This window comes from Tuber melanosporum, assembly GCF_000151645.1.
Source record: "Tuber melanosporum whole genome shotgun sequence assembly, scaffold_30, strain Mel28".
NCBI classification, from domain to species: domain Eukaryota; kingdom Fungi; phylum Ascomycota; class Pezizomycetes; order Pezizales; family Tuberaceae; genus Tuber; species Tuber melanosporum.
This window is the reverse complement of record NW_003298975.1, coordinates 469,894-532,015: the sequence shown is the minus strand read 5'-3', so window position 1 is coordinate 532,015 and position 62,122 is coordinate 469,894. Positions and strand designations below refer to the sequence as shown.

The 62,122-nt window shown below is 43.7% G+C and overlaps 5 protein-coding genes; 3 read left to right on the top strand and 2 right to left on the bottom strand.

The window, feature by feature from the left end:
- Positions 1–1,581: 1,581 nt before the first annotated feature.
- GSTUM_00006959001 (uncharacterized protein) lies at positions 1,582–4,411 on the bottom strand (the record flags this gene model as incomplete). XM_002839062.2 has 3 exons in its annotated part: positions 1,582–3,909; positions 3,979–4,209; positions 4,357–4,411. 3 exons carry the CDS (start codon positions 4,409–4,411, stop codon positions 2,615–2,617), a joined length of 1,581 nt encoding a protein of 526 aa, XP_002839108.1. The 3' UTR covers positions 1,582–2,614.
- Positions 4,412–11,325: 6,914 nt separating this feature from the next.
- Positions 11,326–12,541, bottom strand: GSTUM_00006958001 (uncharacterized protein; the record flags this gene model as incomplete). XM_002839061.2 has 2 exons in its annotated part: positions 11,326–12,311; positions 12,366–12,541. The coding sequence occupies 2 exons, from the start codon at positions 12,539–12,541 to the stop codon at positions 12,284–12,286; spliced, it is 204 nt and encodes a 67-aa protein (XP_002839107.1). The 3' UTR covers positions 11,326–12,283.
- Positions 12,542–13,987: 1,446 nt separating this feature from the next.
- Positions 13,988–15,712, top strand: GSTUM_00006957001 (uncharacterized protein; the record flags this gene model as incomplete). XM_002839060.2 has 3 exons in its annotated part: positions 13,988–14,509; positions 14,565–14,677; positions 14,736–15,712. 3 exons carry the CDS (start codon positions 13,988–13,990, stop codon positions 15,394–15,396), a joined length of 1,296 nt encoding a protein of 431 aa, XP_002839106.1. The 3' UTR covers positions 15,397–15,712.
- Positions 15,713–15,768: 56 nt separating this feature from the next.
- GSTUM_00006956001 (uncharacterized protein) lies at positions 15,769–17,439 on the top strand (the record flags this gene model as incomplete). XM_002839059.2 has 2 exons in its annotated part: positions 15,769–16,090; positions 16,148–17,439. 2 exons carry the CDS (start codon positions 15,769–15,771, stop codon positions 16,816–16,818), a joined length of 993 nt encoding a protein of 330 aa, XP_002839105.1. The 3' UTR covers positions 16,819–17,439.
- Positions 17,440–22,180: 4,741 nt separating this feature from the next.
- GSTUM_00006955001 (uncharacterized protein) lies at positions 22,181–24,288 on the top strand (the record flags this gene model as incomplete). XM_002839058.2 has 2 exons in its annotated part: positions 22,181–23,590; positions 23,672–24,288. The coding sequence occupies 2 exons, from the start codon at positions 22,181–22,183 to the stop codon at positions 23,942–23,944; spliced, it is 1,683 nt and encodes a 560-aa protein (XP_002839104.1). The 3' UTR covers positions 23,945–24,288.
- Between the last annotated feature and the right edge of the window lie 37,834 nt (positions 24,289–62,122).

Here is a 62,122-nt window from a genome sequence, read left to right as displayed (position 1 = left end):
AGTGGAGGCGAACAACGCCATACCCCTTGACTGCACCTGTATCATGACAAACCTAAGCAACTCACTCACTCTTTTTCAGACTAACTATCATACCATACTAAACTTACCCGCGGTACTGAGTACTTGTACAGTACTCTGTCATGCTGCAGCCATGAATAACAACCCGGATACCCCGAAAGAAAAAAGAAAAAAAGAAAAAAAACGCCGGGAAGCCCGATACCAAGAGGGAAAAAAAAGGAAATTTCATCAAAAGGATCCGAAGGCGACACAACATCGGCTTTGCGGATCCTAATTGCTCAGGAACCTGTCTCTCTCCCAAATTTCCAAGGCGTTTCGAGTTAGCGATGGATCTTCCCCCCCGGTCCATGGTCGCTCTTCTGGTCGCGCTCGTCCGGAGTGTCAGGAATTCGGAAGGATATTGGGTATGACATTATTATCCCCAATCCTGACAACCCCCCCCCCCTTCCCTCTTTTCTTTCCTCCTCCGATAGCCAACCGTCCTGCCCGCCTGCCTGCGGATGGTGCCGCACTTGCGCGGTGCGGTACTGTAACAGTACGAGTACTCGAGCACACAGTACCACGCCATAGCGCCGGTCAATCAAAAATCATATATACAATACAGAACGGTAACTGTGCCTAACATGCAATACCGCACCACAACGCACCCGGTCTCGGCCCCGGCCCGTCCGTACCCTACCCCCCATCGATCCATCCACCCAGCCACCCATCCAAGAGGAAAGGAGGGAGGAAGGAAAAATAAAATAAAAGAAAGAAAGAAAGAAAGGCAGCAATCGATAAGTTTAAAATTAATGAAATTTTTTTTTTTGGGAGGGGGGTGAGAAAAGTACCGTCCTGTAAAACAACAATATTGATTGATTGATTGATTGATGATACCGATAAGGGTAGCTTAACTACCAGTCGCTCCGGTCTGTGTGAGTTAGACAGCAAGCAAGAGCGAAGCGCAGATGTGCGGCTAGCAGTATGATGATGATGAGTGAGGAAGAGGAGGAGGAGGAGGAAGGGAGTGAGGGTCGGTATGGTTTCCTGCCGGTGTAATTGCCGTGCGGGGAAAGCTATAATAATGTGGGGTCTTCTCCCCCTTTCTAAAGTCTAAACTTGCTTTATCTATGTACTGTACGGTACTCGTACAGTATCCACCTACCTATCCATCATGGCCCAGCCCAGTACTGTACGGGCGGGCAACGCTCTCCGTCCGTCCGCCTGCCTGCCTGTATGGCTCGCAGTGAACACCGAAGAGGAAGGGGAGAGGGAGAGAGGGGGAGAGGGAGAGGGAGAGGGAGAGGGAGAGGGAGAGGACTTCGATACCGGTAGTGATTGTGATACCGTAGGTGGTATGGTGAAATGGACTAAACTAAACTAAACAAATCTATCACGGTACTCGTACTTGTAGACTATACACTCGAGCATGATACTTTTCGAAAATTGTCTACTAGGTAGGGTACAGCACAGTACCAGGTTTGAACTGACTCAGCCTGACTTAACTCAACTTGACTTATTCTACATGTAATTTCTTCCTGCTGCGTACACTCCCCTGCACCAGCAGCTAAAGGAAGAAAGATAGATAGAAAGAAAGAGCCGAAAGAGATATAATGGTAAAAGTACTAAGAAACATAACATCAACAGCATAACATCGTAACCATAATCCATCATCCCAACAACGCGCAACTCGGCAAACCGAACCAACAATCTAACTCAGCTAAACTAACTACCGTCGTTGCATGGCATAGCATGGCATGAGTGGATGCAGGCGAACGAGCGAACGAACGTACACCACACAATCCCACGTGCAACAGATACAATAGATTGATAGCAGCCATTCAGCCAAATTCAACCCCCCCCCCCCAAAAAAAAAAAAAAAAGATAAATCAAATGAAAAACCCCCAGTAAACATTTCAATGAAACAAACATAAACGTTGAGAAGAAAAGAAAAAAAAAAATACACCCTCTATATATAGTCTTGCATAAATGGGAGAAAACCAAGAAAAAAAGAATAAGAGACCCAACTACAGAGCTAATCTGGCAAACGGGAATGGGAAACAGAATGGAGGAGGAGATAAAAAAATCAAGATAAAACCCAGGAATAAATTGTCCGAAGGACCGGGGATGATGATGCTGATGGCGACCCCTGTACTGCGCCGCGCATTATTCAATCGATCAATCAACCAGTGACCTTGAACATGATTTAGGCTCCTTTTTTTGTTCATTTTTTTTCTTTCCCCCTTGGGCATCGGAAGGCTTGTCTGTCGGGGAAGGCGAGAGAAATGAAGCAAACTTGAACAAAAAAACGAACATGTCCCATCGCCTTGTACTGTATCTGTGTGCGCGAGAGTAAGAGAGGGAGAAAGAGTGAAAAAAATGAAAAGAGTTGAAAAAGAAAAAAGATGAATTTCCTTTTACAACGCTTGACACCAGAAGAAAACGAATATTTCACCTCCAGCATCAAGTTTTTCCAACATCTTTTCCTCCCTACCCCCCCCCCAAAAAAAACTTCCGCTTCCATTTCACTCTCCATTTCCCTTAAATCCTCCTCCCTTCAGCCCCTTCTATATTCCTTCACTTCTGACATCTCACAAACCCCTCAGCCCTCCAAATGCTAGCTGATCCAGGGCTCAGGTGGGGGAGCTCCATCCTGAACAGAGTTTAGAGTTATCGGTCGTGCCATCCACAGGTAGTCTCCATCATCAGCCGGTGGTAGCGAAGAAGACACTCCACCGAGTTCCGCCGCCTTTGTAGTAGCCATATTCTTTAGACTCAAAAACCCATCTGAATACCCCCCGTACAAACTCAAGCCCCTAGTCTCATTATCAAGAGCCCTGTCGACAGTGCCAATGATCAACCCATATGAGGGATCTGTAGGTTGCATAGGTCCCATAGCTGTGTTCAGATTTTCTAAATCCTCGTAGCTGTTTTCTGGAAGTAGCGCGGATGAAGCCTGCTGCAAAGCCACAAATGATGACGCGGCACTAACACGGAAGTCTGATTCGGCCTGGTCCGAAGTGTCCGACGAGGAAGACCTTGTAACCGTCCTGGCTCCGCCGGGACCGCCAGGCCCGTTCACTGGACCAATAAAGTCATCAATCTCGTCTCCAGACACAGATCCATTCAGTCCGGCAGATGGCTGGAAGCGGAGGTAGTTCCCAATGTCCAGCTGCGATACCGAGTAATCAACTCCCGTATCCAGGGGCTGTTCGTCAAACGTGGCATTATCAAATGCATTATAGGAGGGAGGCCACCCCGCAGATTGAGGCGGATACAATCCAGCCGAGAATTGGAAGCTGCATTCTGAATCTGCTGATGGCAACAACTCCTGGCTACGGAATTCATGCATGGTGTAAGGAGCGTTGGTGTTGACACTGAGTCCAGGTGCGACACGGCTCGATACCGATTTGATGGGCTGCGGAAGCTGGGGGGTCAACTCCAGAGGGGTAATGCCTGTATTGGCCATCTTTAGGGCAGGATAACTCCTTAGGTCTGGAGAAGAGTGCTCGGACTTGATACGGCGAGGCTTCTGGGACGCAGCACTTGGAGGTGCAGACACAGTAGCAGGAGGCGCTTTTGTGCAGCCGCCAATGTGCTCGCCAAATGTATGGCCTGTGTGACCGACATGTGGGATTGTGTAAGGAGATGATCCATGGATACTTCCATGATGCTTGTGGGTCGGTCGGTGATGCCCGTTGGCGAAAGTGTGAAGGGTGGTAAGGGAGCCCTCAGAGTGCGTCGCTTGGAGACGAGGTTTTCGGGTTTCCACCGTGGCTGTGGCAGTTGTGGTAGGGGCTATTGAAGCGCAGGTGGCAGGTGTAGCTAACTCAGGAACAGAATCCAAATGTTCTTTCTTCAGTGCGCATGTGCAACGTCCTCCGTGACAACATAGGCAAGCCGATGAAGGGTCTATTTTTTTCTCCCCGGCAAATATTAGCCCTAATCCTAGTGATGATGATCGAGAAAATTATCCTTTACCTTTAGTATCGCCTTCCTCTGACGGTGCAGCCGTAGCAGGAGTAGTCGAGGAGTGGCATGCAGAGGCAGTAGCCGGGACGGGCTTTCCAGCTGCCTTTGACTCCTTCAACAAAGCAAGTCTCTCGCCGCAATCACATTTAACATGGGCAGAACGAGCCTTCCGCATCTGACGGCAGTGATTACACTGAGACACTGGACGGCCCTTTTTCGCGATCGGCAAGAGCTTACGATCTGTATCTCCCCGTTAGTGCCTGTGAAGCAAGGAGGAGAGATGACAAAAGGTATCAAGCTCGAAGTATCAAAAGATGGAGAGAATGTTTAAAGGGCACAGAGGAACAGAGGAAGAATGATTTTGATTGAGATGATAATGTAACTGACCCGAATGATTGCACCCGCTCACCCTGTGACCCCGGATGCAGGCCTCGCAAGCCATTTTAACACCATCTATCATCATGGTGAAAAGCAAATGAAACGCCGTTCGATGTAAGTCGAATGGTAAACGAGCTAATTGCTAGTATGTGACGAAGAAAGAAAAAATTGGGGCGACTTCTTTCTTATCTGCTTCCTTTCCTTTCCCTTTTCCTCTCAGTAGGACCAGACCTCTTCTATGAAGGTTGAAGTATAAGGTAGGAGCTCGTCAAGTCCAGTTCAGGTCGAGCAGATATGGAACAGGATCAAGGAAAATATGTAGATTTAAAGAATAAGAGAAAACTCTTTGATAGTGTTCCTTTTTTTTTTTTTTTTTTAGGAAAATGGAAAGAAAAAAAGTATCAAAATTGCTTTCAAGGGTATATCTCGTCGCTGATTGACTGGCTTTTGATGCCTCGCCGAAGAGCAGTAAAGCAAAACACACCCAAAACGCCGCCACGCAAAAGAAACACTTTCAGTTCAGGAAACGGAGGACCCCTCGCCTTGCACGGGCCGTGTTGGCGCCGGCTTTGAAAGCGTTCACGCGGAAGACCGAGTGGGACACCAAAATCAGCTGAATTTTTCCTGACCGTTCCAAGGTGCGGAGGTGGTGAAGGGATGAGAGAAAGGAAAGAAGAGGGAAAAAAGAAGAGGAAAGAAAAGGGAGAGGAAGAGAGAGAAAAGAGAGGAAGAGAGAGAGGAGGAGGAGGAGGTAGAAGATAAGGCCGGGATGTGGGTGGGAGGAGAGAGGGGGTGGGTTGTGGGAGCAGGCGAGAAACGGAAGCTTTCACGGGGAATCACAAAAAGCGAAAGAAGGGTACGAGCAAGGATCGGTGAGAGTCTGTGGAGGATTGGATGGCCCTGGCGTGGCCGCGGATTGGCGGAGCGGCTGTCTTTCCACCCCTGCCAGGCGTTGCTGACTGGTGGTTAATCCGGCGGTGAGGTGAGAAAGAGAAGTGCGGTATGGTAGATCTAAGCAAGCAAAAGATGGAAAAAATAGTAGTAAAATAAATGATGATAATAAGTTTCCTTCTTGTTGAAGCTTGTGGAAAAGAACAAGAAGGAATGACTGATGGAGAGAAATGGAAGGAGCAATTAGTTCCTCAAGAATTCAAGGTCCACACAGAGAGATCTTTGATTCTCTTGTCTTTCTCTCTCGGTGTCTCTCTCTGCACATTTAAGGCAGGCAGGAATGAGCAGATGAAGTGGGAAATATGTATGGATATGTATCGGTATTTATGTACGTATTGAATTCATGTATTGTATATATGTACCATGAAAAATCTGCGAGTGAGAGCGAGAGCGAGAGCGAGAGAGATGGCCTTGGTAATAGAGGTGGAAAGGGTGGAGGCGAAAGTGTGAGAAGCGAAGAGTGTGATAGTAAGGATAACGAATCTGGTTGGAGAAAAGGAGACAGACAGAAGACAGAGGTTGATGGATGAAGATGTTAGATAAAGCTAGATGACACAAGAGAGAGCCACGCAAATCCCACACATGCACCGCCGCTGTAGACTATTGAACCTCTATCGTTCGCTATTCTCTCCAGTGTGCGTAGCAAGGTAAGGCATGTAGGGCATGTAGGGCGCGCGTGTGTAAGTTCAAGGTGAAGAAAGCCAAAGCGAAGATGTGGGTGTGGGTGTGGTGTGTATGGTAATGGGAGTAGTAAGGTAATGGAATGGGTATTCCCTCCTCTTTGCTGTCTGACTGGCAGTATGGTACCCGTACTAATTATTTGCACACACACTCTACGCGAAAAGAAAAAAAGGGCCCCAAGATAGGCGAATGGATGGACAAGCAGCCACAGAAAAAGGCAGACTTGGAAGTCTGAAAGGTGGATGGACGGTCCGGGTGATGTGCGGTAGTGAGTGAAGGGCGAGCAAAGCAACAACGACGTACGAGCAAAGCAAAAGAGAACAAGCAGGCAAGCAGCGGCACGGCTCCAGTAAATCTGCAACTCTAACAGGAGCAGCAAGGAAAGCAGAGCAAAGCAGAGGGAGCAAAGCAGCAGGAAAGCAGGAGCGCCCCGGGAAAGCGGGCAGCTCTTTTCTGAGTGAGGCAAGCAAGCAGAGCAAGGCTGGCTGGCTGGTCGGGCTCAACCAAAACGTACAGTGCAAGAAGGAGACCATATGAAGAAAAAAAAAAAAACATAGAGAGAGGAGAAAGGTGCAATACGGAGAAACGGTAATGCTAGCTGCGTCTTTACACCCAAACAGCACACACTCCGAAAGACAGACAAGAATGGCAGACATGCGTGGGATGGGTGCTCTTCTTGTCTGCCCACTAGTCTACATAACTGAGCCAGCACTGCGGCGTGGGGGAACGGAGGAAAGAACCACCACCACAAAAGAAAAGAGGAGAAAAGGCTCTTCACTCGAACTCTTTCTCCAAAGGAAAAACACGAAAGGACAGGCTATTACAGGACAACTCAGTTTTCCCTCCACTCCATCATCATTCCCCTGCTCCTTTCCTCCCTCCCATTCCCACTCTCCCCTCCGCTTTAGCCAATCACAGCAGGGCAACCGCTCCCTGCTCTGTGGCTCAGTGAAGCGACCTCACACACGCCAATCTTTAAGCGGGGCGGCCTGTCGTCTTCATGAACCTCTTTTCCTTTCCTTTCTTTTCTTTTACTTAGAAAATCTTTCCCACGCCCGCCGCAAGATATCCGCAGTTGCCCTGGTACCGATAACAGTTGGAGTGGGAGCTCCCCACCCGGCCGGCCTGCTATTGATGGATTACTGGGTATGTATATCAGTAGGTTAACAATAATAAAAATTTGTCAAAGTCCCAGAGCATTATCAAATCATCTTCATCAAACTTCAAAAATAAAATAACTTGCCCCCCCCCCCAGATACCGGCCTCACCTCAACCAAACCGTACTTGCCTCAGAGGACCCGACCTCATGACCTGCTAGTCGCGAATAAGATGCAAAGTTGTGGAAGCACAATACGGTAGGCACGTCCTGACTCCATACTGACAATCACCTTACCTACTCTGGTGTAGGTGCTCGGAGTGGAATGCTGTAAACTGTGCAGTGCTCGTATGGGATCTAATTAATATCGTCCTGGGAAGAACTCGTTCACACATACCGGCATGGTATGTGGGCAGAGAGAGGGAGGGGTGAGGAGGGAAGGAGGAGGAGAGGGAGCCGTTGGCATTCTGTGCATCCAAGTGCGAGGCTGTCGTTCTTGCGTAAGCACTGGGAAGTGGCACCCCAATTGACGTGATCCAACGGTTGCTTGGCCCTCTGATCATGATCTTCTTGCACGCAGATGAGAGCGAGCTTAAATGAGTTACCAGCCGGACATAAATTTACTGCCAGGCCCTCAAAGATGATAGACCTTACCTATCCACCACATAAGAAAGCACAGTATGGTACCGTATCCTAGGGGGTTATCTTGTGCCTGTGAAATAAGAGAGGAGAAAATAAATAAAAAAATAACTGCACTCAATGTACTCGACAAGTACGGTGCCGTTAGTGGTCCGTACCGCCGAATAGACCTCACCCCAGCATTCCAATTGATGCCGCGCAGAAATGTACCGCTCGGATTATTCTATTTATACGGGCCATTGACGAGTGCTGCCCTTAAAGCATGCTATCGGGTGGGGTGGAGGGCACTTGAGGAAGTGACAAGAAGGCATTGAGGCACTGAGGGACGAAGGGTAGATGCGATATTGAGCGACTGGCAGTCGGTATCGCAAATTACCGTACCGAGAAACTCTCTTGGACTCCAACGCGGGAGACGGGAAAAACAACGGTATCATAATTATAATAATTATGTAGCAATATTTCGCCGAAATTAATCCGAGGGAAAGGAATGAATCTGACACTTGATTTTCCCCATTTTACCCTCTCACAGATCGCAGATTCTACTCCATGGAACCTCCTTCTCCCTTCCATCCTCTCTCCCGCTCTTCGATCACAATCAATCACAATCAATCAATCAATTGTTCATGCCCTCGTCCTTGTCCTCAACGTTTACTCGTACAGACCTCACCTTTCATATCGGTAATCTGATCGAGTGAAAAAACACTTGAGTTTTCCCTTTGGCTTTCCAAATTCAGCAGCCGGAAATTATTACCCCGAGTTTGTCTGGAATCTTAATTTTTTCCATGATGATTGGGGATTAGTTCCCTGTTTGAACCCAATCTACGAGTACAAGTAATGATGATGAGGACTTCGCTAGTGACGAACTTTGGCTCTGCAGTATCCTACCGGCAATCCCCCCAATCCTAGCCCTGCTCCACTGGCATACTTTCCCCTCCTTCACTCCCTGTAGACTATGTGTCTTCTCCCGCGGCCTCGGATAGGTTTACACCAAGCATGCGGTTTATCCTTCTCCCCCCCAATTCCCACTCGAGCAATCTGATTGATGATAGGAAAATCCAGGATGGCCAAATCAAGCTTCCTCTCAATTCTTCCTTTTAGTCCAGGCTAAAATCTAGATAAATTTGCACAGTATGAGTACTAGTACTTGTATGGTGGTCCCTTTCTAGCACCGGTGTCCAAGACGATCCATTACCCTTTCGGAAATTGGGTCAACCCGGACTTGCCCCCATCAATCGGAGCCGGGTCGTCGACGGGGAAACGGGCTGCCTTTTTTTTTTTTTTTTTTTTGCTAACTGGACCCCACTTTTCTTTGGGCGAAGCGGAAAATTGTTCTGCTGGGCGGTCATGAGGATGGAATTTCATTGCTTGGGTACGCAGGTAGGGTAAGCGAAGCGAGAAAGGCTTAGTGGAGGGTGGGAACAGGAGCTGACCTGTCAGATGCCCCCTCCTCCGCCCCCGGGTATGATTTCTTATGGGGCGAGGGATCACGACTCCATGGATTCCCTTTCAGGATAACGATTATATAATAGCGTTTGCTATGTGGAAACCGCCGGTTTTCGCCTTTTTGCACAATGGAAAAGCAAAGGAGCAAGAGAAAACCGAAACAAAAAAAATACCCTCTAATGATCGCCGCTTCCGTCGGAGGAAGTTTGTGGGTTCTATGGCGCCATAGATAACAGAAACGATTTGTTCACTTTTTCGTTTATCTTCCCTATTCGGCCAGTGATTGGGAAAAGGGCGGCGAACAGGAACTTTTGAATTGAATTTCCATGGCTCCGGAAATCGGCAGGGAAATCAAGCGACAGCTTGTTCCTATCGTGTCTAACGATTTCCAACATCCGCGCCCCGTCTTGGCGATTCGGTCCCAGCCGACAGGAATATCCAAAACACTGCTAAATTACCCTTAACCAGTACCTTCTCGCATGGTGCTTAGATCAGGTGGTTACTCCTGGCCAATTCAGCAAGTGTGGATTGTCCCTAAACCCAGGCGAACTCTCAATTACCACCAAAGGCCAGAGTCTGTACTTCGTTATTTTTTCTATTGAGTCGAGTACCGCTGCTGCAAAACAAGCCCACAAGAGACCCTAGGACCACCGTCGTTGTGTTCCTTGTAGTTGGCGCTTTTTAGCTCCGAGTGGGGTTGTAGTTGGGCTTCTTGTTTGCCTCCACTTTCATCGCTCCAAGAAGGTCCTCTAGATTAAGAGACTCCTTTGGATAGAGCAGAGCTTGAGAGAAAGGTGAGATTAGGGAAAGGGTGTCTTTTGGGTTCATTCCTCACGCTGCGTGTGCCAATTGAATGTCGATATCGAGGACAGGTTTTTTTGTCTAACCTAGGCACAATACATGGTATGAATGAATTTTACTAGAGTGGCACCGGTTGCATGCGCTTCGATAAATCCCCGAAATTTCAACGAAAACTTCAGATTGCACAATAACGGCAACGCTCAATAGTTTGTCGCTCAGTGTCCGACCGGAGGTGATCATGAAGAGGGGTTAACCGTGGTCACCGAAAGAAGGTGGATCGTCGACCGGGGCTAAGAGGAGCTGTATCTCGTTCTCTCACCCTCTCCTTGGGATCGATCCCATTCGGATTTTTTTACTACCGGTACTGCCTCTGAAGGATTATTGTTCGGTCTTTTGTACTACCCAAATAATAGGGAGTGCATATAGAAACTGCAGTTCATTTCCCCTGTGCGGTCTTCACGACGGGAGCCCAGCCATGCTTGAGAGTTACGGTACCCCGGACTCCCTTTATGGATAGTACTCGTAACCGAGTGTTGCATGCTTTTTCTCTCTCCCCCTATTCTTGCATTCCTTTACTCGTGATAGGAAAGACGGGGCTCTTGATACTGTACTGGTGACACCATTATTTTAGGGTTTTCGTTTAATTCCTTTTTTGTTTTTGCTTTTCTATTCCTTTCTGACACGGGCTGTCCTTCGTGCTTTGTGAAACCAATGTTTATTTAACGAGTTGCGCACAGAACTTTTGGGATCCGGGAAGAATTGTTGGAATATCGGTACAGTACAGTACGAGTAAGTTACTAGTACTCGTACAGTATCATGCAGTGCAGTGCAGTGCAGTGGGCCTTTAAACCACACCGATTCAGGGTATTCTAATACCGTAGTCGATTCTCGAGCGTAAAATTCGAAGGCCGGGGCTATCATCGGGGTTGGAGCTTGTTTCCTAGAGGCTAATTCCAACGACACCAGCCTTTTTCTCCGCAATCCGTGGTTCCAACCCCCGGATCCATAAGAAAGAAGGAGAAGCAACCCTGCTCTAACCCTGCTCTAACCCCACCTTTCCTTAAACGCCAACAACGGGCAGTCCCAGTTGAAAGAGGTAGACTGGATGCGGCACTCGGCTTTTCCCTGTTTTGCCCAGAAACAAACCGGCTAGCTCCTTCCCTCCCCTTGGCTGCTCACGCTCCTACCGTATCGTATCTGATTTCCGGAGAAACTCTTTCTGCTCGGTTTGAGACAATATTCCCGGGGTGTGGGAGGGTGGGGCGAATTGAGGCGCTGCATTTCTTACCCATGGGGGGTTCAGGACAAGTGAGGAAGGACAAGACCTCTCTTAACTTGAGCGTGAGCGACGATGGAACAATTACAGTGGTCACAAAACTTAAACCCGGTAATTATTTTAGGATAGACTATCTCAACGATAAGTTAACTTGATGGGATAGGGTAAGAACTGTTGATAAAATGGTTTTTTTTTGTTCTCTGTTATCCTTTTTTTTCCTTCTTCATTTCACAAAGATGGTTTTCTTCGTTTATCGTTCTTGGACGAAAATATGCATATCCATCGGGGTAAGAGATTATTTTCTCCGCTGTCAATTGGAAGTGTCTGTGCGCCCTTCTTCACAGTCTCTTTTTCCCCTCCAATTCTGGGAACAGGGTGTAGTGCACCGGTATGGTTGCCACTCGTTTGGATATCTGATTCTGCCTCTTTTCTCGCCCGCTCGCTTGCTTGCTGCACTTGCCTCGCGAGCGTTTATCATGTTTATTTACAGCAATCTTCATTGCCGTAATATATCGTACCGTACCGACCGACATGTGGAGTGCTTGCAATATATACCGGTATATCATCACGAGTTCCACAAATGCTGTTCTCTTAGTGGCGCCCATACCCCCGGTCTCCCACTGCCCCAGAATTTGCCGTCCCCAGTTCCCACACCAAAGTTCACTTCAGCGGCAACGACAAGCCCCCCTTCTGCTTTCCCTTTTCCCTCTTCCCTCCCCATTCATTCCCTCTTGTTTTATTTTTCCTTTTTCCCCCCTTCCCAGCGTTCGGTCATCAATTCGATTTGGTACTGACGGCCCTCGGTCTTCCCGGCTCACGGGGCCAAGTGGAGCCTGCTATTCCCGCTTCTGCGGCGCATGGGGAGGAAAGCTCAGTCAGTGCTTGACTCTGAAACGACGGGGCTTTGGGGCACCGGATCGTGCTCTGAGGTACGGCACCGGTACTCGAGCAGCATTTTGGGCTATCGTACTCTACGAGCGGTGATAGCCGTTTACGAGTGAGAAGAGTGGATTGCACGCAACTGAATGCTGCAGTTCCGTACCAGCGATTCAACACATAACGGTGCCGGTATTCCTCCTACACAGTCCAGTCAGCAGAAGTTTTAACTAGTAAAAATGTACGAAATGATACCGGTTCATAATAAACATAATCAGAAAAAGGGAGAGCTCCGATATGGTGAGCACAGGTGGCACGCCCTGTCCGGCCCGTGGGAGTGGGACTAAGGGGGGGGGTTTACTAGAGACTAGGAACTGGGTCCCTTGTGGAAAGTTTTTTTTTTCTCTCTCCCTTTTTCTCACTTCTTTCATTTTCTGTCACCCTTCCTAATCTCCCGTCCTCCAAAGCACGATACTGGTGCCCATATTTCGATTTTCAACAACCCGAGGGTTACCCCCCCGTACAGTACTTGTACAAGTACTTGTACTGTACGGTAACCCTAGCAGGATTAAAGATGTTGCGTGCCAAACAAACCTGGGCAACCTTGGTCCTCGGTCAGTGCAACAGTGAAAACTATACTTACTTACTTCGAGGTTGATATATATATATATATAATGAAGGGTATACAGGTTATTCCACAGTACTTGTAGGGATCAATGACAGCAGCGCCCAAGTGAAATATAAATCTACATTTTGGCAAACCACAAACCCACAGCCGGCGTCCGGGGTACAGTTAGAGACCTAGCACACTTGATTGAGAGAGCAATCTGGGGTCTCTCCCTCGCCCCGACTTTTTTCCCCTCTTCCGGTCTCCCCATATCTTTCCCACGTTTTTCCTTCTCCCGAAACCCAAAAAAGCCCCCGCACCTTTCTCTCATTTTGGGTTGCAAGGTCGCTCCCTCCTCTCCCTTCCCTCCTTGCCCTTTGCTCGAGACTTTCGGAGGACCCGACTGTTTGCCCACTTGGTGCTGGCGGTGGCTCGTCTCGTCTCTCACTTGCTCACTCACTCATCATCATCACCTCTTTGTCTGGCCATTCATTACATTAACACCATCATTATCATCGCCTTCCCGTAACCAGCACCCACTTAAACTCTAGATCCCTTTACGGTACCCCATACTATTCATACCCATCTTTTCTTCTGTCATTTTTCCTCCATCCATCTTATCCTCTCTTCCCCCCTTCTCTTCATCTTCCCCTTTCATTCTCTTCCCACACCCCCCCTCCCTTCAAACCCCTTCCAATCATTCATACTGCTTTCCTCCTTTCACCGTCTCCAGTTGACCCTTCCTTCACTACTCCCGGTACTATTGCTCCTGCGCTACCACTACTACTCTACTCACTTCCCCGCTCCCCCACACACACCCCAGCAGCACATTTCTCATCCTCCAAGCCCTCTTTCCTGTTGCTCCTGCTCGTCCTGCTTTCTCCTGCTGCTCATTTCCCAATCCGCCCCCTCGTCCACCCACCCAGCCATTCAAACCTAACCAACCGTTCCTCCATCTTCATCTGTTCATCCGTCCACACTTCCATCCTTTCTTTCCCGAGCATTATATCTTGCTGCCCTCCACAAATAGCGTATATACACTCGATAAATAAGGTACTCCGCTCATCGTACATACATACACATTCGTACATACCAAGTCACCCCCCCAAAAAAGAAAGCCAACCCACCACTCATATCACGCCCCCAAATGCGAATATTTTTTGCCTAGCAGAAGAGAGATTCTCCCCAAAAGAAAAGAAAGAAAGTTAGTGGACGAATTATGTTATTACTCTGATCGCGGTTTTTCTCACTCCTTCTTTAACGTTCTGCCATGGCAATGGCCGAAGTTGCAGCCACTCCATCGCAAACCTCGGCTGCCGGGGCAGCGGTTCCTGCAGTTGCAGGTAGCTCTTCTCGGTCAAAAAGTCCGCTTTTGTTCGCCTCTTCGCCGCCCTCTACCACTCCACGTGCAATCACGCAGCATCACCAACACCAAATCCGAACTGACCAGGCGCAGCCTGTGCAGCCTCAATACAACCCAACGAACTCTCCGGGAGATGGTAGTTCGACTAATTTTTTCTCGCACCACCAGCGACTCTCTCCACAGGACTCCATGCACTTATCCTCCGCAGAAAGAAATATACCGCGCGGTTTACCTCCAATAGTCTCTTCAATGCCGGGCGCCTCACCCCCAGGACCTTCACAAAATGACCCGCGACAACCAGTATCGCCCAGGACTGTATCTCTGGGTTTAAGTGACTCTTCGCAGGGCCTCGAGGGAGTTACGGGCGATACGGCGCCGCGAAAAAGGTCTAAAGTTTCGCGCGCCTGCGACGAGTGCCGACGAAAAAAAGTAGCAATTCTATCCTCCATGTGCACAATTTATTACTAAATTTCCTTCCCTATAGATACGATGTGACGCGACTTCAGAATCTGGTGTTGAGCAATGCTCAAGCTGCAAGCGAGTCGGCTCCAAGTGTTCTTTCAGCAGGGTTCCCATGAAACGCGGGCCAAGCAAAGGGTAAGAGGAAATGATTTTCATAGTTTTTACCAGTTCCGCTCTAATTTCCACGTCCCAGCTACATCAAAGAGCTGGCCGACAGATTAAATACTCTTGAAAATTCCATGTCTACGGGTGACATGCATTCATCTTACGGTTCGGGTATGGCCGGCGAAGGAGATCAGTCACCCGGTCCTTCGGATTCGACGTCGCCTCCACCAGCTGGGCCACCCAGCTCACAGGGGCGGTCTAGGAAGAGAGCTTTGTCGACATCTAGCGATTTTCAATCTTCGGTACACCTTCAGCCGTTGTCTCAATCTAATCCAACGGCCAGGTCGAATGAACGACTACCTTCTATTGATTCGTTTCATCCCACGACACAACATCAGCATCAACAGAGAGCACAGCTTCTGCATGAATCGCAACCACAGCGGCAGCTGCCACACCCCCAGCAAGCCCCGTCTACCCATGCACATCAACCTCCACCACCCCCGCCTCCGCCTCATCAGGCGTCACGCCAACACCCTCCTTCAACTGCTGAGCCCTCTGCGCCTGGCTATAGAGCTACTTTATCGCCAAATGGTATGGGTCAGTATTGGAAATCAGTTCCTGATGTCGGCGGCCGGCGTGCAAGTGTAAGTTTTCCGTTTGAATCGCCAGATCTTGGGCGCTCTGCTGCTGGCTCAACGCCTGGGGATATAAGTGGATTTGAATGGGATGATGAAATAATTGATCAGTGAGTGATCCTAAGAATCCCAACAGCCTCTTATATATATCTTCATACATTTTGATACATTTTCAAAATATTTTATGAAGCTCACTCGACGATCGTTTAACCTCGTGACAGATACTATGAGTTGATACATCCGACATTTCCCCTTCTTCCACACTCAAAGGACCGTCTTCACCAACGGTTAGCGAACACTTCTATTACAGTTAGGGAGGCTTTCTTAGAGGCTCTGCATGCTACCATACGATCGAACCCATCATCACATCTTCGACCTAATTCACCGCCAACAGATACAAAGAAAGCATGTGAATTGACGTTGGCCTCTCAATTCGATAACCCTGTCGTTAGATCGATGCCTACAAATATCTTGTATCTTCAAACTATGATTTTGTTGGGCCTGGAATCTGATAATCGTGCCCCGGCTACGATGCGCGGACTCGGGCCGCCGAGAGCGGTTTGGCTTGGCGCGGCCGTTGGTCTGGCCTACAATCTGAAGCTGCATCAGAACCGGAGTCGGGGAAAGTATGCCAATGGAGATTCGGATTCCGATGAGAGGCTGGGCCGACGGGCATGGTGGGTCCTGGTGATCTTGGATCGCTGGCATGCGATAAGCACATCCACTCCGTTATTTATCCCAGATTCCAGTGTTGTTTTAGTACCAGAGGACAATCCATTGCTTGGATCAGTCCCATTTCATGTTGCACGTAAGTCTGAATATCGAACCAACATTCCGCAGCAACGAGGTTGACTGAGCCCAACAGGCCTATCTTGCATTTTGGGACATCTGGCAGAGGCGTTTACCACCTCCGATGAAGCTGTTTCGGCAGCTTTGCATAACCCCTTTATTTCTAAGCTACTACGTGGCGAGCTTGAGCGGTTCCGTGAAAGCGTTGATGGGATATGGGGTTCGCCGAACCTCCTCCACGTGGCATATTACCATGTTAAGCTACTCGTACTGAGGCACAATCCCACCTCCGAACCACACCAGCTTCTAGGGCCGGCCTCCAGGGTTGTCACGATGCTTGCGAGCCCTAATACACCAATAACTCCACTCAACCATCACTTTGCAGCTCTTGCACTGGTGACTCTCGTGGACCTTGCTGAGGTTCAGGAGACAAGAGAGGATGCTTTGAAAGGTATTCAACAGTTGGCCGATGCCTTGGAGCAACGAAGGGGCATTGCCACTGCCGAAGATAGTTTCGGATGGGATAGGGCAATCAAAGACCTGGTTATACGTAGGAAGATGGACAAAACTGGTGGGTCCGGCGGTGGACCCCCTGAAATTCCACCTGGCCATGGCAGTCTCCAGCATTTGGCCGAGCTAGCTGTCGGAGAGCGAAGTCCCAGGGACACCACAGACCTTGTGAGAATTAAGCAACTCGATACCGAAACGCTCCAACGGCACGGGTATCTCGGATCAATACTGCTGTAAGGGGAAATACGTTAACGGTGCATTCCTCCAATCGAAAAAAGCATGGAAAAATGGAAACAATACCACGGCGGCGGAGAAAAAAAACGAAAGCAAGAAATCTCTGGATATGGGCGTTTAAACCTTCTGATTTTTGATTTTTGCGGGAGCAGCAAAGGGGAAGGGGGGCTAAGGTTATTTGATTTCACCCTGGGTTTTGCGGAAACAAAATTCTTTATTTTTCTTTTCTGGTACTCTTTCCTCTTAGCTTGATTTGGGCTTCAATTTTCAATTTTTTCCCTCAAATTCACGGATCCGTTATTCACTTCTTTCACCCGGTGCGATGTTTATTCCATATTCCTCCGTTTGGTCACGACATTCTAATTCTACCCTGGCCTTTTCATCTTCATCTTTTACTCACCTTCAACTTCAATTTCGCTGGGAGGCCTGTATTTTTTTTTTTTTTTTTACTCTATTTTTTCTTCATTTTCACCGCTGTATCTTTTACCATTTATTAACATTTCTTTTAATCCCCTTCACCCCCGAATCGGTCATCATATCTCATTCTATCACAGCAGCGAGGTAGATAGATAGGTAATGAATGTCTACGGTATTAGGCGGTGTCTGAAATGATACATCTTTCTTCATTATTCAACCGGCGCTGCAGCGTAGCATATGTCCGTAAATTCTTCCCTTCCTTCAGCACACATCAATTTTTCCCCTTAACTCGATAAATTTACAAAGACATTGCCTGCTTTTATTTTTCCTTTTCCCTTCTCTTCCCTCCTGGATATTGTTTCCAGAGAGAAAGAAAGAAAAGTGGAGGAAGGAAGGTGAAAAAATGCGTAATTGCACTGGCATTAATTTTTTATCATTATAATGGGGAATTTATACGTAAAAAAGCTGTGGCGTGTCTTGTTTTTGTATACCCTACTACTGTATGATACAGTACTGTACACTAACTTCCTTCCCTTTCCCTCTTGCTAAGGTTAACGGTTAATCACGGAAGCGGGCACGAATGAGTTTGTCTTTTATTAAATTTTTATAAGATATTATTTTTATCTTATTTTTGGCGCGAAATAATTGCTTGCTTGTGTGTGCTTTGTGCGTTCCGCATATAATTTAATTTAGTTCATGGTTCACTGGTCATCGTCGGGCCATAAATGTACTGTACTGTACACTATGATACTACCATCTCCTGGCAACACGGCAAAACCACACCCAAACGTCAAATAAAATTACCATTCTAATCTTAGACGTTCCATGCCTCCCCCCTCATGAACCACCATAATATTATAGATATATGAACAAGTATCCCTGGGTCTAAGGATTTTGGGTGTGTGCGTTATTCCAGCAAAGTCGGGGTTTGTCCGGCGCGGATGGTTCGGTGGAGAGAGGGCGTAAATCTTGGTATGAGTGCCAAATATCCGCAGGGGTCCGTCCACAACGGAAAAAATGTACTGTATGATACAGTTACTGTACTCGAGTACCGTATGTATGATACTGTACTGTACCTGATCTGAAAACTGCTGATCCCAAATGTTCACACGCTGCCAAGGTCTACAGGAGAACGCCCAGGATTTTAGTAACTATATTATTATGCTGCTGCTGCGCGCGCGACGAAAGAGTTTTCTTGGCCGCGCGCTCTTTTGCAATGATCGAATATCAGGCTGTTGCGTTGCGAAGTGAGGAAAAAGAGATGTAAATTTTGGTATATAATTGTCAGCGTGCTGTATGTATTATATATTCGATTTTTTTTCCCTTTGTATGTATGCATACGTAGGGTATTGTGTAACATGCGGCAGATGGGTGCGAATCTGAAGGCAGTTAAGTTAGCTGGCAAGCCGGATGGGATGGGATGGGATGAATGAAAGATGAGGATGGGAATACAATATCATGTTTTCACTCTTTGGGTCGATGGGTCTGGTGATGTGCGGTGGGATGCGGTAGATGTGGACCATCTACGACTTGCCTGGTGACACGGTGGCAACTTCTTCCGATTTTCTCTGGCATGTGGTATTTGGAGTGTTGACCCACTCATTCGTGGTGATTTGGGCGGCGGTGGCGGAGAGAGAGAGTGTGTGTGTGTGACCCACTGGTATGATACTACTATACTCGTCTTGTGCCTGTCCTGTCCTGCGGGCCTTTTCATAATATTTTTATGGTTGTGAATCACTCGATTACCATCTCTGTGGAGAGTGTTTGGATGGGATTGAGTCGTGTAGATCGTAGTATCATATCTCAGGTAAGAGGGCTGCAGGAGTGACAAGGCAACGTAATGATATATCATAGAAGATCTAATCAGATGTGCTGCATTCCTTTCTTCCATAGTACGGTACTTAACTTACCCCCCCCCCTCCCGCCCGTTTAATAGTGCGAGGCATACCCGGAAGGCGGGGAGGGATGGGTGGAAGAGGTGGGGAGAGATATAAAGTGAGCGAAAACAAGGCTTACTTGTACCTCTTGCTCGGTAGAAAATGCGAGAGAGAGAGCTTCCCACAAGATCTCCCCGCATTACCCGGAGATGGGTGTTGCTGGCCTGCGGATGAGAGCAAATTATTTCCAAACCCCCTTGAGATCTCGAGTGGCCGGCCATCACTACACCGGTCCTGCTGTGATTTATGATAACTTGGGAAAATTCCTAAGCTGTGTGCATTATTATCACACCCATAATTCCCCTCCTCCAACTTCGCTTATACTGTGCTGGTATAATAACGGCATGGTATGATATGACATGTTATCCCACTCGAGTGATATCCCATGCACTGGTCATGTGCACCCGGGGAATAGGGTAGCTGCATAATACCCGTGATTAGTTTTTGTTTATAATTGGGGCTATTAGGCTACGGTATCATACCTCGTACCATGCTATGGTGTTTTGTTCTGCACAAGTAGAAAGCAGAAGCTGGTATGGTATCATAGAGTTAACTTGACGTCTTATCGTGATTAAAGGGCGATAAGGTTGGACTGGGGCGAAGGGTTTATGGTCTTTATTGCCATTCTTCGCGCGCGCGCACGTCAAATTAAAGGGGATCAGGGGTGAGGATGCTGGTGGTGCGCGAGGAGCGCTTAATAACACGTTTGTGTCTGTTGTTGGCTGGTTGGCTGGGGCCGTGAGAAATTGATGGGTGGTATCATATCAGGACTCAATCTTGCCATGCGAGATGATTGAGGCGAACAATGGCGGTTGATTCCCTGTTTTTTTTTTGAATGGGGATGAAATGAGGTACGAGTACAGTAACTTTTGCTGTTCGAGACGTTTCTTCATGATGCAATAACTGTACGAGTACGACCCGCTACTCTTTAGCGATGTTACTATATTTTTGGCGTAAGGGGAGAGAGGAGAAAATTTATTCCTATCTTATTCTCATTATTTTTTTATTTTACTCGGAGAAGGTGTTTGGTTATTCCTTGAATTAACCTTATTATCATAATCACCTTCCATGAGAGTTTATTTTGTAGAGGCGAGATTCTTGCACTTGCCCCTTGAGCTTTGAACACGAGCAGAAGCAGACAGACAGCAAGCAGGCTTTATCCTTTCTCCCCCTTTCCCCCCTCTCCGCTTGTGGAACGCTGGAAGCCGGCCGAACTCCCTTGCGGACGCATCTGCCAGCTAGCCGTTCACTGCTAGATCTCTGGTTGGGGAGCATCGGCGACCATTTTTTATTTATTTCCTCCGAAGGAGTGTAAGGGTACGGTGCGATCCTTTCTTCCCTTCTATTTTTGCTGTACCTTTCCCGCATATCTTTTCATTCAACGGGCTGTTGATATTAGGGGAAAGTGCTGTAGGTTATATGATAGAAGGAATCGGTGGGGAAGAAGAGAATAAAAGAAGAAGACTGGAAAAGGAGAAACAAGGGAGGCGTTGCATGAGCCTCCGCTAAAATAACATTTCATCCGTCCGTCTTGTCTCTCTCTTCCACCCTCAACCCGCACTCCAACAATCCGCCCCCCCCTCCCCCCACACCTACACCCGCTCTCCCTCCTTTCTAACGGATCAGACCGTTTCAACGATCAATACTACTACTTACCTATCCATCCACCCTAATCCTCTTCCCCCCCACCTCACTCGATTTGGAAAGGTTCACGCTTTTGCAACCTACCATTTCAGAGGCAGCAGCAGCAGATGACCACAGCTTGTTAGCTCGAGAACTGTCACTCCGGAGGCCCGTGGTCAGGCTCTCGATATCCTTCACCTTCATCTCAAACAGTCCCATAGCTCGTCCATGAAGGTGTGTCTCCAAAATCCCTTTGTTCCTCGCTCACCTCCCCTCCCTGCTGCTGTTGTATCCCTCACCCGCTGGGAAAATTAAAGGAGAGATCCTTGCTTCATCTTGCTTCTGCCGTCATAATTGGTTTATGGGGACATGTCAACGTGACGAGAAGCTCACCGGTCCTGCAATTTATAGGCTACTTCACGAGCACGCGATTCTAGAGGCATCCCCTCTAGCCACGACTCCCGGTTATCCATTGACCCTGATCATCATGTTACAGAAGCTATAGGTGATATGTATGGTGAGTACATAGACGAAGATGGCCGACGACAAAGTTATGTTCTCCCACCGGACTCCTACTCCAACACCGGAGCCTTACGAAATAGACATAGTTCTGTGTTTTCGTCATCGGTCGCCTCTTCCACCGCCTCGTCGTCTAGGGACTGGGGCAATGGTAGGCCCAGAGGCAATGAACGTGCTTCCCCCAGCTCGCCAACCTTATCCATCCGATCATCATCATCATCATCATCACCCTCAATCGGTGACACCGCTAACAAACCCTTCCCGCTGAACGACATTGACTACGAATCTGATCCTATTGCTGTGGCCCAGGAGATAAGTAACCTGCAGGCTCTCCGACGGATGTCTATGGATGTTACTTCGTCGGCAGATCCCGATTTGCCGTCGTTCAATACTTTTGTTCCCTCGACACCCCCTGATGATGGTGGCGATCCCGGGAGCGTGTTTTGGGTGCCGGCGAGATTGCACCCGGAGTTGGCCCCTAAGGAGTTTAGTGCCTATCTAGAGGCTAAGAAGAGTGAAATCCGGAGGCCGCAGAGGGATGGGTCTTTATCGCCAGATGGACCGGGTTCTGGTAGTCCCTCGCTGCGGAGGAAGAAGTCCATGTTATCGAGGCAGATTGACCGCTCGGAGGGTGTCAAGGGATACCGGGATGGCGCTGAGAGGTTGGGAAGACGAGAGTCGGGAAGGGAAGGGCCGAGTGTACAGCTGGAGGACTTGATGAATGATCCCAACAGCCTTATGCGAAAACTTAGTGTGGAAAGGAGGAATGAAGAAGGTAAGGAAACCAGAGGAGCAGGCGGGCTGTCTTCCCATCAAATACTCGTTGTGGGGGGTGGAGCAATTTCTAATTGTTGGTTGTAGGGGGGGATATGCCAATTCTGAATGCAGCGCCTGGTGGGGCGGCTCTTAGAAGATCGACTCGGACGACTTACAGGAGAGGGAGTTTGCGGAAGGGGGAAAGAGTTCCTCTTCCGAAGAGGGTTGTTAAATCGTCGGAGACCGATGCGGAGGATAGCTCTCCAGCATCTTCACCAATTGTTTCCAAGGGCGGATTTCGATTAGAGCGCGTATCAACTGAGCCGATGCCCTTGTCAACTGCCCGTAGGGATGAACCAGATGACTACCCAAGACGATCCTCTCAGAGGGGATCCGCTGTAAAGGCAAGTAGTTCGTCTGTTTCTATCGATGTCATTGGTAAGTCGTCGGAAAAACATAAATCTGCACCTACCAAACAGAGGAGAGCTTCATCTCCTAAGGGGTCATCAAGGTCTCGGCAGAGTGAGCCTATACCTCCAGTCCCCTTGATTGTTGAAACACCGCCACCAGAACAACCTCAGGAATTAATCATTCCTGAACGGCATTCATCATTTGACCCTCCACCCCAACCGCAAGCGCCACAGTTACCAAGGCAGGCGAAACCGCAACGACCTGCACTACAGAGGACCCAAGCCTCTGAAGTTGTCACAGAGGTGGTATCGTCGCCTACGGCACTAGCTAGTAGAGGCCCTGAACCAGTACCACTCTTGGACCCCGGGAAGGCTGATGGGAAGGAGAGAAAGAGGCCTGATTCAGCGGGCAGTAATGATGGGGGCACGGGGCGCAAATCAAGCTGGGGATGGTTGCTCGGGGATTCAGCGGACAAAACAAGAGAGAGGGAAAAGGACCACCACCACCACCACCACCACGAAAAGAAGGATAAGGAAGAGAAGACTAAAGTGAAGAAGGAGAAGCGCCCGAAATCGGCTGATAAGCATGATAATACTCGATTGGATCTTTTGCAGAAGTCTATCGATCTGGGCAATACCGGGAAAGTCATTACCAGCGATACCAACGGGTCCAAGACGGATGAGAAGGAAGCTAGGAAGCCCCGGGGTGAGGATAAGAAAGAGAAGGAGGGGTTGTTCTCCTTCTTTGGGAGTTCGAGGAAGAAGCCTGGCGGTGATGGTGCTCAGAAGGCCAAGGGTAGCAGCTCTAGGGGGGTCTCTCCGGATCCGGCGCATCACCAACCTCAACAGACATATTACTATACTCGTTTCCCAATCCACATTGAGCGCGCCATCTATCGCCTCTCGCATTTAAAACTCGCAAATCCAAGGAGACCTTTACAACAGCAGGTGTTGCTTAGCAACTTTATGTATTCCTACCTCGCAAAGGTGCAGCAAACACAACCGCATCTGGTCCAGCAGGCAACCGTCAGCCAGCCATCAAGGGAACAGCAGAAGCAGCAGCAGCACCAACAGTCAGAGCAGCAGAGCAGCCAGTATTACCAATACGATAATGTACGTTCTAGGAACTAAAGGAAAGCTTCGTACTTTAGAAACTTGTGACTAACATCCTTTGCTTTTGTGAAAAAAATGTAGGGCTCTAACGAATCTGACTACGTCGATGATTCCCAAATGTACGACGACGAGGCCAACGACACGGATAGACCACAATCCCGCGCAGCACAATACACCTCCAAGCACGCCCCGGAGAATGGAAACGGTTACTACGACCAGCCACTTGAACCCCGACGCGAGCGGGAGCGCGATAGAGACAGAGACCGCGATTATAGTGGGAGTAGGTCATCGAAATCACGAAGCACAAAGTCAGCACCGCACGAACCAAAATCTGCAAGCGACGATATGTGGTGACCTTTCTTCCTTTCATGTCTCTTGTGGTTTTTCTACTTTGTACAGTCTCTTTACGCTCTTCTGCAAATAACCGTCAATCGCATCGTTGGGGAAATCTGAGCTTCTTTTCTTTCTTTTCTTTCTTCTCTTTACATTTCAATTACCTGTCGTTTACTGCAGTCTCTTTTCTTGCCGTGCCCTTTGAATGTGTTCTAGCGAGTGATAATTGGTGCATCGAGAGGGGAATGGATTGGAACTGGTGACATGGGCTGGTTGGCTGGTGGGGGGTAGGAGTGGGTGTTGTAGGACAATAGGGCGGTGCGGCCTGGCTTAGCTGAATATATTAATTCGATTCGTGAGAATGGCTTTTTATTTTTATTCCATTGAGGGATTTTTCTTTATACTTTTCTCTATTTTATCCTTTTATGTGCAGGAGTTTGGCTTGTTCTATAATGTAGATTCCCCATAATTATGTGATGCTGGGTTTTGTTTGTTGGTTCGGAGGAAATGTATTGCTGGATGTGAATTTCGTCGTTTTTGGATGCTTTGGTCAATGTTAGAGGCTCATGCTGTTGAAACAGACTATGGCTGGGCCTAGTGTTTCGACGGGTTCACCAGAAAGCATCGGTGTTTGGAAAATCTTTTCACTCGCTAGTGTTGGAAACGAGGGCTAGTGGTGATAAAACATGTGGCGTTGGAACTGGAACAGTCCAGTGTTTAGATACTAGTTGTGATACAAGTTGTGATACTTGTTTTGTTTCCGTCTTGTTTGAACAGTGAGGATCGTGGTGATTTTCATATTTTTCATTATGTTGTCATCTTCTTTCCGTTCCTATTGTTTCCTTTCCAGCTCTCTGTAAAAGACTCTGTACGTTGCTATTCTTTTCCTAAGTGCTCTCTATCAGATCAATTCGTTCTCGTCGTCGTTAAGCAATATCTCTCTCTCCTCATTCTTTTGTCACTCTCTTTGTTGCTTCTGAATAGAAGTGAATATACTGGCATTGACCTGCTTGCCCTATATACTTTATACATGCTATTAAATATTATATCGCCTGGTATCCTTGTAAGTCGCCCAACGAATATTTCCCGAAAGACCCAAGGGGTCGAGAGTTCCCGGCGATTGTTCTGTAGAGACCAGGCTAGTGTACCACTTCTCCAGTAGGTAGTACTCGATGCCTTTTTTTCTACAATTTTCATCCAGTTATGGGATTGATGCTAGGGTTGATGTACCAAACAATGCTTTATCCGTATCTCCAATTCTAATTATTTTTCACTTCATATTATTTTAAACATTCTCTCAATTCATATCTTTCTTTCTATAATTCTTCTCTAAGAATAAAGTCTGGTTTGAGTTCCAATTAGATAAAGAGATTACTTATGTCACAGTTGTAGCTGACTGCCACAACTGTTAGGCAGAAGCCAACTCTATTGTACATTGAAAAAAATTAGGCTTGAATCTTTAATGTAGACGGAGATATCTTTAGGAAGTATTAGTAAAAGATTATCCCATATCTGACACAGGGGCACTGTGTTTTAATATACCCTACATGTCTGTTACTTCTCATGTATCCTGTATGTCTGGAGTAGCCTTCCTATTACACTGATGTCCCATACATTTTGAATTTCTTCATGTATCTTCTTTGTCTAGAGTATTTCTGTGCCCCAATCAGTCTGTTCAGATTTGATCCTAAGTGAGAATATATCATATTATTTTCATCTTCCAATTGGTATAGTATAATCCTGATTAATTATAATTATCAGATCCTAGATTCACAGCCTCTGGATTTGAGTATTAGAGCTAGCCTAATTCTTGTCATTCCAGGTCTAAGGCATGCCAGATCTAAGATACTTTAATATTCCTGGTATGTAGAATAAGAAATAAAGAGTAAGAAATTCTATTTTAGTCTTTAAATAAGCACAGGAGGTAAATTGAAAAGAAGTTCAGAATGTAAAAGTTATTGAATATGTGAATAGTATGATCTTAGTAGTAATGTAGACTACGCAGACATAATATTAAGAGTATATTACAGGCACGTTTCTAGCTAGGAGGTAAGAGGTATGAAGGTAGATTAATGGAGTTTCTTGTCTTTAATTCTTTGTAAATAAAGTAGGTGGTAATGCCTATATATATTATACAGGTTTGTATCCTCTACATAAACTTCGTATAATAGAGAAACATAGTAAGAAGAAATAGAAGTATGACCATGTAAAACTATAATATGAGTTGGAAAAATATAAGAGTAAGTGTGTTTAACCTAGAGAATCTGCTAAGATATTCTCATAAGCATGCATGAATCAGAGAGGGTGTGAGGGAAATTTCAGTAAATCTGAAATAATTAGGAATATAAAGTCTAAGCAAATATGTAATGATAATGAAATATTCCATAAATCAAAGAAAGTAGTATATACATAATTCCTAATAGTTATCATGAAATATTAATAAAATATGATAAAACATGTCCAAGCTGCAGTTATATATAAGACATGGTTAGGCAGAAGCCAACTGTAGTACGTATTGAGAGGACTTAGGCTGGAATCTTTGGTATAGATGGAGATTGTCTAGGAAGGCTCAGTAATACTCTTTTCATTAATAACTACTAAGAACTCACTGTTAGGTGGAGATGATCTGTATAGACTCAGAATTGTCTAGGCCAATTGAGATTTGTTTGTAGATGGAGATTTGTTTAGGAAGGTTTGAAGGATTACTCGTTTAATTTATGACTACTAAGAGTAAGGTAAAGTAAAGTGGAATCATAAAAACAACATTATATTGTTAAGGTCTCTTCTCCATTGCTTGATTATGTCTAAAATCTTGGAAAGTACTTTGATATTTATATTGCATGTTTGAGTGTTTGCGGACAATATGACTTCTTATACAAATTATGTACATTAGCAAAAAATACTCCTTACATCTGGTATGTTTAGTGTGTCCTGTAATCCCTGTTTGCATCCTGATATGGCTTAAAAAACCTTCTGGGAATATTATCAAAAAGCGTTATTTCATCAGATTTATATTAAGCAAATACTTGTTCTTGCAAAATATAAGCTTATAGGAACATATACCCATTATGTAATCAGTATTTCAAGTCCATTTCATTAAAAATACTTTGTTTACTTTGAATCCCCGTATGTACCCAAAATAATTATCTGTTTGTACTGGCATTAAATTTAAAAAATGTAGAATCAGCAGCTTATTAGATTTTCAAAAATTGTAATCAGGATGTAAATTGAAAATCAGGATACAAAAGAGAAGTCAGGACATACAGGACATGTAGGACTCAAGTGTATTTCTTTTCACTGATGTACCTCTCTAACTATATCTCGCAATGTCAGGATTTCTCCAAAAGTGCGAATACAGAGAGATCCTGAAAATTATTATACCTTTTTCAGCAATTTACTATTTCACCAGTTGGAGAACTGTGCTGTTTCCAATAGTAATTATCTGATCTTTGGAGTTCTTAGACTTATGACCTAGTTTTCAGGTTTAACTGCGTTGGCTCCAACTGTCTTCCTTATTAATGAAATGATGAGTTTTATAAATGGGTTGTGTTTGCAGGAGTAGTTGTAGATGTAACCTTCTTAGGTTATTAACTTCAAACCTCCATAACTCCTTATTCAACTAACAGATATATTCCAGATAACTTCCTACTAATTTGCGGGAAGCTCTTCTACTGGGTTCGTAGATGATACCTCAGTTGGAAACTTCTGGTTGTCATAGATGATGGGGCTTTGATTATTGTTTGGCATTGGTAAGAATTCCTGCAACTATAATATATTCCTTAGTCTAGTTGTAACAGTCTACAAAGTCTATTGGCTTCTTTGGTAGTGTTTTCTGAGAGTTCTAAATACTTTTAATTATTGTAGGGTGGATGGGTATGTGTTAGTTCTTTGTAAAGATCCACTAACTTTTGATACATTATCTTTGTGTGAAAAGGTCCTATTACTTATGGCTTATATAAAAGATGTCCCATCTTTGAAGCCTAGTGACTCTCTGTAACATGTTCGCAAGGTGCTAATCACATTATTGGTAAATGGTATGATAGTTGGCAAGTGGCGTGCTCTAGCAGAGAGGAGGTGAGAGCTGAGAACTAAAGAAGGCTTCGAGGGTGTACTGAGAACAAAAGAGGTTACCGTTCAACCAAGTATATTGAAATACTGTTTGTCGAAGTCTGCCTTTTCCATTATGGAAACAGGCGGTCTTTAAATATACAAATCTTGTTCATGTTTAGCATGAACGAAATTAATCAAAAGGTATCAAGCGATACCCTTTAGTAAAAACAAAACCAAGTATCAAACGATACTTAAAACAAACCAAGTATTAAAGCGATACTTAAAATGAAATATAAAACAAAACCAAGTATCAAACGATACTTAAAACAAACCAAATATCAAAGTGATACTTAAAACAAAATGTAAAACAAAACCAATAACTGAGTACCCATACCAGTTACATTCTTTAAAACAAAACAACTGTTTAAACAAAACCTAATAATCATCAAAAGTGGAGTCTGAGAAACTAAAAGCTTCGGTTTCCACAATAAGTTCTTTCTCATAAGTGTCATACCAGAGACCAGAAGAAATCCTATGTAACGATCCCCTTTTAGATAGTTAGTTCTTGGCGACGGGGAACGATACTTATCTCTTCTGTCTGCTTCTTTGTTTGTCTTATGATAGCTCTAGGCCTCTGCCTACATTACCGATAGTACAAGACCTTTGTCTTCTATCGGAAACGCCTATTGTAAGCTTTCTTTAACTCCTCTTCGTGACGAGCACTTCTCGGCGTAATGATAACGTTGCAATAAAGATAAAGATCGTAAAGGTATTTTATATTCGTTAAAGTAATAAGTAGGAAAAGTACTTAGAACAAAGCGTGAAGAACCTATCTTCCTCAGCCGCATCGGCCTCCTTATATAGTATTCTTCCCGCCTGTAGTCATGTGACCTAAAGTGGTCTCATGCGCGAAACCAAATCATAACAAACTAATTATGTGACCAAAGTGATCACATGCTCAAAACCCATGACCTTACAGCGAGGTCATATACAAAACTCATAAACCAATCATAACGCAATAAACAAGTCATATGACTCAACTGAGTCATATGCTCGAAACCCATGACCTTATAATGAGGTCATGTGTAAAACATAAATCATATGCGCAAGGCTTACCTGCAAGGCATACTTGTAAGGCATACTTGTCAGGCGTACGTCCCATGACTCATACTTGAGCCATGTGTGAAAGCATCACAAATTCCACACATAACAAATTATCTGACCCTAATGAGTCATATGTGTGAAACAATAACGTACCTGTGACTCATAACTATGCGTCACGTGAAAACCCTTTCCTCGCTAAGCCACATTTGTGACATTAGCTTCCCTCCTCCTAAGCTTGAGTCCCATCAGGCCTTTTCTTCCAGTTTCAATAGTTCCCGTCCTGCCGAGCGCATGGTCCTTCTCAGCTTGTGGAAATTTTCGTTAGCCGCCCTCCATCTGACCCTCACCGATTCCAGAGTTAGGTTCGCCCTTTCGATTGTGTGCCGCTAATTATCGTTCAGCTGTCTTAGCTCCGCGATCGTTTTGTCGTTTGCCTAAATTGTGGCCTCGGCTTGGCCCAGTTGTTCTCGGAGTCCCCGGATCTGCCTGTGTAGGCTCCTGACATCCAGTTCCGTGTCTGCGGAGCAGTTTTGGGCCCCTCCTTCCCTGGACCGCGTCCTCACGGCCCATGCCTTTCTGGCATCTTCTCCTTCCAACTCTTTTCTGCTTCCATCCTTCTGCGGGTAGAATCCCGCAGATATTTTCTGTGCCCTGTGCATCCTGCACCCATTTCTGAAGCATTGTTGCCAATGCTTCAGAACGTGGTCTGGGCGTGGGCCACGCTTTCGACATTCTCTCGGGAACCATCCTGAGACTTCTTTGTCACCAAAGTGTGTTTGGCAACCGTCATCGTAGCATACCGTCCATGACATGGCGTTATGCTGTGCTAGTCTTTCCCTTTCCTTGAGTTCTTTGTTGGTTGGACCCATGAATGAGTATTCGGGGCTGGTGGGTGTAGTTTGGCGGGGGCTATCGCCCCAGCCCTCATGTTGCTGCAATAGTGTGGGAGCCTTTCCCTCGCCTTTGCCTTGATTGAACGTGATCGTCACCTAGGCCGGGCTTGCCTGGGTATCGCTGGTGGAAGGTTGAGATGGCATTTTGTGCGTTTTCGAAGTTGTGTGCGAAGTACCAAGTTTTATCATGTTCAGGAGAATATCCTGTCCACTTGGCTCGGTATTGGAGGTGACCGTGGAAGAAGCGGGAATCGACTATTTTGTCGAGCTCGTATTCTGGTTCTCCGTCGAGTTCGATCGGAGGGGGAGGAATAAGTGTTTGGGAAGGAAACTTATTGTTGTTCTATAATTCGAGGAGTGAGATGTGGAATGTATTGTGTATTTGCATTGAGGGGGGAAGGTCGAGTTTATAAGCTCGGCTGCCCACTTTTTCCGATATCCTGAAGGGTCCGATTTTCTTGTAGTCCAGTTTCTTTCATAGTCGTGTCGTATGAATATTGCGTGGTATTAGCCATACCATATCTCCTGGGTGTATGTTCGGATCCGGTCTTCGGTGCTTATCGTATTGTTCTTTTTGCCATTGTTGTGCTTGACTCATCTTGTATTGTAAGGTTTCGTGTAGTTTTCCCATATCCGCTTTCTCCGGTATCATATCATTAATCGTATGATATGTGGTCTGACTTTGTTGATGTTGTCCGTAATTCGCGAAGAATGGTGTTGTGCTGATCGTTTCTTGCTTTCTATTGTTGTATGCGAATTCAGCCATTGATAACAGCTTGTACTAATCATCTTGTTGATAGTTGACGTAAGCCCTTAAATATTGTTCGAGTATTGCATTTACTCGTTCCGTTTGTCCATCCGTTTGTGGGTGGAACGCTGTGCTCATTCTGTTTTGTATTCCCATTTCTCCGGTTACTTTTTTCCATAGTCCTGAGGTGAATAGTGTTCCTCGATCGGTGATGATATTCTTGGGTAGGCCATGAAGTTGAAAAACCTCTCTGAAAAAGGTTTGTATAAAATCTCTCGTATTGATATCTTTTCTAACTGGAATGAAATGGCTTATTTTGGTCAGACGATCCACCACGACCAGGATGCTATTGCAATTTTCCGATGTTGGTAAGTCCGTGGTGAAATCCATAGTAATTGTTTCCCATGGTTGTTCGGGAACTTTGTTTGATTTTAGTAATCCATATGGTACATGTTTAGCTGTTTTCGTTCTTTGGCATATGTCGCAATTTTTGACATATTGTTTGACGTCTTCGCACAGTCCTGGCCAATAGAATGACCTCGTAATAAATTCTATGGTTTTAGCCGTTCCTCCGTGTCCTGCCGTTCGGATATCGTGGTGTTGTCGTATAATGTTTGTCCTTATCTCCTCTTCTTCGGGGATCCATTGTTTTCTATCGTACTACGTATTTCCATCCTTCCATTGGCATAAACCCAGAGCAATTCCTTTCATCTCTTTTTTTCCTTCCTTCAAAGCTTCTCTTATTGTCTGAATTGTTTTGTCTTTCTCGTTTGCGTTCTCTATCTCCTCTCTTCCTCCGTTGATGTGAATTGGATAACCTCCCTTGCCTCAAAGTAGGTTTTTGGTAATAGTGTTCGTGTTTTTTGTTTGATTCTTTCGTCTTCTTTTGTTTGTGGTTTGTCGCTTGCAATCCTTGTGAGAGCGTCTGGCTTTCCACTTTCTTTGCCTGGTCAGTATTCGATTTTGAAGTTGTATTTGCTGAGGTGTTCCATCCATCTTATCTGGTCGTGGTTCAGTTCTTTCGTAGTCATGAACGTTACCAGGTTCTTGTGGTCGGTTAGAACTCGGACTGGATGGTCGCTGTTCGAAATGTATCTTCTCCATTCTTTTAATGCTTGAACTATTGCTAATAGTTCTTTGTTTGCAACATCGTAGTTGCACTCTGCGGGGGTCATTGTCTTGGATTGATAGGACACTGGCCTCCATTTTCCATCGTCGCATTATTGTGATAGTATGCCTGAGCATACATATTTTGAAGCATCTGTTTCGATCATCGTCCTTCTGTCTGGGTTGAAGTGAACCAGTATGGGTGCCGATGTTAGATGCGTTCGTATTGCATCATATGCTTTTTGTTCGGTTTCTCCCCATTCCCACTTTTTGTCTTTCTTGGTTAGGTTATAGAGTGGTTTTGCAAGCCTGCTAAATCCCTCTATGAACCTTCGATAAAAGTTGCAGAATCCCATAAAGCATTGAACATCTGTCTTGTTGTTTGGTTTGGCCCAATCCCATATGGCTGCTGTTTTAACAGGGTCAACCTTGACCCCATTTCGATTGATGATAAATCCAAGGTATTCTGTTTCTTCCTTATGGAATTCGCATTTTGTTGGTTTGATCTTCATTCCTGATCCTTGTATTGCGGCCATGATATTGCTGATATCTTTTTGGTGTTGCGATATGTTTTCCGAGTATATGAGTACATCGTCCAAATATACGATGCAACATATGTCGAGGTACTTATTAAGTACTTTGTTGATCCATCTCTGGAATGAAGCCGGTGCGTTGGTTAGCCCGAAGGGCATAACTAAGTATTCGAATATTCCATATCTTGAGGCGAATGTAGTCTTCCATTCGTCTCCTGCCTTGATGCGTATATTATGGTATGCATCTTTGATGTTGAGTTTGGTGAAGTATTTTGCCGACCATAGTCTGTCCAGTGCTTCTCCAATCAAGGGTAGCGGATATCGGTCTTTCTTGGTAACCGAATTGAGGGCTCTGTAGTCCACGCAAAGTCTCATTTTTCCGTCTTTCTTTTTGACGAATAGTATCGGGGATCCTCCTGACGCGAAAGAGTCTCTGATCCATCCTCGCTTTAGGTTTTGCTCGATGTACTTCCTTAGTTCTTCAAGCTCTGCTTCTCCTAGGGGGTATAGCCTTTTGTAGGGAATTTCTTTTGTCTTTCCCGTTTTTTCATCTTTGTCCAGCTGAATTTCGTGATCAATTCCTGGTCTTTGAGGTGGTAGCTCTGTAGCTTCCTCTTCTTGGAATAGATTTGTGAATTGGTGATATTCTTTTGGAACCAATTCTTTCCACCGTTTTTGCTTTGGTATTTCTTGTCCTGGATTGCTAGCTCTGTGCTGATGTTGATTTTTGCTAGAACTGCTTTCTCGTCTTCATATATCCATTTGAGAATTCCTGTGGTATCTCCCCTTCGATAGTGCCGTCCAAAGGCTTGTGCTGTGATCTCTTTGATCTCAATTCTTTTTGTTGTATTGAGCTGGTTTTGGTCTGTGCTTCTAAATCCCTTCTTTCCTCTTATGGTTTCTTCCAGTTGATCTACTTCATGCAGATCCTTTTGGTTGATTTTTTCGATTATCAACTGTGCGATTCGATCGCCTTTCTGGACTTGTACTCCTCTTGGGATAGGTTGGCCAGGACCACTTTGATTTCACCTGTATAGTCGACGTCGATCACCCCTGCCATGGTCATGAGCCGATATTTGACTGCTAGACCAATGCGGGGTGCTATCCATCCGTAGGTGCCTTCTGGGAGTCCAATGGCTATTCCTGTTGCTATTGTTGCCTGCCCGTTGGCCGGTATCTTGATTCCTTTGTTGGCGTATAGGTCGTGTCCTGCTGCTCCTTTGGAACCCTTGGTAGGCACTTTTGCCTCTTGGTCTAGTCTTTGTATCTGGACTCTCTTATTTTGCCGTATCTCGGCGAACTTTGCATGCAAAGTTTCTTCTTCCGCTTCCCATATCGGTGTTGATTAGGCCACAGGTGAACTGTTGAGACATCGTGTTGTACATGTTTTGCTTGTAAAGGTCAACTTGTTCTCGTTCTAATTGAGCATCGGATTATGCTTTCGTAACCATGGCATCCCTAGGACTATCTCATAGTTTTTTGGATCTGCTACTTGGAAGGTTGCCGTTTCCCTATAGCTGTTAATGTCCATAGGTACAGTCGCCGTATGGGTTATAGGACCCATAGCGCTGGGTTTTCCATCCGCTACGTAGACCTGTCTTGCTTTCTTCGCTTGTTTGGTGTGGAGGCCGTATTTGTCGCATATTTCTTTGTCGATGAAGTGTTCAGTGGCCCCAGAGTCGAGCATTGTATATATTGTTGTTCCTTTGTTTTCTTCGTTGGCTATCTTCGTTTTGATCATCACGTGATCTCTATCTTCTTCCCCTCTTTGTGTGTGCAGTGCCGTGTAGTAGTTTGCTAATTTGATGGGTTTTCCAAGTCCACATCTTGGGTCTCCCAGACCACCGTTTACTGGGGACCCTCGTCATTTTCCGCCGGTGAATCTTCTGCTATCATTTCGCGGATGTTGCTTCTTTTTTGATTTTGGAAACGATTATTTCTAGCAGCTCTGTTTCCTTGGTATCCGTTGTCCGGTCGGCTTCTGCATTCTTGTATCCGATGTTCTGCTTTTCCGCACCTTAGGCAGAGTTTCCCATTCATCCTTCTGGCGTACTCTTCCTCAGACAGGTTTAGAGCTGGTCCTGCTCTTGATTTATCTAATTCCATTGGGTCGCCTGGTGGTAATGCTCGGCTTTCTCCTCGAGGTGCTTGTGGTTTGAAGGTCCCATCCACATTCCTGGATGATTGGACCACTCTGTACGGTACAGTGCTTTCTGGGTTGCTTCGAACCATGTTCAATTTGCTTTCCTTGTCTATTGCCCATCTTGCAAATTGTTCGGCTGTCGTATAGCGCAGGTCAGAGATTCCCCATGCATCTCGGAGTCTCTCACTGCAGTTTCTCTGGAGGATGATGTAGAGAGTAGCATCATCAAATTCGGCCTCGTATTCCAATAGTCGGCATTTGTTCCAGTATGCTGAAAATGTTTGTTTTCCTTGCTAGAGTTTTTCTAGCTTTCGTCTTGCTGTTTCTTTGGCGTTGGGATCTCCAAATTGTTCGAAGAGTGTCGCCTTGAACTCTTCGTATGTGACCCATTCCCTCTGCTTCCTTCCATCTTAGACAGGCATGATCCATTGCCCCGCGAGTCCTCTAAGCAGAGATTCCGCATATGGAATCTTGATCTCATCATGTTGATCTCCATATCCTTTAACAGCAAAATATCCTTCGCATTGTGCTAAGAATATTCGTAGCTTGTCTTCAGCTCCTTCGTATGTGTCGGGCTCCTTTGCTTTTAGTCGCTGTACATTTCCTTACCCGGTATTTCGCGTAGCTGCGAGAAATGCCTGAAACTGATTTTCAGTCATTCCAAGCATGCTGGTTCCTGGTGCCGGAGCGGCGGGGGCCGGTGGCCCAGGTACTGCGGATCCCGACATTCTCTAAGGTCGTGGAGTTCCAGCGGGAGAGCTATCGACTGGTGATTCTTTCTCTAGGGTTACTGGGCTTGCTGCTCTCGAGGGTTCTGCTGAGATGTGATCTAAGGCATCGCTGAATCCTCCTAGATTAAGATTTTGATCGTCGATGTCAATATCCCCTTCCCTGTCTGGGTTGAAGGATGCTGTCTTGTATCGCTTGGTGTCGCACTAGGTGACGCTTTGTAATGTAATGATCCCCTTTTAGATAGTTAGTTCTTGGCGATGGGGAACGATACTTATCTCTTCTGTCTCCTTCTTTGTTTGTCTTATGATAGCTCTAGGCCTCTGCCTACGTTACCGATAGTACAAGATCTTTGTCTTCTATCGGAAACGCCTATTGTAAGCTTTCTTTAACTCCTCTTCGTGATGAGCACTTCTTGGCGTAATGATAACGTTGCAATAAAGATAAAGATCGTAAAGGTATTTTATATTCGTTAAAGTAATAAGTAGGAAAAGTACTTAGAACAAAGCGTGAAGAACCTATCTTCCTCAGCTGCATCGGCCTCCTTATATAGTATTCTTCCCGCCTGTAGTCATGTGACCTAAAGTGGTCTCATGCGCGAAACCAAATCATAACAAACTAATCATGTGACCAAAGTGATCACATGCTCAAAACCCATGACCTTACAGCGAGGTCATATACCTAACTCATAAACCAATCATAACGCAATAAACAAGTCATATGACTCAACTGAGTCATATGCTCGAAACCCATGACCTCATAATGAGGTCATGTGTAAAACATAAATCATATGCGCAAGGCTTACCTGCAAGGCATACTCGTAAGGCATACTTGTCAGGCGCACGTCCCATGACTCATACTTGAGCCATGTGCGAAAGCATCACAGATCCCACACATAACAAATCATATGACCCTAATGAGTCATATGGATGAAACAATAACGTACTTGTGACTCATAACTATACGTCATGTGAAAACCCTTTCCTCACTAAGCCACATTCGTGACATCCTAAGACAACATCGAGACTTAAAGAAATATAGGTCACAGTAGTCATGAATACCAGATTCATGCTGTATTTTTATTGAAGCCTTATTGTAATTAGGGCAGTAATCTACCCAGAGGATAGCGAAGTAGTTTTCAGGTCGGACAGCATTGCGGTTCAACAACAGTCCAACAAGCTGTTGTCGCAGCCTCATATTGAGTTCTACATAGTTTGACATCGTTATAGTATTTGGATAGTAAACGGTAGCTAGATGAGATTATCGAAGACTTGTTCCATAGCCTGGTTTTCCTCATCACTGCTCTCAAATTCCGACTCAAAGTTTGGTCCCCAAAACCCATTCCTAGCCTCAAACTTAACTTGCTAACGCTTGGTTTCTGGCATAATTGGTATCCAGTATATCGTAATGTAATTGATTGTTAGTGAGAGGAATTCATTTAGTATGTTATCTTTCCACCAATCATTTACCATATCCATAGCGTGCTCTAGTTTCTCTAGTAGTTCCCAGGTATTTTTGCTCATTAGGTATTCTTTTTATTTGACCAGGAACTGATTGTTCCCATTCTAGTGGTGGTAGTCTCAGATTTCTTCAACTTCCCATTCATCCTTCTTGTTGATGATGATAAGTGCAGGTCAGTAGTGGATTCTTTCAGGGAACTTAGTGTCATCATTTGGGTGGAAAAGCTTAATAGGAGAGGCATAGAAAATGGCAGTATTGCGGCAGTACATGCATCCATTCATCTAGACAGTGTAGTCTTTCGTATACTCATCAAAGAACATGACCTTGAAAGGTCCTCGCCATCGAGGTTGTAGTTTCTTGCTGCGTCTAACATTGGTAATAAACATATTTCCATGTACTATAAGCATACCACCTAATGGGATAGGAATATACTTGCGTTATCACTTCTGGGTGGTAGTTGTACTCCAGAATTGGGCAGCTTTAACAGCTTGGAAGACATCATTTCGGATAGCTTGATGGTAGTTTAAGTGGTCATCTGAGGTGGGGATTGAGGAGTTCTTGAATAGGATTGCAGGTAGGAGAGGGTATTGGTGGCCAAAGATTGCCATGTATGGAGACATTCCCAAGGTGTTTGAATATCTGGTATTGATGTATGTAGCGAGCTCAGTAAGGGCTGGTTCCCAGTTGGTCTGGCGTTAATTTATTATATTCCTAATTCCGGTCTTGACTTCACGGATCTTTCATTCTGCTTGGCCATTTGTTTCATGATGCCCAGGAGCGGTCATAATGTGATTGATTCCAAGGGAGGTCAAGGTTTGTTTCCAGAATCTAGCCGTGAAGCGGGGATCAGTATCACTGATAATGGATAATGGGTATCCATGGGGAGTAAATAGGTATCGCTGGAGGTTATTCCAGGTATTCTTGGAGGAGTCGGTAACCTTCATTGGTATGAGCCATGTGTATCCAGAAAATTGATCCACAGCTACTAAGATAGAGTCATACCTGGAGGACTTGTTGAATAGTCCTGGGAAATTGATGGCAAAGGATTTGAATATTTCGCAAGGTAACTGAAGAGTCTGAGCTTTCCCCTTAGATAGTTGTGTTCGTTCCTTACTTGCCTGGCAGAGTTCACATTGTTTGATGAAATCTCAGAAGTCCTTTCACATTTCAGGCCAGTAAACATAGTCGGAGATATATTGGAGATTGCGGTCGGCATTAAGGTGTTCTTTGTTGTGGATTTTGGTAATAGCATATTTCCTAATGGTCATACCATTGAACATATGGCCTTTCGGGATCTATAAGCAATGTTCGCCATAACAGGTGCTGGTATAGACCATTCTATTGGAGATGTTGTAGGGGGTGAGATCTCCATGTTGGGAGCTGTTCATAGCTCTGAAATAGGTCAGATCATAGTGGTCTCCTACTATTATTTAGCTTCGGAAGGAGGAGGTCAATTCCTCAGTAGTTGATCTGACATCTCTTTCATCTTCAATGAGTAATTCTCTTGTCATCTTGATAGGATCTTCTTCTTCTTCAAAAGTTTCATAGAGTGTCAGCAATGTTTAGAGATTGTGAGTGGCCTGACAGAAACAATAGTTTCAATGTTGGATACTCGCAAAGGTCTACCATATAATAGTTGTGAATTGATTATGGGAGGAGAGGCTGGCTGTATTGACTGCAGAAGGTGTAGGAAGAAATTGGATTCGTGATAGGTTGCTGCATTTTTGAGTTGTTCAAGACCTAGGTGTTATTTTGAAGTGGGGTCAAGCGTAAGAAGAGGTCGGTCTGAGCCGTCATCAGCATTGTCCATTATTTGCTGTTCTTCTTCCTCTCTCTCAGTGTCGAGGCTGGTGTCTTTGGAATCTTCAACAGAGGTATAGTATAGTCGGTAGTATTTGTTATGGAATTTAATTTCAGTCTCGTGAAAGAAACAGCTATCGAGGTAACAGTGGGACCAGTGGACTCTACTTTGTTCAAGCTCATGAGGAGGTGTGCTACGGAGGGTGCAATCCTCTTTCTATTCATTATCGATATCTTTTTCTCATTCTGTCCTAGCAGCTCGATACATGGTATAAGAGAAAAGAGTGGAGGGAGGGGGAATACTGGCTGTAGCCACTGAGAGGTCTTGTTCATAGGAGGTGTCGTCAGGGTTATTCTTGCTTTGTCTTGTATGGTTATAAACAAGTAAAGGGTATGTGAGTGCTTGGTTCTCATAAAGGTGGGAGAGAGCATCAGCTAAATAGTTGGTTCTTCCAAGGGTATAGATGATTTTTGCATCATATTTGCTGATTTCTCCTATCCATCGCGTTCTTCTCCTTCTAAGGATCTTTTCTGTCTTAAGGTTAGTAAGAGGTTGGTGGTCTGTGACAATTGTGAAGATGTTACCTATCAGGATGTGGTTGAAAGTGGCAAGAGTATCGATCACTGCGAGGGCTTCCTTGTCTGTTGTCCTATAGTTCATCTGTAAGTTAGTAAACTTTCTGCTGTGCCCTGCCGCCGATCTTGCCTTTTATACGAAGGTCCTTGTCCAACCTATGCTACAACTCCAACATCTGATGTGTCAGTAATCTGTCATATCGGGTCTGGTTTACTGTAGTTGATAGGTCTTATAATATTGGTATTTTTAATCAATTCTTTAATGTTGGTAAAGGCTTAATCATGAGTGTAGGTCTAAATAAATTCCGCATTGCCAGTAAGGTCAGTGAGTAGTGTAGTTACAGTAGTGTAGTGTAGTAGAAACTAGGAGATGTAGTTGACTAGTCCTAAGAACTGCATTAGTTCCTTTTGATTTTGGGGGGTTGTCCATTCTGTTAAACAGGTAATCTTTCCAGGGGTAGCATGTATTCCTTCATTGTCTATTACATGTCCCAGTATCTCCAGCTTATCAGCAAACAGAATCAATTTGTTTCAGCTAGCGTAGAATTTAGCTTCCCTTAGCTTGGTACACACTAATCCTATGTCGTATGTATATTCTTCCTTAGAGTTTGACAAAATGAGGATATCGTCAATGTAAACCTAAACAAAATGGTGGAGGTATTCGCTTAACAGGTTTTCCATAATACCTATGAAGGTGGCGGGAGTGTTCATGTCTCCTTGTACCATGACCCAGCTAATGAAACTTCCAAAGAATGTCTTGAAACTGTTATAGCGTTCACTTTCTAGGTCTAACCTTGTCTGGAAATAAGCATCGCTTAGGTCAATCTTGCTTTGAAATCTTGTCCATCATACTGCATTCAGGATCTAAGTCTGGTTTGAAATAGCGGAACTGTCCATAATTGTATTTTCATTTCTTAGTTTCAGGTCTGGCAGATTCTTTTAGCGTCTGCTTTGAGTTGAAGAAATATTAGTGTGGCACCTGGTACTTCTGCTCGATACAGGATTCCTCTTATTTGATTTTGGTTTATCCAAGCGCATAATAGATCTTTATATACATCAGGAATAGAGTAGATTGGTTGGTTTTTGAGATTAGAGGAGTCCTGTAAGCAGATATAGTTTTTTATTTCCCTCATAGATGGTAGTTCTTCTGAGATCTGATCAGGGAAAACATTACAGGATTTGTCCAATAGGCATTAGGCAGTAGCTTCACAGACTGCAGCTCTGTATTCTCCGCTTGTTGGCTTGCATGAAACTCTGACTTTCTGGTCTGGAAAATCAATGATAGATTTTCCATATTTGATTATAGCCTTGTGGCGGTTTAAGAATGGTATCCCAATCAGGTTGTTGCATTTGGCTAGGTTTCCTACCAGCATCTCTTGAGGGGGAAGGGTAGCAAAAGCAAGTTGGATAATAGTGCTACAGGTTTTATGGCTTGTAGATTGTGACCATTTTACTGCCATATTGACTGGTCTGGGCTGGTTAAAGTCTTGATTTGGGAGACCATGGACAGAGACAAAGGCATTGCTGATCATGTCTCTTTCAATTGTACCAGTGTCGAATAAGACTTGAGCTCTTTTGATGTTGATCAAGATAGTACCTTCTAGGGCAGTATGTGTCTTGACGGTAGTAGGAGGTCAGACACTGTTGCATTCCACATTGATATATCTGACATAGATTTCCTCATATTTGCTGGATTGGGTATCATCACTATCGCTCTCAATGTTATGGGCCGATGCTTCTAGTTAATTGCCTTTCTTTTTTCCTTCTTTGTGGAACAGTTCTTTGCCATGTGTCCTGTTTCTCCGCATTCAAAACATTCTCCCGTTTGTCGTCTTTATTCTTTGGAGGATTTTGTTTTCTTCTTGAAAACTTGTGGGGTATCTTCTTCAGAGGTGTTGGAGAGTTGGTGCCATGATTGCCTATTACTGCTGGAGGATGTGTTCGCCTTATATGCCTTAGTTTCATGGAGGATAGCATTCTTTCATTCTGCCTTTGTAATTATTACTGAAATATCATCGTCATCTTCCTCGAGTGGCTCTACCTCTCGCTGGAGGTTAGGATGCATGGAATCATAGAATTGTCACTTAAGGATATAGTTGGAGTTGCTTCCTTTCTTCATTCAGTCCTTATCCATCAAGAGATCTGTAGTTACGTCTGTAATTCTTTTGACCTGTATCCCATTGACTTGGGGGAGCTGGTTGAATTTATTGTATAGGAGGCCATTTGTAATAGAGGATGGGAAACGATTCCTGAGGTAGTCCAGTACAGTGGATTCTCTCAATCTTATATTTCTGCCATATTGCTTATAGCATTGGTGGTATGTATTGGTTGCCTTTTCTTTGCAGAATAATCTAATGTATAGTCCGGATGTAGGGTTTTCCAAATCTTTCCCTTGTAAGAGAAGGTAGTGTGTGAGTTCAGTTGCCTATCGATCAAAAGCTTCAGGTTTAAGGTCTTTTCCCTCTCCGGTAAACTTTGCCAGGAGGTAGAGCTTGAACTTAGAGGGTTCAAATGCTTCAGGTACTTCTTCTTCTTCAGGCCGAGCTCGAGACTTTCTTCCTCCCGAAGGCCCTCCTCCTGTACTAGCCATATCTGAATCGCTACTGGTTTTGGGGTCGTTTAGAGGTTCAAAGCAAGGCCTTTGTGCTGGGGTGGGTGGAAATTCTCCTGGAGGGTGTGGAGCTTCTATGTTTGCAGGTTCTCCTAGCTCCTTAGCAGAGTGTTGGAGTTGTTTCTTTTTAGTATGGTGTTGCTTTGGGATTTGCTTCCCACTCCTGATCCTCAATGGCTCTATGTTAGTTTTGAGATGAAACCAAATATGCTGTGATTATGCTGCTTCTCTCCGCTAGCGCTCTGAGGTAGATATTGATAGATTGATTAGGCCTAAATCCGGAGACAGGTTCTTAACCACTTGCTGAGGTTAAAAAAACGTAATATGTTCGCAAGGTGCTAATTATGTTATTGGTAAATGGTATGATAGTTGGCAGGTGGCCTGCTCTACCAAAGAGGAGGCGAGAGCTGAGAACTAAAGAAGGCTTCGAGGGTGTACTGAGAAACAAAGAAGTAACCGTTTAACCAAGTATATTCAAATACTATTCATCCAAGTTTGCCTTTTCCATTGTGGAAACAGGCTGTCTTTAAATACATAAATCTTGTTGATGTCTAGCATGAATTAAACTAATCAAAAGGTATCAAGCGATACTCTTTGGTAAAAACAAAATCAAGTATTAAATGATACCTAAAATAAACCAAGTATCACAACGATATTTAAAACAAAATATAAAACAAAACTAAGTATCAAACGATACTGAAAACAAACTAAGTATCAAAGCGATAATTAAAACAAAGCGTAAAACAAAACCAATAACTGAGTACTTGTACCGGTTATACTCTCTGAAGAGCTGATAGATTTACTCTATTTTGCTACTCAGGTCTAGCATAAGGTTCTCTCCTATATATCCTGAGAACAGATTCTAGTTGGACAGACTATAGTGAAGTATATTGTAACAATCCCTTCTCGGATAGGTAGTTCTTGATGATGGAGAATGATACTTCTCTTCTTCTGTTTCTTTCCTTAGTCTTACGATAGCACTAGGCCTCTGCCTACTTTACCGATAGTACAAGACCTTTGTCTTCTACCAGGAACGCCTATCGTAAGCTTTTTCTAACTCTTCTTTGTGAAGAGCTTTGCTTGGCGTAACGATAATGTTGCAATAAAGATAAAAATTGTAAAGGAGCTTTATATTCGTTAAAGTAATACGTAGGAAAAGTACTTAGAATTCAATCTAATTTTATTTAAACTCGTACCACCAAAACTGGCATACAAGGAGCCCCCACCGGCACAGGGATACCGCTAACTGGTATACCACTAATCCTAAGCTAACTAAGTCTATGGTCCCGCACCTACCATTCCTGAGTCATGCCCGCATAGAAACTAATTACAAGACCATCAAACAACCCAGAGCCCGTCCTGGTCCAAGTCCATATCCCCCCTAGTATGAAGTCAACCAGCATTAAGTGTAGCCTAAGCCGAGCAAAAGACCGACCCGACCAGGTTCCTCATCCAACAAACATAAAACACTACTACCTTGTCTAAATACCGTCCAGTAAAAACCTTCACTACAGTAGAAAACCAACATACAAACAAATTAAACCTACAGGTGGTACAATGGCAGGGAGGAGGTGACCCACATGTCCACTTCTCACACCTGCATGCCAGGCTGTTGACCCTATAAATCCACTTTGCTAGTTGCCTCCAAAGAGCGTACTGGTGAGGAGAACCTGTACCCGCTGCCTGTTTCCTAAACAATACACCATAAACATAGAAAATACATAGAGGTAGTAACAGACCGAAAAGGTCAATGGGACCTATCTCCTATCTGTGGTACCATGCCTCCTCCTACCCATTCTGTAGCCCAACCAAAGAAACCAAACAAACCCCACAAAACTCAGCGCGCAAGACACAAACAAGTCCAACCAGGTGGTCGCAATCTACTATCCACACAGGTGGCCATCAGCCAGCGATGCCACTAGGGAGCTTTGCAGCACTCAGCAGCTTCACACAACAGCTCCAGCTGGACTGGAAACACTTAATTAGACCTCACCCAACCTGACGCAGGCCCGACCGGTACCTGCAGGTACCTCTCCCCCCCAATCAGCCCCCCCCAAGCCCTACACACCAGACACCGCGGAGTCCATCCAGCCTCCCCAGCCACTCAGATAGATCAACCATCCGACAGCTACAGGACAGCCTATACCCAGCCCCATCAGGCAGCCACTGGTCTTGGCCACACTAATAGAGCCCCAACCTTCAATATCACATAGTCGAGGGGGGCCCACCAGCCACAACTGGGAGCCACAAAGGAGGCAGCACCAACACCCAAAGGTACTGGTACTAGCTACACTGTCCAGCCCAGCCGAACCAAAGTCCAACTGAGGCGGGAAAGAGTAAGCAGAGCTAGCCAAAGCCAGCCCCACAGGTCCAGCAACAGGGATGGACCAAACAACGGGCAAGAGGCATCCCCAACTGACGCGACAAGAAGTTGGAGGGCAAATGAACAGAAGCAGACAAACAGATGATAGGCTCCACTTGCAATATGTGAAGCCACCAACCACAATCCCCAACTGAACCACCCAAACGAACAGACAATGCGAGTGTTTGGTAGCCAATCGTCCCATACCACTCCAGGTAGCAACAGAGGACCACACCAGGGGGCAAGGTTTCTCAGGGTTAAAGCCATCCCCACCGAGGCGAGGAGGAGACACCTGACTGAATCACCGTAAATGCTACAAGAACTAAAACTCCAAGTGAACGGTGATAAACAACATTGTAGGATTCTGACCGTAGAAACGTAGTGTAATGAGGCGGGGCTGGGCAGGTACTGCCTTGCCACCAGAGGAATGATGCGGCCAGTACAACAAGTTGAACTTGGGAAGGTCATCAGTCTAACACAAGGACGTTTTGTATTGTGAGAACTAAGGACTCCATTAAAACCTAACAAGAAACATGAGCTGGCCCATAGAATGACACGCGTGATCTCCCCAAACACAATATTCAATCCCCTCCAATCGAAGGCGAAACCTATGAGTAGACGATAGACAGGAAGCTGAAGACATTTTACCGAAAAGGGCTCGTAAGCGACCATGATGAGTAGCTCGAAGTGCCAGTATTATGAGATATCCAGCAGGCAACAAAACAAGAAGCAAACAAGTAATCTGTCACACAACGCCAACAGACCTCAACAACAAAGACCCCAGGAACTACTGAGTGAACTCAGATATCTCCCCCAGAATCTAAGACATCAGGGCCCATTGTGGGTGCAAAAGAAATGCTCGAGGTGAAGCGATAGCAAGGACGAGGAAAAGTACTTAGAACAAAGCGTGAAGAACTGATCCTCCTAGGTCGCATTTGCCTCCTAATATAGTGTTCTTCCCGCCCGTAGTCATGTGACCAAAAGTGGTCACATGTGCAAAACCAAATCATAACAAACTAGTCATGTGACCAAAGTGGTCACATGCTCAAAACCCATGACCTCATAGCAAGGGTCATGTGCAAAAACTCATAAACCAATCATAATGCAATAAACAAATCATATCACTCGACTGAGTTATATGCATGAAACCCATGACCTCCCAATGAGGTCATGTGCAAAACATAAATCATATACGCAAGGCATACCCATAAGGCATACTCACAAGGCATACTCACCAGGTACACGTCTCATGACTCATAATTGAATCATATGCAAAACATAACAAATTATAACATAATAAGTCATATGACCCAAATGAGTCATATGCGTGAAACAATAACATACCTATGACTCATAATCATGAGTCATGTGAAAACCTTTTCTGTGCCAAGCCACATTCGTGACATATATGGTGTTATTCTGATACTTTCAATTTTGTGGTATTATAGTCACAGGCGGTAACTGAAATAGATATGTATGATGATGTGCGGGCCCGTAAGTGGGTCAGAGGGAGGCATTGGTAACCAGTGATTCTGATTTCAAGTGAGGTTACCCTACTTAGGATGATTCTTAGATATCAGATGCTAGTACTCCTAACCCTAAATGTGAAAGGTATTAGGCAGAGACAACCTGTATAGACTCAGAATTGTCTAAGCCAATCAAGATTCATTTCTGTAAACGGAGATGGCCTAGGAAGGCTTGAACTACACTCGTTTGGTTTATAACGACTAAGAGTTAGGTAAAACAGGTAAAGTAGAAAAGAATCATGAAAATAATATCATATTCTTCATCTCTTTTCTCCGTTGCTTGATGATGTCAAAAAGGTTGGGAGGCACTTTGATATCTATATTCCGCGTTTGAGTGTTTGTGGATTATATCTATCTATTATACAACTATGTACCTCTCCGAATGTAACTCATGAAGTCTGGTATTTTCCTAAGGTGCGAATACCTGGAGATTCCGAAAATCACCATACTTACTTTGGTAATTATGATATTGCCAACTAGGAACTATACTGTTTCCAATAGTAATTATCCCATTATCTGAGTCTTTAGACTTAGGGCCCAGTTTTCAAGTTGAATAGTGTTGGCCCCAATTATCTCTGTTGTAGATAAAATGATCAGTTTCATCTGCGGGTTGTATGCAGAGGTAGTCATGTTTGTAACCTTCTTACATAGCTTGGCTTCAACCCTCTATAACTCCATATTCAACCAACAAATTTCTTTTGGAGGACTTCCTACTAATTCGCAGGAAGATATTTTATTGTATTGATAGATAATCCCTCAGTTGGCAACCCTTAGTTGCTCTGGAATACAGGACATGAACTGCTGTACTAGTATCGAAAACTATTTCCGTACTCAAAATACATGTCTAGAACTAGTTGTAACACTCTGTGAAGTCCATTGGCTTCTGTGGCAGTGTTCCACAAAGTTCTAGACTCTTCTAGTTATTGTAGAGTGGGTACGAATGTATTGGTTTCTCATTGAGATTTTTTACCATTTGATACCTTATCTATGCGTAACAATGTCCTGTTACTTATTGCTTTACCAAAGATGTCACATCTTTGAGGCCTAGTAACTCTCTAAGTAGTTGATGGATTTACTCTGTTCTACTCCCCAGACATAGTAGAAGATCTCCTCTCATATATCTTGCAAACATGATCCCGTCAGATGGATGGCAGTGACCTATACGGTACTAGGCCGATACCTTTAATTCCATAGTCATATAGTCACAGGATACAACTAAGGTGGATATGTGTGATGACATGCAGGCCCTGTAATGGGGCCAAAGAGGGGTGTTGGAGACTAGAGAGTTCATTTCTGAGTGGAATTACTCAACTTAAGATGGTTCCTAGGTATCAGATCCGGTATTCCTAACAAAAGAACTCCTATAATTTCATCAAACATTGTGAGCTCTGCCAGGCGAATGAGGAAAGAACTCAACTACTTGATGGAAAGCTTCAGACCCTCCAGCTGTACTATAAAGTCTTTGAATTCATTGCTATCGATTTTGCAGGACCATTCAACAAATCTGCTGGTTATAACACAATATTGGTAGCTCTGGATTGTTTCTCTGGATATATATGACTCATACAAATGAAGATTACTGACTTCTCAAAAGACACTGGGAACAACCTTCAGCGATATATATTTACTCCCCATGGATACCTAGTATTTATCATTAGTGATGCCAATACCCATTTGACATCTCAGTTCTGGAAACAGACATTAACCTCTTTTGAAATTAATCGTATTATGACTGCTCCCAGATATTATAAAACCAATTGCCAAGTAGAACAAAGATCTGAGAGGTTAAGACTGGGATTCAAAAAACATGATCAATGAATGACAAACTAATTGAGAATTTGCCTTTGTTGAGCTTGCTGCCTACATCAATGCTGGATACTCAGACACCCTTGATCTGTCTCCATACAAGGCAATCTTCGGCTGGCAATACCCTCTCCTACTTATAACCCTTTTCAAGAATTCCTCCATTCCTGCCTCAGATGACCACTTAAACCGCTATTAAGCTATTCACAATGATGCTCTCCAGACTGCTAAAGCTGCACGATTCTGGAGTACAACTACTACCCAGAAGTGAGAATGCAAGCATGTTCCTATTCTGTCAGATGATATGCTTAATGTCCATGGGAACATGTTTATCACCAATTTTGGACACAGCAAAAGGCTATAACACCAATAGTGAGGACCCTTCAAAGTCTTATCCTTTGATAAGCATAATGAGAACTACACTATCCAGATGGTTGAGTACATATATTGCCCCAATATTACTATTTTCCATGCTTTTGCTGTTAAGTGATTCCATCCTAATGACAACTCCAAGTTCTATGAAAGAATCCACTCATCGCCTACTCCCATTACTATTGATAAGAAGGAAGAATGAGAAGTTGAAGAAATCTAAGACTACCACCTTTGGCATGGAAATGATAAGTTCCTAGTTAAATTGAAAGGATACTTTTGAGTAGGAATAGCTGAGAACCACTAGAAGGACTAGAACACGCTATGGACTGTTGAAACTTTCTAATTTGTTCCATATATATATTCTCCTTTATAATATCGTATATTTCTCTACTTGGTATTATTTCTAGATTCATGATAGACTACAAACATTACTACAGCTAGAGTATGTATTATGTATATTTCATTAATATTTCATAATATGATTAAGGGATATCATGTGTTTTCTTATCTGGTGTTCGGGATTATTTTTTACATTTTATGCATCATATATGCACTGTTATTGGTAATTTGATTTACAATTATAATCTAATTATCCGCTCACACCATCTCAGATTTATGCATGTTTCTTAGGATTTCCTTGGCAGTTCTTCAGTGTCAACCACGTCCGCACTTATGTTTTTCCTACTTATGTTATGGTTTAACATAGTCAGATTTATGTTTTCCCTTATGATTTCTTTTAGTTACGCGATGGATGCGCACCTGTATAAATAGGGGTTACCGCCCACCTCACTTAGAAGCATTAAGGACAAGAACTACTACCAATCTACCTTTAAACAAAACCTCCTCCTCGCCTAGTGTGCCCGCAGTATACTCTCTCTACTGTGTTGTATTCTCGTACAGAGTTATTAAGATAGTGCCGTACCCTAGACATTTGAACAGGTTATGAGCCTGGTGCCTCTATAACTATACGACTTACACTTACACGCTTCCACAACAGACACGCGAAACATTTTCACACGACGCGTAACACTTTCCACCTCGTAGCGAAATATTGTTCGGCCGAAACACTTTCTCGAAACAACCTTCGAAACATTTCTCGAAACATTCCTTGAAACATCGGTCGAAATAAAATATTCCTTCAAAACGAAACATTTCACTCGGCACCTAACATTTTCTACCGTGTCACCACACCTTGACTCCCGGGGTCCCGGGGTCCCTGGAGTCAACTCAACCACACCAAAGCCACTCCCACACCCGGGAGCGCACCTACACCCGGGAACACCTCGCTTAGCCCCTAGGAAAATCTGACTCCCGGGGTCCCGGAAGTCAGAATTAAAATCCTTGCTTAATAAGTGGGCTCTTTTATGGCTGATATCCCCTTTGAGGGACCACCTTTTCCACCTCTCCCACCTCAATCACCAACTCCGTCACCCCCACAATCACCAAGTCCCTCTCCTCCGCCAACAACACAAGGGCCCCTGACGCCTCCACCTCCTGGACCAGCTCCACCAATGGAGACCCCCGGCCCCGCACAACCACCTGTGCAAAATCCTGCCAGCAATTCTAAGCGAAACTGGGCACCGAGTTACAAATTAAGTTTAATTCCGAAGCTCACTGGTCCAGAAAACTATCGGACCTGGCAAGACATCTCAGAATATGTACTCACTTTATTTAATTGTTGGAATATAGTAACTGGAGAAGAAACTTTGCAGGAAGCAGGGTTAGATACAGATGACCATGATGATGATTTTAATGCTCAAGATTCTTTTCTCGATCGGTACCAATAGGCCTCGGCCTATTTCTTAGAAACAATTGATCCAAAATAGCTAGTCATATTGGCCACCCATAAGATACCACCTGCCATTTGGACAGCCTTTGTCGATAAATTTGCTCACAATAATACCTCCTTCTTTGATCAGCTAAATGTGATTCTCGATTCCAAATATGATATGTCCGAACCAATTGTGGACCACATCAACAAGTAAAATACTCTATGGAATTGAATGCAATATTATTGCTCTACAGCTTCAGAAACTGACTGATATGCTCTACCATTTGTTTTTAAACTGGCATTTGAGTCAACCGAAGACAAAGCCGCCATACTCCTCTGTTCCCTCCCTGAGTCGATGAGTAACATCGTCGACAACCTCCAAACAAAGGAGGGCCTTACCTACAATCATGTTTATAATAAGCTGTTGGACTTGAAATTATCAGTTAACTCTGATGATCATAAGGTGTATAAAACCACAGATATTAAAGGAAAGGGAAAAGCTTGGAGAACGGTACGATATAAACTGGCTGAAGCAAAGGAATGTACTTACTGCAAAAAGCACTACCCATTTGCTCGCAGCAAGAGCCATTCCTGGAATGAGTGTAATAAAGTCAAGGCTGATAATGTAATGTGTTCGCAAGGTGCTAATCACGTTATCAGTAAAGGTACGATAGTTGGCAGGTGGCCTGCTCTTCCGGAGAGGAGGCGAGAGCTGAGAACTAAAGGAGGCTTCGAGGGTGTACTGAGGAACAAAGAAGTAACCGTTCAACCAAGTATATTGAAATACTGTCTGTCGAAGTCTGCCTTTTCTATCGTAGAAGCAGGCGGTCTTTAAATACACAAATCTGTTCATGTCTAGCATGAACGAAACTAATCAAAGGTATCAATTGATACTCTTTGGTAAAACTCCTTAAGTATCAAAGCGATACTTAAAACAAAACATAAAACAAAACATAAAACAAAACCAAGTATCAAACGATACTTAAAACAAACCAAGTATCAAACGATACTTAAAACAAACCAAGTATCAAAGTGATACTTAAAACAAAACATAAAACAAAACCAATAACCAAGTACCCGTACCGGTTACAGATAATGAGAAGCGAAAGAAGGACAAAGCCGGACACTCAGTTAAGATTGGAAAGGAAGAGACATCCAAACAGGTCAGTACCTCTACCTTCCAAACTTACATGCAAAAGACCCCTTACCCACATCAATGGGTAATCAATACAGGTGCAAGCTCACACATGACATTGAATCTAGACCTTCTTATAAACTTTAAACCTTCACATGGCACCATTAGATTAGGCAATGACTCAGTAATGGAGTCATGTGTCTGAGGAACAGTTAAGCTTATGGTCCAAACATCAAATGGCCAGACAGCTCCTGTCTTTCTACAATGGGTTCTTTGGGTTCCTAAGTTGGGCTTTAGTAATTTGTTATTATGACACAATATTGTTTCTTCGGGAAAGGGTTTTTCTTTGCGGAGTTCAGGGAAGGATATATATGTTATTAGGGAAAACAAAACAGAGGTTCTATGGGGAAAGCTTGATGGACAGGATTATATTGTGCAAGAGAAAAAAGACACGGCATATAAGATGACTTATAAAGAATGGTACGAAGACTTAGAAGATCCATCGCTGCAATACCTCAATGCCAACTACTACTTCGACTCTCCTGCTATTCCTACTGTTCCAAAAGACTGGCCATGCGAAACCTACATTACCTCAAAATCAACAAAGCAAAAGCCCAAATCATTTGAGCAACGATGGGATACTCCTTTCAAGTTAATCCACTTTAATCTAAGTGGATGATTCTTTACACCTTCTTTCGGCAATTCCTGGTACTCTGTTGCATTCATCGATGATAACACCTGCTATGCATGGATTTATACCATAAAAGTGAAGTCAGATACAATAAAAGTATTTGAACAATTCATCAAAGAATGAACTACACATGATACCGCCATTATTAAAAGATTTCGTATTAATAACGGAGGTGAGTACAGTGCCTCGTCAGAAGTGTTTGTGATTTGAGACATATTTAATTGCAGTTGCGCCATGAGACCATGGGTTGGGGTTGTCAACAGTGCTCGTGCAATGCAAGCGTACGATTAACTCTCAACTACCACCTCTCAATAATCAATAGTTAATAATCAATTATCTGCTATATATATTTTAGAGTAAAATAATAATAAATCAGGCTAGCTAATACTTTGTATAACCTCCCCTTACTTCCAATACTGCAGCTACTCTACCAGGCATTGATTTCTACAACGTTTCAAAAAACTCCTCAGGAATTGTCTCCTAAACTAAAGGTAATACTTGTGCAAGCCTCTTCTTAATAGCTTCTTTTCCTCCTGGGGTATCTCCAATTCTTGGATATTGCTGGTGTAATCGCTTTTTAAGCTCAACCCATACATGCTCAATAGGATTCAAATCAGGGGAATATAGGGGGTGCTCCTCAACCTGAATACAATTTCTCTCAAGCCAATCTATAACACTATATGCCTTTTGAACAGGAGCATTATCCTGCTGAAAAAGAATATCTTCAAGTTGCATACCAAAGGAAATCATTTGATAAATTACAGGAAAAAGATATCTTCTTAAGAGTCTAACATACCTGGTCTTGTTGATATTTTGGGTAATAGGAACTAAAGGACCTTTTCTCTTACCCTAAAAGCACCCCCCTACCATAAGGGAAATACCTATCCTTTTCCTTTCGGTAAATACAGTCTGCATGCCACTGCTCCCCAGGTTCTCTAAAAACCCATTGCTGCCTCGGATCCCTGGATTTCTCCACACTGTACTCATCACTCCAGATGACTCTCTCAAAATCCTCAGCTGTCCAATTTCTATGAGCAGTAGCCCATCTTTGTCTCTTAACTATATGGACAGCTTTGAGCTTAGGTCTTGACTTGGCTAGCCATTTCTTAATATTGGCATCCCTGAGTACTCTATCCACTATAAATTTGTTAGAGAAACATGTTCTATCACTCAGGCTCAGATGGGTACCAACCAGTAGAAAGAGAAACACTCGGCGCATATTTATTCCTGAAATCTGATCTGGTCAATTTCTGGTTGGATTTGGCAGCCCGGATGATTGTACAACACTGTCGCTGGCTGAGAACAGGTGTGCGACCAGGACGAGAAATATTATCCAAGGACAAACGCTCACATGTGCGAGTGAGAAAGCTTTTAATAGTTGACCATGGCCGGCCAATAATTTGAGCAACTAGAGTAATATTCCGGAGGCAGTGGAAAAATCTGATGATTATGCCTTTTTCCACATTAGTCATTTCAGTTCAAGTAGTCTTTGGATTTCGCTTTTTTGGCTTTGATTTATATCTAGATCGGTTAACCATTGGAAATTCGGAGGAAATTAAAATTAAAGAATTATTCGAATAGAGAATCACCATATCGTGGTGTGTAATATTGTATAGGGCATGTATCATATGGTCGTGTGATTAGCGAGCTGGCATTTGGCATGGTGGCATTTGGTAAGGTGGTATTTTTGGTGAAGTTGCTTTGTAAGACGATCACGAACACTTCTGACGAGGCACTGTATGTTAATGACAAGATGCTAGATCTGTTTCAGATGTATGGAATTGTGCATGACAAGACTCCCCTTTATTTACATGAATCTAATAGTATTGCCGAATTATATAACCGTACTATTATTATATCAATACTCTCTATGTTGACTGGACTAACCCTAAGACTTTAGGGCAAAGCATTCTCCTCCACCGTCTATCTTAGGAACAGACTCCCTAACTGAGTCATAGGAAATTCAACATCCTATGATGCTATTTACAAAACAAAGCTGTTGATCAACTATTTGCACCCTTACGGGACCAAATGCTATGTCCATATACTAGAGGAGCAAAGAAAACCTCGAATGAAGCAACAGCCCTAGGCCTTTGAAGGATATCTTGTTACTTATACCTCTTCCAACAAATATACCGGATATACCTACCATCACAATATCAGATCTCAGAAACCAGACAAATCCATTGGACAATCATGTCGATAATACTCCTTGCCCCAACAGATTCATCTGAATCTACACCAGATACCTTTGTGACTGTCACACTTTCCTCTTTCAAGAACGCCTCACACCCTCATGACAAGCCTTAAGAAATAACAGATAACAACCAACCAATACCCTTACCCAATGTTGAAGTACATCTACCTCCACCAGCAGAACATCTCGAAGATTACTAGAATTTTGCTCCTCCTTAACCAACTCTGGAACCACCTTTGCAATAATGACAACAACAACCAGAACATGAAGAAGAATCTCCTGTATGGACTCGATCTGGAAGAATCTCGCATCCACTGGAATGCTATGGCAGAAATGCCATCGAAATGCTGGATGAGGATCCCATCACTTATCACTAAGCTATAAACAGCCCCTACTGTGACCAGTCGACCTCAGCTATAAACGATGAGATTTTAGAACTAGAGAAGAATGGAACCTTTGATGTTGTTGATAAACCAGCAGGACGGAAAATAATAGATAGTAAGTGGGTTTACAAAGTTAAAAGAAATGCTGATGGCACCTTAGAAAGGTATTGCATAAGAGCCATTGATAAAGCATTTTCACAAATTCCTGGTTTCGACTTGGAAGAAACCTTTGTCCCCGTCATTTGTTATGAATCTCTCCGCTTCCTCCTCATGATATGCGCTAAAAGTAAATGGTGATCATGATAATTTGATGTTAAATCTGCTTTCCTCTACAGTGAATTGAAAGAAGATGTTTACATGCCACTGTTATCTGGGTTCGGTAACGATGGAAAGGTATAGAAACTTAACCGATATCTCTATGGACTTAAGCAATCTGCAAATGAATAGTATGCACTCTTCGTGAGATTCTTAACATCCAGAGGATTTGCAACATCCTCTGTTGACCCTTGCATGTTTGTTGATGATACATACGACATCTATATTTCGGTTTATGTTGACGACAATGCCATCCATACAGCCGATACTCCAAAAGCTACGTCTTTGATTGAAGACCTGAAAATGGCATTCAAGATTACAGATTTAGGTGAAGCTACATTCCTGCTCAGCTTACACATCATGTATACATCAGATGGGCTACATCTTACCCAAGAGCAATATATAAAGTTAGTTCTTAAATGATTTTCAATGGAAAACTCTAACAGTTTTTCTACACCCTTACCAAAAGGCCTTTAACTTATGAAAGAGACTGAAGACACATGCATTCAAGACCCCTCCATTTATCAATTAATTATAGGATTACTTATATATTTGACAACTGGTATAAGACCTGATCTAGCGTATACCGTTGCCTTCCTCTCTCAATTTTCTGCTTGCCTTGTCTAACAATACCTGATGGCCACTTAACACATTCTTCGATATGTTAGTGCAATTAAAATTATTGGACTCTTTTATCCATAAAACACGACAAAAGCTATCAATATCTATGTTGATACCGATTTTGCAGCTTGCCTCAATACCCACCGCTTCTTCTCAGGATACATTGTACTACTCAATCGTGTATGTATCTCATGGCACTTGAAGAAACAAGCCACGATCACACTATCAACGACAGAAGCTGAATACGTTGCGATGGCACTAGCTGCAAGACAAATCCAATAGTTCTGAAAGGGTCTCAAAGATATCAGTATCGATTTACTGATCCCTTTACATGGAGATAATACTAGTGCAAACTTTCTCACGAGAAACTATCAGTTAAATGAGTGGATGAAGCATATCAATATACACTACCACAAAATATGGGAAGAAATCGATAACAGTTCATTCACACTCCTGAAGGTTACATCCTCCGACAATCTTGCCAGTATCTGTACAAAAATCTTAGCGAAACTGGTACACGAACTGTTAATGGGACTTTTGGGCTATAGATAATGAGGGGAAGTGTGGAAATTTTCTAATTTATTCCATATGTATATTCTCCTTAACAATATTGTATATTTCTCTACTTGGTATTATTTCTAGATTCATGATAGACTACGAATATTACTACAGCTAGAGTATGTATTATGTATATTTCATTGATATTTCGTAATACGATTAAGGAAGATTATGTATTTTCTTATCTGGTGTTCAGGATTATGTTTTACATTTTATGCATCATAGATGCACTGTTATTAGTCATTTGATTTACAATTATGTTCTAATTATCTGCTTAAACCATCTCAGATTTGCACATGTTTCTTAGGATTTCCTTGGCAGTTCTTCAGTGTCAAACATGTTTGCACATATGTTTTTCCTACTTATATTATGGTTTAACATGGTCAGATTTATGTTCTCCCTTATGATTTCTTTTAGTTATGCGATGGATGCGCACCTGTATAAATAGGGGTTACTGCCCACCTTGCTTAGAAGAATTAAGGACAAGAACTACTACCAAGCTACCTTCAAACAAAACTACCTCCTCACCTAGCATGCTCCCAGTATACTCTCTCTACTGCATTGTATTCTTTTATAGAGTTATTAAGATAGTACAGTATCCTACATATTTGAATATAGACACGGTTAATGAATGGTGGGAAGCCAACATACCAGACAATACCCTACTACCAACAATCAACTATATCACTAAGTGGTGGACACTGATTATGCTGGAAACTGAGAAATAGCATCAAGAATTAGAGATGAGAGATAGTTTTTAGGTACCATACTTTGAGCCAGAATTCAAAAGCAGCAATGATGAGAATCAAACTATGGAGGAGCTGCTTGACAACATTATCTAATCACCAAACACCATCTAAATACCTTAACGATATCAAACTATAAAGAGCTCAATATGAGACAGTGATAACAGCTTATTAGACTGTTGTTAAACTATGATGTTATCTAACCTGAAGACTCCTTCACTACCCTCTGGGTAGACTATTGTACTGATTGCAATGAAGCATGAGTGAAGGTAAATCTTGAGTCTGGTATTCATGACTACTGTGATTTACATTTCTTTGAATCCTGTTATGTTGTTGTAGTTTTCACTTGTGTTTAGTATATCAATGATGGAAATTGGATATTGGAAGAGGATGAGTTTTTCAAGCCTTCTGACAACTCTTATTTTCTGGATTATTACATTATATTTTGTTTTAAACAGTTTTGTTTTGAGGGATGTAATTGGTATCTGGTACTTGTTTAAGGATTTTGTTTTATATTTTGCTTTAAGTATCATTCTGATACTTGGTTTGTTTTAAGTATTGTTGGATACTTAGTTTTGCTTTGTATTTTGTTTTAAGTATTGTTTTGATACTTAAGTTCTTTTACTAAAGTGTATTACTTGAGACCTTTGATTAGTTTCGTTCATACTAATCTTGAACAGAATTGTGTATTTTAGATTACCTGATTCCTCAATGGAAAAGGCAGACTTCAACAGACAGTATTTCAATATACTTGGTTAAGTGGTTACTTTTTAGTTTTCCTGGTATATCTTTAAAGCCTCCTTTAGTTCACAGCTCTTGTCTCCTCTCTGAGGAAGCAGGTATAACATTTTCCCTTCAGATAGTTAGTTCTTGGTGATGGGGAATGATACTTGTCTTGTTCTCTTCTTCTTCTTAATCTTCCGATAGCAATAGGCCTCTACCTATGTTACTGATAGTACAAGACCTTTATTTTCTATTAGGAGTACCTATTGTAAGCTTTCTCTAACTCTTCCTAGTAAACAGTATTCTCATTGCAATAGTAATAAAGGTCGTAATAATGATAAAGAGAGTAAAGGTGTTTTATATTCGTTAAAGTAATAAGTGGGAAAATTACTTAGAATTCAATCTAATTTTATTTATACTAGTACTATTAATACTGGCATCCGGCCAGTCTCCCCCTTGCTCTATAAAATAAACTATCTAAAATACACTACCATGGACTACTCTACCTCGTGACCACTCCTCCCAAATATAAATCCCAAAATCACTACCTAAATGGGCTAATGGGTACTCATAAATGTTAACGTTACCGCGGATATACATGTCTTCCCACCTCACCACCCAAATACCATCTCATACCCTCATTCCTATCCGCCTCTAACACAATCTGACCCACATATTCAACAAACAAAACAAACAGTCTATCCCAACATCCTTCCGTCCTCTTGTAATGCAACCCAAGATTTGAATATTCATCCATCAACACTAAGCCATACAAGGGGCAACAAGGGACCCTCACTAACCGGTTCACCTTAGCCCACCTCAAGACCACTGATGTCCATATCACAAGGTCCAACTCATCCCATCACTGGGGTCGAGAATGCCAAAACTGAATGTGACATGTTTGCAGATAGTGAGATAGCCTTTTAAAGTATTCGGCAAAGATGGTGTGCTTCTGGGTGGCAGCAGCTGCAATGGCAGTACCGTAGCAGGAATCGTCACATCGTTACTAGTTGGGCAAAAAGAACCACTTCTTTGGCATGGTTATCACACGTGGTAGGACGTATCCACTGCCATCATATTTTCTCTCACATCGGGCACAAGTTGTGGGGTCCCTCACTATTGCCAGCTGACCTTTCATTTCCACCATCAGCATGCTAACAAATGGGTTACCTGCTATGACTAATTCCCCATCTACCATCTTAATAAGATGGGGTAATCCTAGGCCTAACTACCTCTGACCAACCTATCAAGATTTCCACCTTGAGATTACCGAATCCTTATATAAGTCTTCATTAGCAGAACACCCTCTAGCATAGTGGAGCACTCAGTCCAGTGGGATCTATCTTCCTTCCCATCACAGCGGTCATGGTCAAGCAGTCCTGTCCCACTGCGGATTTTCAACAAAACATAAGAGTTTATACGGGTAAGGCAATAGCTGTGTCGGGGTGCCTTAGGTTCATGAGCATAGTACCCATGTTCCTCTTTGTTGTATCAGATTCTCTATTCCTTCTTCCATAGCTCACAAGCGAGAGCTGCATATATGATCACAAAGGTCATCCTTTCCCAAAGTAAGGGGTACAAGAAAAATCCAACGCTGGCCTTAGCCCTCAGGTTAACCATCTCATTGCTAGCAATACCCACGTGATCAGGCACTCAACTGAGACAACATGAGAGAATGCGTTTAGCAATGACGCTATAACTTCCCACAACTCAGCTGAGTCACTATCTGCAAACATGTTGTCAACGAGGGGAAGGGCTGGAATGCAGTCCAAGAACACATAAACTGGTCACTTCTTAGCCATATCCTAGGCTTGTTGGAAGATGCAGATAACTGCAAACTACGCACACTCAACAATATTCCATGATGGGTGTGGGAGTACCCGTCAACACAGGCCCAGGCCTCTTTATCAAATACTGCCTACCTTACACCAGCTTTCTTAGAAGACTTGGACCCCTCCGTGTATATAATCACATCTGAGGATGTGCAAAGGTCTGTATAGAGTGAATAGTAGTGTGCAGCTATCACTGCCTTGCCTTTCCCAATCGAAATCATAGGGTGGTGGGTGAGTCTTCTATCCGAGGTCTGTCGGTGTGCCAGCATTCCTTCCTCCTTCCAATCCAGCTGTATCTCACTGAACTAAGGGTGTTGGTCATAATATTTGTAGTTAATGAACCCACTATAATACCTCCATTGTAGGTACCTGTCTTGAATGGCAATGGGTGGTATCCCAAACTCAGCCAACAGTATATTATTTACCAGCTTCATGGGGTTTGAAATGCTGAACGGACACAATCGTTAATGTGTACCTGAATCTGGTTCATATACGACCCATGATCGGTTACAAACTCAAGTCTATAATAGATGGTCGGAAGGTAGGCTGCTTGCACCAAGTGGTAAGTCTCCCATGCTCCCAACCACCCAACACCCCCAAACCTCCTTACCAATGCTGAAATCCTCCTTCTAACACTCAGCCCCCTTTCTAACCAATACTTTATATGAGAAGAAATGTTAAGAAATACATTAAACCTAAAACCAAGAACACGTAAATCGATGGAAAGTAAAACCAACTCTTCTAACAACTCTATTCCATCCTGCACCCTATCCTCAAATTCAATCCACTAGGTCTTAAGGACACTAAGCCCTATTTCACTGGCCCTGGCTATACAGCTATAGTCTGCAAATATCTCTTCCGCATGATATTAGGCAGCTTTGCAAGGCTTTGCTGCCACCATGATGACCATATCATTGATGTATAAGACCACTAACTGACAAATACTGGGAGAGTATTGCATGTGTGGTGTGAATATATCTGCCACATAGGCTTCAAAGAGGAAGGGTGAAAGAGGCAAGCCCTGAGGCACCCTTTTCCTGATGTGGTAGACCAGAGAGATGTAACTGTGGAAATGAAAACGAACTAATCGACAAGATGTCCACCTCTGAACCCACAAATACAGGTCTAAGGGACTTTCCCAAGCCATCAAAAAATCCTAGAAGAAGACGATATTAATATTATCAAACTCTCCTTCAACATCTATCAACAAGATCTACCGCTTGTAGCCTTTGTTATCACATAGGAATTCAAATACCACCGCTATGGTGTTATGAATCCTGCATTTCCAGTGAGAACCAAACTGCATTTCTTGCAGATCAAGGCAAGCAGCTAACTTCAACAGGACAATATGTTCTGGGACCTTTACCAGTGTTGGTAGGAGATGTAGCATCCTCCAAGACTTGACGACATCAGATTTGGGTTTATCGAGCCTGGGTATGAGCACCACCTCAGCCTGATGCCATTCTAGGATATTGTAACATATGTGTAGTCAATAAGACACTGTAGTGTAGTTGTATTCTTGCTTTTCTAAAAATGTAAGAAGGGATAACTTATGTCATCCTTGCCAGGATCGGTATTCATGGGAGATCTGGCAAGGGTGATTTCCATCTCCTGAGCACTATCCATATCAATCATAGAATCCACCTAGGGGGTGGGGTCGCCAGAGGACGGCTGTTATGCAATTAGGTCGCTGATGTCGGAAGGTGTACATTAGTAAAAATAAATCATTGCGTTATGTGCATACAGTAGGTCAGACACACAGGATGCACTGGAAGTTAACCACTAACCAGGGCGTGATGTACTGTTGCGGCCTTTGTTGGGACGTAACCAAACATAGCAACCAGGTCAGAACGCAACCCAATGTAGCAACTAGTATCAGGACATAACTCGATGTAGCAACCAGTGTCAGGATGCCACCTGACTAGCAACCAGTGTTAGGGTGTAGCACCAATATCTACACATACAACCCAATGCAGGGTCATGGTTAAATTTGTTTATATAGAATCTATATTTATTAACTTGTTAATAAACATAGTACCAGCATTCCCTCGATTTACTCTTGAGTATTGTGAATGTTGAAAGTCTGAGAGGGAAGATATGGATAATCATAAATTGCCAGCCAGGTTGCCACTCTTTTTTTCTTGGCCCATACTGACAAAGTGCTCACAAATATACCCAACTGCACATCTCATTATAAATCATGTGCATGCTTAGAAATACCCCCCATACACCTACCATCATTATTATCAGATCTTACTTTTTTTGTAGGATCAGATATTACTCCTTGGCGCAACTGCTTAATACATATTAGAAAACTGACTAGTGGTCCCATTTGTGAATATCCAACAGCACTAGGTTACAGAACAGAGGTAAACTTGATCAATATGTATAGCGTAGGTTGTCAAGAATATGGCTTGGCATGGAAACGGTTTTCACATAGCTCATGATTATGAGTTATAGGTGTATTATTGTCTTGCGCAAATGACTCATTTGGGTCATATGACTAGTTACATTATGATTTGTTATGTTTTGCACATAACTCAATTATGAGTCAAGGGACATGTGCCTGTGGAGTGTGCCTTGCAAGTGTACCTTGCAGGTATGCCTTGGGTATATGATTGATGTTTTGCAAATAACCTCATTATGAGGTCATGGGTTTCGTTCACGCATGTGACAACTTGGAATCATGTGACTTGTTTATTGCATTATGATTAGATTAAAAGTTTTGGCACATGACCTTGCTACAAGGTCATGGGATTTAACCATATAACCACATTGGTCATAAGACTAGTTTGTTATGATTTGATTTTGCACAGGTGACCACTTTGGGTCACATGACTTGGGACAGGAAGAATACTATATATGGAGGACGCTAAGGCCGAGGAGGATAGGTTCTTCACTCTTTTTCTAAGTACTTTTCCTCATCCTGGCTGTCGCTTTGCCGCGGAGCATTCCTTGTAAACCAATGATGGGCCTTGATGCTGGGGGTTCTGGGGGAGATATCAGAGTTCACTCAGTAATTCCTGGAATTATTGGTATTGAGGTATATTTGCATTACGTGGTGGACTACTTGCTTGCTTCTGGTTTCGTCGCCTGATAGATACCTCATGATTCTGTCACTTCGAGCACTTCATCATGCTCACTGACGAGCCTCTTTTAGTAAAATTTCTATGGCTTCCTGTTTATCGTCTACTCCCAGGTTTTGTGTTCAATTAGGGGGATGAAACATTTCATTTTGAGGGATTACCCGTGTTGTTCTTCGGGCTAGCTCATGTTTCTTGTTGGGTTTTAATAGAGTCCTTAGTTCTAGTGATACAAAAACGCCCTTGGGATAGACTGATAACCTTCCCAACTCTCAACATGTCACACTAGCCGTATCAATCCTCAGGTGGCCTGGGCAATACCTGCC